Here is a 72,089-nt window from a genome sequence, read left to right as displayed (position 1 = left end):
CTAGACTGTTGTAGTCACATGACCTATATAGTTCTTCTTATGCACAGATTTTAAAATACATTTTTTAAAAGAAACCCTTTAGAGGAGGGTTTTCTCTGAATCTGCCTTGTTTTTGCAAATGTGAGTGTATTCTGCATCTTTTTTATTTTTCTTTCAGTATATTCTTTTGTTCTCTTCTCAGTGGAGATACAGAATAGTTGGTGGCTATCATTCAGAATTGATCGTAATGTTGCTGTTTTACCCTTCATGCATTAAATAGTTGTTTGTAGGAGTTTTCTCTGCTGTTACCAAGATTCCACAATATACATATTATTTTCATTTCAAATGATGATATGGGAGAATAAGGCCAGCATTTCTGAAAGAACATGCAGGGTGAGCCTTCATAAACAATAGAAGGAAAATTCACTATCATCCAGTTTAGGAAAAACAAAAGTGGTTGTAGGTGGTGACAGTATAATTTCTTAGACTATTGTGAATTAAAATAATTCAATTATGCCCGCAACAGACGAGCTTTGCTAATCTGAAGAAATCACCAAAAAGGATATGTTAATTCCCTGGCTAAAAAGCAAGAAAGACTGGGTCAGAAAAGTTATTGAATTCTTTAATAACGAAGAATGTGTTCACAAAAATCTCATGAGTAGAAGGAAGGAACAAGAATTTAGATTTTTCCCCCCAACAGTGTTCAAAAGATAGAGACATAAAAACCTGATATTCTGGAAGCCCGAGGGGCTTCAGTTTAGCCTTCTCCACCACCCTCTGCATGAATGATTCTGAGCATATTCACTGCATATTGCACGAAGTCTATGGTTTTTGTTTTTGTTTTCTTAGATTTTATTTATTTATTTGAGGGAGAGAGAGGGGGGAAAAGAGAGGGAGAGCACAGAAGGAGAGGGAGAGGGAGAAGCAGACTCCCCGCTGAGCAGAGAGCTCTATGGACATGGGGCTTAATCCCAGGACCTTGAGATCATGACCTGAGCTGAAGGCAGGCATTTCATGGACTGAGCCACCCAGTCGCCCCACACTAATTCTATATTAACTAAATAATCTTTTTCTTAAAATCTGAGGACCCAATGTAATAAGGAGTCTCACTCCATTATTTGATGTTTGACTACAGTTACTTTTCAAGCCTTACCCCCACCCTCTTCCCATTCTGCCTCAGATCTGGGCAGTTGATAAGAAAGCCCAGGTGCTTTGCCACCAGCTGTAAGCTCAAACCATGCACGAAAACCCTCACTCCAGTGCCAGCCCCTAACTACCATGAAAACTCAGAGCCAGCCTCCTTCCTTTCACAGTTCTTTCAAGCTATTTTCAGATCAGCTTGAGAGGTCTGTCCTGCTCTCCCCAGAAAGCTTCGTTATGGGAATAAAAACCTTTTCACAGTTAATAAAAACCTTTCAGTGTGTGTGTGTGTGTGTGTGTGTGTGTGTGTGTGTGTGTGATCCTCTGTTTGGAAATCCAAACCAAATTTTGGGTGGTGATCCATTCCAACTCTAGGGACTGGCCACAACACCCAGTCACCATGATACTGGAAAGAGGTCCCTTTCACCGAGGACATAATCATCTTAGTACCTAGGAAGAAATCTGCATCCAAGAAAAACCTAAAAACATCAATTCCTTGTGAGTTCATATACTGGGAATCCATGCCATCAAACCTAATCAATGCTAACATGACGCCAGACTAAATGTCAGAAACTGAGAAGTTGCAGACTAGTCTTGGGAATGGTAACACCTCCAATGGATCACTACAGCACATCTTCTTTTTCTTCTTTCATCTATCCTATGGAAACACAACTGTAAGAAATAACATGTGTAAGAAATAACACATACTCCATATGAAGGAACAGTTCTACTTTATGGGAAGGAGACTAGAATGCCTGCAGGGGGCAGTAGTTAACTTAAACGGAGCAGGCAAGAGAAAATAGATGTGCTGTTTTTGTCTTACAACCCAGGGTAGCCTGGCTCTATTACACTGTCTATTAAAAAATACTGTACTGTCTTTAAAAGGTAACACACAGCAAACTTCCGAGCTGCTGCTATAAATGCAAAGGTTCAAAAGCTGCGTAACTAGAAATCTCAGTATTTTTACTCCCGTTGCTATCATAGTAAAAAAAAATTCTTGATCTCTGCAATGGAGACACTAATTTACAGGTATAGACATAAATGAGCAAAGAGTGCCACTGAAGGAACCAAGGCCTTTCTTTCAACCCTCTCTTGCTTTATGTCCCATTTTCATTTTTATTTCATGTTCACAGACTCTTACGCTGTATTAATTGTTATAAAAGCCTACGCTCAATAAATGGACCTCGCTCTTTAAACTTAGATATATTAGTTGACTTTGGTATTTCATGTGCAAGTGCAATATTATATGGAACCTTTGAACTATCTGAAAAACACATAACAAATATTCTTTGCTGAACTAGAAATTTGCAAAAACATGGATGGTTTTTAAAGAACTCTAGGATGTGGGACTTATCCAGAACTAAGTTCAAGCGCTGGCTCCACCACTGTGTGATGTGGAAAGTTCGTTCACCTCAGCTGTCCATGAAGAATGTTGGAAGGGTGAAATGAGATTAGAAAGATAACTATCCATCACAGTACCAGGCACACAGGAAGTGCTTAATAAATGCTAACCGATTTTATTTCTGAGTTAGTCTCCTCTGGTCCTTCGGGTTTTGGTACTCTGAAATGTTCTAGGGCTTCAGGAGCCCGGTAGTTCGTAGTTACTCAGAACATTCAAATTTGCATAGCCAGAAAGGACAGCTTCTTCGGTTTAATTTGTGGATGTACAATAACAAAACAACTGGTAGGAATTACTACCTGGTAGTTGGTGTGTAGACTCACCCATTTCTGAATTTGATGGAAAGGAAAAGGTGAAAGAATTAATGATTGCTATATATCTCTCACTCACGAATCCTCCCGGGGCCACTGCTTTTCTTCTCTTGCTTTCTGACAAGCCACAGGAAATCTACACGCTTAGAGGCCATATGCAATGTTCCTTTTTTTTTTTTAAAGATTTTATTTATTTATTCGACAGAGATAGAGACAGCCAGCGAGAGAGGGAACACAAGCAGGGGGAGTGGGAGAGGAAGAAGCAGGCTCCCAGCAGAGGAGCCCGATGTGGGGCTCGATCCCATAACACCGGGATCACGCCCTGAGCCGAAGGCAGACGCTTAACCCCTGTGCCACCCAGGCGCCCCGCCATATGCAATGTTCTAAACAACCAACACAAAAGACCAGGCAACTGCTTTTCTGAGAAATAGAGTCCACTATTTACTTTGAAGGAGTAGTCTTTATGAGGGAATTCATTACCTATCCTCAGAAAGCAACCCTGCAAACTGATTCTACACAAGGAAGCTCTGATGCTAGCAGTGGACAAGATTCTGGAAAAAAAAAAATCAAGCTTTCTGCTTTCTTCCTCCCAATTTTTTTTTCTAGTTAATTTCCGGGGCAGCCTAAAACAACAAAGCCACTTACAAACACAAGGAAATGCAAAAGCCTGTTGATACAATGTTATGGTTGAACATGTAAATGTATCAAAGGTCGAGTTTCAGTTACAGTGCCTACAGCAATTGTAACTTGGCCACTCACCACTTCAACAGTAACAACCAGAGTATCCACAACCAGAGAAAGCATTTCTGCAGCAGCTCTAGGAATTTCTGTCATTGAAAAGTTTGGGCTATTATGTTGCATTTGTTTTTGCTGTGTTTACTCATGTCAGTATTTCTAAACATCACATTTAGGTTCTATGAAAGCTCTTTAATTTGGCCCGCTGTTTAAGTGGTAATGGGTTCAGTCACATGTATCTTGCAATTGTCACTTTTAGCCAGTGGCATTTAAATGTGCCCTTAACTTTAATGGAGAAACACTTAATGATAAATCCTCTTTGGTAAACTGGAAGGCTTTTGTACACTTTGGCGTCAGTCAGAAAATTTAGGAGTATTCACCATACGGCAAATGAACTCAAAGTGGGAAATATATAAAAACTAAGGGCCAAAAGACGGGAAGTGATGGACCCAAAGCTGAGGGTGTGGTTTTATGGGAACTATGAAACTATAACAACATTGTAAACATTGGATAGGTTTCGCTTTAAAAGCAGAGGTATACATGATTTTTAAATACACATAGCAGAAAAACTAGAAAGATGATAAATATATTTTCATATTCAGATAAGAATTAGTAATCTCTGAGCTTTGTATTCAAAGCTCAGTAAAACAACTCAGCCTGATGCCAGAATCATAATAGGGGATCAAATGGCCAGTCTATACAGTCAAAGTGAAGTGAAGGATTCTAGAGTATCTAGAACAAGGGCCTACAAACCATAGCCCATGGGCCAAATATAGTCTGAAGTCTGTTTTCATAAATAAATAAAACCCCAATACCTTTAAATATTGCCTAGGGTTGCTTTCATGCTAGAGTGGCAGACGATAGAATAGTTATGACAGAAACCACTGGGTTGGCAAAGCCTAAAATATTTACTATCTGAACCTTTACAGAAAATTCAGCCAAAAAGCTTAAATAAAATCAGACATAGATCCATTGCCTGGACTATAAACTCTCTATGTTTGTTGAGAAGGGGACAATTAAACAAGCAAGCAAACAAACCAAGAAACTTAGACTAGAAATGATCACTTATTTTATTCTGCTTTTAGGCCCTAGAGTTACCAAATTCCAACTATAATGTGGATAAATTATTCCCTTAAAAAATTTCAGAAAAGTTGATATGATTTCCTCTATCTCATAATCTAAGCCACAAATGTATAGGTTCGATACATTTTAAAATCCATGTGTTACTGGATTTAACGTTCAAATGTCCTCTACTTGAAATCCAAATATTAAAAAGCATATTTGTGTTTTTTCTTTAGGGATATTCTTACTGAAAGTTGATCATTTGTGAAAAATAATTATATGATACCCCAAGCAAAATGTTTATCACTTAATAACCAAGCTCTAGAGAAATGAGGAAGAAGGGACAAAATGGCTATATTCAATATAGCATGAAAGAATGCCAGAAGGAACTTAGTGACACGTAAAATTCATTTTGTTAAAAAAATGAGTAAGAAATAGTTGATTAGCTGAAGGAAATGTGAGAATATTTTTGGAAGTTTCAGCAAGGGAAATTCATGCAAAATACTATAAAAAACAAAGCCATAAGGACAACTAAACTGTGTAAAATTATGACAAGAAGTCTGGAAACTTGTGTTCAGGTAATATCCTGAATAATGAAAGCAATTATGGCAAATGGCAAAAAGATTGCATATTTTTCAGAAAAAAAAAGTCAAGCCTGGAATTATAAAATGGTCAATTTAGCTTCATATCTAAAAAAAATTACCCAAGTGACTCATCAAGAAATCAATTTTCAACTGCTCAGAAGATTCAGAAGATACAAAAGAATAACCAACATGCTTTTGGTTTTCTGAAAAACACATTTAGACCAATCTCATTTCTTTCTATGTTGCAGTGACAGGGATAGTTGATGGGAGTCAACTAAGGTCTTTCGCTCAGCTGATTATGACATGCATCTTGTAAGAAAGACAAAGATGGCGTAAAAAAATACACAGACTCTCCTAGAACAGCAAGATGGGAGCCACCAGATACAGGCTAGTTCAAATTGAGATGTGCTATTTTTTTTAAGATTAAGTAAAAAATTATTTATACACACACATACATACAGTTATTAATGATTTTACAGTGTGATTTTATACAACTCATTTTTTTGGTCTTGGTTTTATAAAAATTACTTTTTATTAATATATTAATCTAGTGTCGAATGACAGGGCTGAAGTATAAAACCGTTCTTAGTGTTTATTCTGTATAATTTTCTAAGTTCATATAAAGTTTATCCCTCTAACATTCTAGCACTTAGCACTTGGTGTGTTTTATTTCATTCATTTGTATACACGTCTAGGGCTCCAAGCAGGATCATAAGCTCTGAGAGCAGGAACAGTTTCTTATACAAACTTTCTCTCCCATAACATACGAATAATAGATACCAGTGAAGGAAAGGGATCCAGCGGTCAGGATAGCTTCCTGGATTAAGTTAGAATCTGGTGTTAATATTTTCAGCAGTGACAGTGGTGGTGGAATATATCATTCATTTGAAACTTAACCATATGTTAATTTATGCAGTATAAAAATTTCATAGATTTAAAGTTGATGATCCAATGTAAGTGGAATTATTTGGGGGCAGAGAATTTTGTCTTACTGTGGTAATAATGATATTTAAAAATAGCATTTAAAAATAGCTTTTGATATCACATACACCTTCTAATTTAAGAACTGAAAGGATCCTGCAAAGCAGATATTGTTATCATCTGAGATTTAAGGAGATTGACAACATGATGACAGATACGTCAGAATTTGAATCTGGAACTTAAATTTAGGTCATCTGAAGATAGACTGATAGTTTCTATGTCCCTTTTCAGCACTGTAACGTCTCTTTCTTTATATCTGTGCCAGTTTGGGTTCCCACAGAAGTTGACCCCAAGGAAAGGCTTTGGGTGGAAATTTGGAGAGAACATCTGAAGGGGAGCAGAGGTGTGACATAGGGAAGGGAAAGCATCCAGTAAGGGAAGATATTAAGCTAGCTACCACTACATGCACATAGGCCTTAATTCCTCAAGGAAACACTGGAAATGGTGTAAAACCAAGCTGACATGTGTCTTCTCAAAATTCCGATGTCGAAACTCTAACCCCCAGTACCTCAGAAAATTATTGTATTTGGAGATAGGACCTTGAAAGAGGTGATTAAGCTAAAATGAGGGTGTTAGGGTGGGCTCTAACCCAATGTGACTCATGTCTTTACGAGAAGAGAAAATCTGGACAAAGAGACACCAGAGTTCTGCACACACAGAGGAAAGACCACATGAGTAACCATGAGAGGACGTCCATCTGCAAGCCAAGGAGGGAGGCCTCAAAGAAATCAGACCTGCCAATACCTTGATCTTCAACTTTTAGCCTCCAGAAATGTGAGAAAATAAATGTCTGGGCTACCGAATCTGTGGTGTTCTGTTATGGCAGCAATGGCAAACTAACGTACCATGCCTCAGAATTTTCCCTCTGAAGCAGTGAAGGAGTTGGTGTAGTTGCAGTTGAGTTTTGCCCTCTGTACTTGTGGCTCTTCTGGACATGGGCTCTCCTTGTCAAGCTTAAGCTTCTGGTGGAGACCTTGTCCTGGATCATCCTCACCTGCTTCTCTTTTCCCCGCACCCTTGTTCTGCTCTCTTCCAGGATTGCTCCCAGCCATGCACAGTCAGCAGCACATCCCCTTCCATCTGAGTAAGACATTTAAGGATAGCCCTTCCCAGCAAGGACTCAGGTGGACGGATGTTTTGGAAATAGCATCAGAATTCAAAAGCGGCGGCAGAGCTGGAACGAAGGGAATAGAATGGATTTTAATAGCAAGCACACAGAGAATTAAAACCATTTCAGCGAGATAAGAGCCATCAGTTACAGCCAAAGATTTAGAATTCAAATTGAATCCTAGAGCAGAGTATAACATAATAACACAACGTTATGTCATTATTGCAAGTAAAGAGCACAGGGCTGACATAGAACAAATGAGGGATGGGTGTGAATACACATTTTAATTCATTGCACCAATAGTGCTTGATGATATGATGTTATTATCCATCCAGAGAACAAGAGCACAGCGTGCTGGAAGAAGAAATTAATTTTTCCATGACACATCTGGGTAACAATTATATCTAGTTTGGAATCCTATGAAATGATGTATGAAATGGAAATACTGAAAAGAGGCAAGAAATGAATTATAAAGATGGTTTAAAAAAAACTGAGGAAAAGCTTATGAAAGTTGGGGAACGAAGAGCAGCAGCAATACTGGGAGTTTTGGAAGTGGTATCGGCTGGATTCAGATCAGCTGTTTTCTATTCCTACTGAGAATTTAAAGGAGAAGAAATGAATTTAAGAAGCCGGAGGAGAGATTTAGCTAAGCCTCACAAACTTGGAGGGTCAGAGTGAAATTCTAGAAAATGCCACGAAGGTTAAAAAAAACTAGGAGACTTTAAGAACAAAGATGATAGATCACCCTTTACCATGGATCCCGGGAACCAGCCCATATACTTTATCACAGTGAGAACAAATAATTCCAAAGAAGTACAGTTCTTGGACTCTGAGTAGTATTTAAGAATTCAGTGACAATTTAACTTGCCTACAACTTCTTTATTTAAAGCCTGACCTAATCTTTCCCAGAACTGCAGATTCAAGTTTATTTCTGTGGCCTGGATAGACAATTATCCTGATAGAGTTATATAAGGTCCTTCTACGGAGGAGGGAGATAAACCTCTCAGAGATTTTCTACCTTTGTGTCAAAAAAAAATTTTTTTTTATTAAGGTAAGATTCACATAACATAAAATAAACCATTTCAATGTGTACAATGCAGTAGCATTTAACACGTCACAATGGAACAATATCATCACCTTTACCGAGTTCCAAATTTGTGTTGCTATTTGCAATTAGGACAATCTTGGGTACACTTTCCTGTGAGGTTTCCTGATAAAATAATGATGTGGTACAGAATCTGGAAATCTGAAGGGTTCCATTAAACTTTCAACTGGCATTAAAACAGCCGCTTAGTACATGAATGATACACATTTATGATTGTTAAATGAATGATAATAAAATAAGTTAGGGTGCTATTCACCACCAAGGTAAAATTCTAATTAGAAAGTGTCCTAGAGGACAAATCTTCTCTCTTCAATTTAGCTTCTGGAGAAACATAAACATACTATATTCCAAAAGGTACCTTTCAAATAAAATTTGATTACCGTTAATTATAGAAATTCAATCTTTAATGGGTAATTTAGTGCATAAGCTTCAGAAAACTAATCTAAAAGTCTATGCTTCAATGTTTGCCAGTTATTATATGATATATTTGAAAAATGGTAAGCATAATGACAAGATAAACATTAGTCATTAAGTCAAGTTAAAAACCATGCAATTACATGTTTTAGAGAGAAGTACATAAGAATTAACGAACATTTAAAGGTAATGAAACTAAATATAATGGGCCTTGACTATGCAAAAATATATATGCTTGGAAAAGATAGCAACAGGTGCTGTCTTCTGACCCCCCATGAAAAATGTGGGGAGAGGCTATCTCACAAGCTGCTGTTTATTCTGCACAAATAAGGATTAATGAATGAGAAAACCAAATGCTCTCTCAGTAAATCCAAGATTTTCTAGTCCTTTGTACTTTGTGTGATTTTTTACAGGCAGATGATAGCTAACTAGCTAGCTGATAATAAACTCATTGAATAATACATACGACCTTAGGAAAATAGACGTGATTTAAAGAGAGGAAATACTCCCCAAACCAAGTATCTCTCCCCTGGAAGTCGTCTGTGGGGTCTGAAAATACTATTGGAAGATACTGAAGTCTCTGGTTAAATTGTATATGTGCATTCTGGTTACAACATTTCTGCAATTAGTTTAATAAGAGACCAATTTAGTTGGGCCATGAGTGAATGGATAAATTTAGATGGAGGAAATCCCTGAAGGTCAAGGACGTGGAGTGAAGGACTTCAGGGGGAGAGGATAGTTTGGGAGGCTGGGTCCTGTGCAGCATGAGGGCACTGGAGAGCCATCTTGAAAAAAGCAAAGAAGAGCTCAGAGTGCCTCTAGGAGCTAGGGTACAATTGGTGGTACTGGGCTCTCACAGAGAAGCCTTCTTAACCTTTATTTAGTCATTTTTACTCGATAAAACATTTAGGATGCTATGAATAACATTTCCTGTATTCCTTTCTTGGATCAAGAAAAATGATAACTATAGCTTCACATAAGGATTCTCTTATTAGTTCACCAACTTCAGTTGAATTTGCCTTCAGTTTGGCTACACCCATCACACCTGCTGCTAACACTCACCTGTGAAGGAAGTTTGCTTGTTTGGTTCTTCTGAAGCTGGAGGATTTCAGTGTCTCTTGACTGATCTCATAAACTACTTGACTATCTCAAAGTACCTCTTAAGGAGAATTTTCCATTGCAAATATGAGATACTCTCTTTCATATTTAATATTATTACTAAATAATATTAATAATATTTCCTATTATTACTCTTCAGGGGGCACCTTGTTGGCTCAGTCTGTTAAGCGCCCGGCTCTTGATTTTGGCTCAGGTCATGATCTCAGGGTCCTGGGATCGAGCCCTGCATAGGACTCTGCACTCAGTGGGGAGTCTGCTTCAGGATTCTCTCCCTCTGCCCCACCCCACCTCAAATAAATAAATAAACCTTAAAAAAATATTATTACTCTTCAGCCCAACTACGTTGAAAAGCGTGATTTTTTCCATCAGCCATTTTTCTCTTGGCAGTAGTCCTAGCAGAGTTTTAAATTTTGTATGGAAAATGGCCCATTTCATTCCCATCAACAATGCTCCCTGCTGCAAACCTTCATAACTGACTGATAGGACTATCGTTTATAACTGATTAATTGACTCAGATGACAGTCACCCAAATAGAGGAGACAGAAGGGGCCAGGCTGGGTTCGATTCTCTCTGAGTCTCAGTTTTCCACTCATAACAGGCAAATATTATGGGCTGAGCCGTAGCCTCGCCCCAAAATCAAATGTTGAGTCCCTAATCCCCAGTACCTCAGAATGTGGCCACATTTGGAAACAGGGTCTTTACAAGGGTAATTAAGTTAAAAATAAGGTCATTAGGGTGGACTCTAATCTAATATGACTGGTGTCCTTAAAAAAAGAGGGAGTTTGGATGCAAACACATACAGAGGCAAGATGATGTGAAGACATGGAGAGAAGGCGGAGAAAGTCCTGCTGTAGATCTTTCCCTTGTAGCCCTTGGAAAGAAGCAATTCTGCCAGCACCTTGATCCTAGACATCTAGCCTATGGAACTGTGAGAAAATACACTTCTGCTGTTTAAGTCTGTGGTACCTTTTATGACAAGCCTAGCAAATTCATACAGTTGAAGTGATGTCTGCAAATTCAATAAGCATGTAAAGCAAGGAACACGTTGCCTGCAAGGAAAGATAATCTTTCAGGAGTCCCATGCGCAATCCATCGCGCAACAGAGCCAAGATAATCTTTCAATAAGTTGTCTAGCATAGGGTTTCTTTAGTTTTTCTGTTTTATATTCCAAGAAGCAATATCAAAGAACCTGGGCCTCACCAAGCTGGGAAAACAAAGCTGTCTTCCCTTTTTAGTCTAAGAGAAATATTTATTTTTACTTTACGTAAGTTTTAAGAACCTGAGAGAATGGCAGTAGTGGGAATTCATTTTATTGGGAATTCTTTTCTATAGTTGTTTGTATTGTTGTCATTGTTATACTAGACCTGCATCCATTTAGACCGCTATTTCTGAGGGCCGTTAATTTTACACTGACCACCAGATGACAATGATTGGTTTAGTCTCCATGCAGCAGACTGTGAGCAATTGTCTTATTGGAGATGCCACTGAATACATTGGAAACTTCGAAAGCAAGGTGTAGATCAGCCACTGTTTTTGTATCACCATATAGCTGCTTCGTAGCAGCATAGATAAATTCAATTTTCCTTACTTCTTCTTGCATGCTTCTTGTTCATAAAGGCAATCCATCTTCTGGACAGAAACCTAACTGCTGAATATTTCAGGCTTACATTACAACTGTTATTTAGTTGTAAGTTTGGTGATTACATGTCACCTTAGGGAAATCTTGGGAAGTGTCGGTAAAATGAAGATAGTGATACCTTCTAGAGCCCAGAGCCAATGCCCACTTGAGGTTCTGTCTAGCTGTGAGATCTATGAATGTGTGAAGCAGATGACAGTTCAGCTACTGTGTCATAGTAATTCCATTTCACTATTTCTTTTTTAAACCCAGTCCCCATTTTAATCATTTACAAATACCTTCTTACTCATCCAACTGTAGGAGAAAACCCAAGAAAGAGCATAGCCCTTTCTATGCTGGCCACAGAAAATTTGCTCATATCCCAATTCTTGCCTGGAGAAATGCCCCCGTGATGGTGAACAGAGTCTCTGGCATCGTTCTCAATGGCATCATTATTCTATCCATATTTTTCCACAGAAACATTTGTATAATGATATGTCCTAGTAAGAGCATAATTAGAAGAAAAAAGAGCCTCCCTTAAAAATCTCTAATCAAGACAGGGGCCACAGCCAGCTCTGTTGTCTGCTCTGTTGATGAGGGGGATTTATGCCGGAGGTCTCCACCCGAACTGCCACCCTGGCTCCAGTGGAACAGAAAAGACTGGAATAAGACTGAGGGGGTTTGCTCAAATGTCTGAATGTCTGGATGCCCCGTGAGGGCCTGCAACGTCCTCTCTAAGTGATTTGGCTCTGTTCGTTGTTGCATCCTCCGTAAACCTCTGCAGGGCTTACCCAGGATTATTTAAAATTAACTGCACTTCAGAAAGGTCTTGGATCTGGGTTAAGGTTGGCCATTGCTTCATGTTATGATGTAAGTGTTGTGCGCAGGTCTGTTTTGCTTAACCGTGATGATGAAGGGCAGGAAGTAAACATGGCTACCTGAAATTCACTGGTAGTTGGTTAAAGCGTAATTTCATCTAGACTCTCTGCCTTCCCTACCACCAAACCTACTACTTTTTCTCTGAAAAAGTATTTAGGTGATTAATGTACAACTCCCTTTTTCTCATTTTCTGTGACACGATCATGGGAAAAAGTCCAAGTGAACACAGCCTGGCTATGGCAGAATCAAAACAGCCTAGATGATTCCACACTGGATTAGAGATCTGGGACAAAGGTAACACGCCCACATTTTGTGCATATCATATTTGGAGTATTGTTTCTTCAGTCTTTGTCATAAATAACTATATAGTACCGAGTGTTTGTTGTTATCATAATTGCTACTATAAGGGTGACTGCAGTCCAAGTGGCAGACATGCCTTGAGTTCCAGCAGCAGCTCAGGGAGGCCCCGAGTGATGCCAGTCCCTCCGTTCCGGGAGCCCCCAACCAGCCCCCACCCGGCCTCCCTGGGCTAGGCTATGGCCTGGGCACTCACCACCTGGCTTAGATACCTTCTCAAGGGCTGGCCTACAGGTCCCCTGGTGGGTCTGTCTGCCTTGGTCACCCTTCTGGGACTCCCCTTGGCGTGCCTGGGCCAGCCCCCACCACCTGACATCCTCCCCTGGGGTCAGGTGTGGGCCCCGCAACCCACCCACCTTGCCTGCCTGCCCAATTCTGAGGCACTCCCCACTCTGCCCAGGCCTTGAGTGTCCACGTTAAATGGTCTCCAACACCCCCCCCCAAAAAAAGTTTGAGCTATAGTTATTATTTGGTTTTTCTCTAGGTTTTCAACTGCTTCATCTAAGCTTCATTGCCTTTAAATAGAAATGAGGGTTTTTTTCTCCTTAAGAGCTCTGTTTTTTCTAGGTTGGAGAAAATAATGCAAACCAAATAAAAATGTTCAAAATATTGTCTCTGCCACTGGCAAATTACCTGTCTGCTTTTGCTGTTTTCATCCAAACTCAGCTGGAGTTGTGATGACTGTATGTCCCAGAGCTTAGTGGCCAGTCAGTGGCCGAAAGACATGATGCAAAGCCCAGTGGTAAGAGGAGAAAAACGAACATACACCTTGCTTTAGTAGCAATGATTACCTTTGGCAATTACTGAAGAACAAAGAGCTTTTATCTATTAGGAATTAAATGTTCTCTTTAAACAAAGTTGCTAAACATTTCCCCAAAACTTTCATGAGAGGCAAGAGCAATTTAGGGAGCTTGAAATTAAAATTTGATAATGAAGATCATAAAAAGTGATCTTCTATGTGTAGTGCTATTGAAAACTTAATAGGCACATAGTTTTATAAAAGTAAAGGCGGACAATATTTAAACTTTTGATTCTTTAAAGGTTCATAAACTGAGGTCACCTAGTTTTTACACTCGATATTAAATTTTAGTATTTTACTTTTCAATTTTTACTCTAGCATTTTTATAAGATGAATTCTAAATTATTATTATTTATGGTTTGCATTATTTTCTATTCATTTCTTTCTGAGCCTATTCTTTAGAAATGAGCTCCCACAGCATCTGGACATATACTAAATCAATGTGCCCCAGGGGGCCTAGTCCATAAGTAAATATACTGCCCTCTACCCCCAGAAATGAGGTGACTAGCAATACTTTCAGGGTAACCTGACACTTGCTAATAGTAAAAGATCCCCTATATCCCCTCCTAGTATCCTAAATCTCACTAATTTCTGTCAATAGAGGTGAGGGTTCATCCTACTGCACGCTCTCCTTTTATGGAGTAAGAACCAAAGTTCAACAACTCCCAATTGGTTTCTGTATTCCAGCCAGGATAAACTGTAAAGAAAGACTTCCTCTGACATCTGTGTTTAATCTTCACTGATACATTATCGAGAACTCACCTTCTGGTACTTTCTGGTATCCTGAGCGTAGAAACTATTTGTGTTTCATCTATGAGGATATGCACATTTATTTTGACTATACTTTTTATTTTGATGCACCATTTCTCCAAGAATTTCGTATCAGCCACCGATAATCAGAATTTTTTTTTCACGGTCCTTAACGTTCTCTTTTTCAACATCATGTGTCACAGTTACTGCTGTGATACCATCTCTAGTCATTAGTCATGTTCATATCCTCATCCAAAGCAAGCATTCTTCTTAAGTAAGGTCAACTATCAACATAGAAGAAGAAAGTGATGAAAGAAAGCACCAAACTGTCAGAATAATTCACGAACTCTTTTTTGATCCCCAGGTTTATATGATGACTACGGGCAGATTATTTGATTAGAACAACTAGTGTAAATTACCTCCGGGAAAAGTTCAACCATAGAAGGAAAAGTGATACAGGGTGACAGCGTAGCAACAGAAGAACAGAAGGACAAAAAAGAAAGGTATGTGTGGGAAGTCCATTTGTTGGTGAAATAGGACGTTTGAGCATCAGCTGAGTCTCAGAGGAATTAGGCAGAAAAGAAGGAGAGAATGGGAATAAGTGGAAGTGAGGCTCTGGAGAAACTCAGAGGGAACACAACTGTTAAAAAAAAAAGAGAGAGAGAGATGGAGTGGTCAGCCCTGAACACAGGAAGGTTAGTTCATCCTCTAAAAAGAAGGAGGGGACCCTGGCTGGTTCAGTCAGAGAAACATGCAACTCTTGATCTTCTGGTTGTGAGTTCGAGCCCCATGCTGGGTATAGAGATGGCTTAAAAAATTTGTGTATAAATAAATAAATAAGTAAGTAAGTAAGTAAAATAGGAGGTAAAGAGGCAAGAGTGGGTTGGGAGGTACAGAAATTTGGAGGTTGGAGCAGAACCTGAGTTAGATCTTTGGTTACTTCTCTTTTCTCAAAGAAGTATGAGCCAAGGTCACTTTTGTCCCTTAAAGAGCTGCGAGTAAAGGAAGGTACTCCTGGGAAGGCATAAATGTTTGTAACCACTGCTTCAGATGGGAAGGAAAGTAGACATGAAACCAGGAAAGAAACTGAAAGCAGCAGTTAAGTTCAGCTAAGGTTAAAGAGGAATTTGCCCTATCGCTATTTCACACAAATAGTTACCTGCCTTTCTCTAGCAACAGCTGACTGCCTGGGGTGGGAGCAGGGAAAATGGATTGTTGGCAAGGTGCAAATTTGGGGGCGTGAACAATGGACTGAGGGGGAAACAAATGGAAAAAGTAAGCAGTAGAGGAAGCTGACGAAGGAGTACAGTAATGGACCTAGGCTGCACATGGAAGAAAGGAAGCCAAGAGGAAACTAATATACTATGAGAGAGAGAGAGAGAGAGAGAGAGAGCGTGTGTGTGTGTGTGTGGGTGGGTGGGTGGGTGGGTGGGTGTGGTGAGCAAAGAGGAGGCAAAAAATGACCGGAAGTCTTGCTGTTTTGGAATTGGAGCTTTGGTAGAAGAAAGAAAAAAGAGAGCTGGAAGGAAAGACTGTTGCTCTCCATATGTGCCCATGTGTGGACTGTTAGATTGAGATGTAGCAGTCTGGAACAATACTGAAGTCCCAACGATGGGTCTTGGAAGTAGATTTCTAAAAATATGATTTTTAGGGGAGCCTGGGTGGCTTACCCATTAAGCGTCTGCCTTCAGCTCAGGTCATGATCCCAGGGTCCTGGGATCGAGTCCTGCATCGGGCTCCCTGCTTAGCGGGAAGCCTGCTTCTCCCTCTCACACTCCCCTTGCTTGTGTTCCCTCTCTTGCTGCCTCACTCTGTCAAATAAATAAATAAAATCTTTAAAAAAAATAAAAATATGGGTTTCAGTGCTTGAAAGAAAGCTGATGGAGATGGGAGGTCAAGGCAGGAGAGTGCTGTGTGTCCTTCACATGGGTGTTGGACTTGAGGAGACTCAGAAGTTGGAAAGGAATGGACGTATGTGATTACAGAGTTGACAGTATCAGATAGGGATCTGGAGGTGAAAGGTACTAGTAAGAGGGACTGACAGAAGGTGCAGAAGTTGCAGAAGAGGAGAGGCTTTCTTTTGGTGAGAATGGAGAGTTCCACATGAGCAACACGGAAGTGTGGCCACCTCACGGGGCGGTTCTGAGGCTCACATGAAGTAATGGCTGTAGAAGTCTTCCAAGGAGTGTAAAATAGAATTTAAATGGAAAGAGCCACTATTGTTATTATTATTTGTATACAAAATTATATAGAGAGACATCAGAGCCTATGCACGCACACACAATGATCAGTCTTACATGCTCTCAATACTACTTTACTGTTAACCGTAGCAGCTCTTGTCATATCTTACACTTTAGCTTAACAGTTTTTAAAGCATTTCACGTGCACATTTTAGTATTTTTTCACATCCATCTGGGAGGTAAATAGTGTAGATGTTTTTTATCCAGAGAGGTGGGAGCTGAGGAACAGAGATACAGAGTGATTTGGCTAAGGCCAATTCCAGGGTCAGAGCCAAGACTTAAATTTTGATAAAATAAACTGTAGTCCCCTAACTCCCATAGATGAGGGGGGAAAAAAAACAACTTTTCACCAGGTGTTCATTTGCTTCCTGCTTTTCCTATATAACAACACCTAGAACACAAGGATACCTGATAACCCTCTGTTCTGTTATTTTTTTTCAACCACTGTATATTAGAATATTAGAACTCTAGGAGTTCAAAGATACTGAACTTGCAAGGAAACTACCATCAACAGTTTCCTCTCCAAGACTTCAAGTATTTGTCTACTGGCACAATTATTTTATAAACTGTCTCTTGGGAATAAAGACAAATCCATGATTCTGTTCCTGAGAAATTGCTCATCAAAAATGAATATAGAATCATTTTTTGTTGATTTTCAGGAAAATCTGATGATAATGCAAACATGTCTACTATATCCAAACAATGAGAGTGTTTCAATACCAAAGGCATTCTTTATTTTATTCTATTTTATTTTTATTATTTTTAAAATATTTTATTTATTTATTTGACAGAGAGATACAGCAACAAAGGGAACACAAGCAGGGGGAGTGTGAGAGGGAGAAGCAGGCTTCCCGCTAAGCAGGGAGCCTGATGCAGGGCTCGATTCCAGGACCCTGGGATCATGATCTGACCTGAAGGCAGACACTTAATGGCTGAGCCACCCAGGTGCCCCTCAACACCAAAGGCGTTCCTTAGACTCGCTCTCAAAATAGATTTTTTCTTAAATAAGCTCTATGCCCAATGTAGGACCTGAACATGTGACCCTGAACACGTGACCCTGAACACATGACCCTGAACTCATGACCCTTAGATGAAGAGTTGCATGTTCTAACAACTGAGCCAGGCAGGCACCCCTCAAAATAGATTTTTGAGTTGGAAGTGTCTCTCTTGACTAAAGTTATGCTCAGGAAAGACTCTATTTTCACGTTAATGCTTGCCCGATGACTATATTTTAAATAGCACGGGCCTTATTTTCTTCATCTGTGAACTGCAGTCCCCAGGATTGATGTGAAATAGTGTTTGTAAAGTGCCTACCTCGCACAGTACCTTGACTTGTCAAAGATTCGGTAAACAGCACAGGTGATTATAATCAGCCATTCTGTCTTATTCTGCATTTCATCATTCAAGTATTTCCGTCCTTTGTGTGAACAGTGTCACTGCACTGACACCAATAAGAGAGTAGCTCATTACAACCTTGAATCTGAGACCACAGTGTAATTGAGGAGATGTTCACGAGTTAATTACTTCATAAATGAAGCGGGTAGGGAAGGATCTGTTTAGAGACACAAAAATCTCAGCACAAAGAGAAAACATTTGGTAAATTCCCCAACATTAATAGTAAGAACATCTGTTCTTCAAAAAAACACCAAAAAGAATATAAAAATACAAATCATAAACCAGGACATATATCAACCCAACAATGTGAATCCTGGGTAATATACAGGTGACCCTGGGCAACAGCCAGAAAACGATTTTGTGAGGAACTGTACTGGTACTGCTGGTCCTTAGAAGGGCCTGCTTCTAGTTTTCTTTCTGCTACTTCTCTACATCTCTCTGCATCTCGGTTCACGTACTGTTGGATCCTCTTCACACGGACACACGAACACTCGCCAAAAGTCATGCAGTCAGAGCGTGGCTCCCCAACGGGCTCTGCCTCATTCCCACTCCCCAGTTCATGGCTTAGGGCTGGCTGGGGCTCCTTTTACCCTCCTCTCAGCTCTCCCCTCTTCTGGGTCTCCCCCCAGACCGCTCTTAGGCGTCCCCCCTCCTGTTGCCCTCCCTGCAGGGCCAGCGTGGTGTCTGGAATGCAGAGGGCTCTCAGATGGTGGAGGGAGACAGACCCTAGGCCCATGGATGCCAAGGACTGGGCTGGAGAGGGATGGTGCGGGTTTGAGGAGAAAAGAAAGAGGGAGAGGAAGCTAGCTTCAACCCGGGAACTTTGATGTTAAATTTCCCTTTTGAGGAGAAACCAAGGAAAGCACTGGAAACAAGCAAAATGGCAGTGGGTTCCAGCATGGAAAGTGAACCAATCGTACCTTACGGACGAATGGCCTAACCAAGGCCTCATGACTACCTAAACATACAGATGGGAAAGAGACGTACACAGACATACTATGCAATGCCTAACTGTCCTGGCCAAATGAAATCTGGTGTGGCAAGTGTCTTGGAAAGTGTCTATTACTAGGCTGAACCATGTGGAACTGCCAGAACTCAACCGTTTTGACCTACAAATGGCAACTGTGCAGCCTGCATTTTGTCTGCATGTTATAGATGAAGGAACCTAGACGCAGAGCGCTTCAGTAACTTGCAAGAAAGTGTCAGACCTTTTGGGCGAGGCAACCAGGCTCCTGTTTCTGTGGTTGTTATTAACTACCGAAGCACGCTGCCTCTCCACCACACTGAATCAAAACGACAGAAATCGTTTCTCCCAACCTAAAAATTCTATCCATGAATAGGTGCCATATCATCCCCAGTCTCCACACACCAATCTCCACACACATGCCTGCTTCTGAAATGCTATCGCTGCTCACCCAGTCACTCAGCTGGAATCTCAGAACCAAATTCTGTTTCTTTTTTTCATGTCTCTACCACAAGAATAAAAAAGTATGTATTGAGTCTCTGTCAGCAGGAGCTGTAAAATCATAGGCCACAAGAGCTGGAAGGGACTGTGGAGATAATCTAGTCGTGTTCTAAGGCAGACATAGTCACTGAGTGGGCAGATAACAGGATCAGGAAGAGAGGCTGTATTCCCAAGTTCTGGTCTTTTCTTTCTCTGCCTCAGCTATCACTTTGGATTCATGCTATAGATAATACCTCTTTGTTTCTCCAGAGCTCCAGGACCAATTTTAACTTCTTAACCATTGCATATGACAATAACTGGGCTCACCAAACACTCCCTCTGTACCAACACGCTCTTCCAGATGGTTTACATGTATTAATTCAGGAATCGGTGCAAGAACTCTATTTTATTTTCTATTATAAACCTCGTTTTACAAATGGGACACTGAAGCACAGATAAAGCCATTGGCCTCAGATCACTAAGCCTGCAGACTAGCTCCAGAGGCCATGCCATATACATTTGTAGACGAGACCTCACCGCCATATACCCTTCATCCTGCCCTACCCTTCACTGGGCAAGGCTTAGTCTTAACTCCTTTGGGAAGCGGTTCCCAATTCTCCCCCCGACTCTGGGCTGAGTTGAAAGTCTGATGTGCCAAAACCTCAGAGACCCCGTTCAATATCACATTGTATGTAATTGATGACTTATTTGTCTTTCTCCACTGATTGCAAACATCCTGAGGGCAGTGACTGTGTTTTACTATTCGTAGTATTCACAGGATTTGACATAATACCTAATAGTAATCACCAAATAAATATTTGTTGAATGAATGCATGGAAGAATGGATGGCCACCCAATTAATCTTCTTGCCTTCAATTTCTCATTATTCAAGCTATCTTGTAACTTGAGTTGGGGTAACTTGTAAGACATTTAGTGTGTGAGTTCAATGAAGACAGGTAAGCCCTTTGTTATCTGCCTTAGTAACTGAATGTAAGCCTTTTGATTTTTTTGTTCCTTAACTTTTGGTTATAAACTTATCATTCTGTTAACGTAGTAATTTTTTTCATCCGTATCTCAGACATAAATTCATTTTAAATCTTATACTTTGACTTTTGAGTGTGAAATAAACATATTTATGTTATTTTACTTAACCCATTACGCCAGAAACTAGGTCCAAATAAGTACTTTGACCTTAACCCTGAGGGTTCTTGAATATTCACAGTCACACGGGCTTCAGATGTCATTACAGTGAGATGTGTTTTAAATGATTTAATGCTTAAATGTGTTAATTCTAACCGAGGTGTCTGAACTGCTACCATGTCTTTTGACTTGCAATCATATTCAGAATTCTAATAAGTAGGGGCACCTGGGTGGCACAGCGGTTAAGCGTCTGCCTTCGGCTCAGGGCGTGATCCCGGCGTTATGGGATCGAGCCCCACATCAGGCTCCTCCACTGGGAGCCTGCTTCTTCCTCTCCCACTCCCCCTGCTTGTGTTCCCTCTCTCGCTGGCTGTCTCTATCCTGTCGAATAAATAAATAAAATCTTTAAAAAAAAAAGAATTCGAATAAATAGTACCGAGTCAATTGGATATCCAGATGGAAAATGTATTATTGCTCATATCATATAAAAAAGTAATTCCATATGGATAGCAGATCTTAGTACAAAAGGCAAAACAATAAAACCTTTAGAAGAGAGCATCTTTTTGATCTGTGAACAGGCAAAAAGCACTAACTATAAAAGAATAACACTAATATATTGGACTTTATTAAAATTAAGAATTTGTGTTCATCAAAAGAAAAAAACGAAAAGAGTGAGAAAGGAAGCCCCAGTTGGAAGAAGACATTCACAATACATGTATCCAACAAAGGAATTATATCTAAAATAGATAAAGTATGTGCACACGTAATTAAGAAAGAGACAGACAGATGGGTGGGCAAAGACTTGGGTACTTCTAAAGAGAAGAAATCCAAATGGCCAATAAATATACAAAAAAGATTCTCAGTCTTGTCAGTCACCAAAGAAATACAAACAAATCCACGAGGTCAGACAACTACTCTCCCACCAAAATGGCTAAAACGAAAAGGACAGAAAACAAGAAGTGTTGGGGGCGCCTGGGTGGTGCTGTCAGTGAAGGGTCCGACTCTTGTTTTCAGCTCAGATCATGATCTCAGGGTTGCGAGATGAAGCCCTGCATCGGGCACCACACTCAGTGGGGACTCTGCTCTCCCTCCCCCTCTGACACTCCTGTTCATGCTCGCTCTCTCTCTCTCAAATAAATAAATAAATCTTAAAAAAAAAAACCCACAAGAAATGTCGATAAGGATATGGAACAACAGGGTCTCTTGACTACTGCCTCCGGGAGTATAAAGTGTACTTTGGAGAATTCTTTGGCAGGCTTCATCGAAGTGCTCTATGTAACGCAGTTCCATGCCTAGGTATACCCAACGGAAATGTATACACATATTCAGCAAAAGCCATTCATAAAAGTGTTCTTGGCAGCACTATTGCTAAGAACCCCACCGTGAATGGAAACTACACATGTGTTCATCACAGTGGAACAAAAAAATTAAATGTGGTATATTCACAGTATGGTGTACTACGTAGCAATGAGAAGGAAAAATCTTTCAAATTCACACAATTTGGATGAATCTCAGAGGCACAGTGTTGAGTGACAAAGGCAGACACAAAAGAATGCATACTATAGGACTTCCTTTACATAACTTCAAAACCTGGTGAAGCTAATCTAGGACTTAGAAGTCAGGATAGTGGTTAGTTTGGGAGGCAGAAGGACTGGATGGGAGCATGAAGAGAGTATATGGAATGCCCATGATATTTTGTTTTTTTTTTTTTATCTGGAAGCTGGAATCTGAGTGATGTTTGAGCATGTTCAACTTATTGTATTTATGACATATTTGCTTTCCATATGTAACTTATGAAAAATAATAAAAATTACATGGAGAAGAAACTCTTGGTGAAGGCAATAGCCATTACTTATGTTATTACTTCATACATAAAAATGCATATCGGTTTTTGGTGGTTTTTTTTTTAACATAGAAAGTATTTGTAAATAGCTTTATCACCATATTCCATTGTGTCAGTACAAGGCAGGTGTCAGTTTCCTGGGTATTAGGGGTTGAATTGTGTCCTCACCAGACTCATAAATTGAAGTCCTAAACCACTACTATCTCAGAATGTGATCTTATTTGGAAATAGGGTTTTTGTAGATGTAACTAATTAGTCAAAGTGAGGTAGGACCCACCCTACTCCAGGAGGACTGATGTTTTTGTAAGAGAGGAAATTTGAACACAGATATGCATGGATAGAGGGAAGACGAAGTAAGGACCCAGGGAGAAGAGGGCTATATACAAACCAACGGGAGAGGCCGGGAATAGCTCCTTCCCTCTCAGCCTTCAGAAGGATCCACCCCTGCTGACATTTTGATCTTGGATTTCTAGTTTCCAGATTTGTGAGACAATACATTTCTGTTATTTAAACCACTCAGTTTGTGGTCGTTAGTTACAGCAACCCAAACAAACTAATATGCTGGGAAAACCAAAGGGTGAGGTAACCTGCCTCTGGATGCCCAGCCAGACAGCAGGAAGGGACGGTGGTGTTACAGGCTCTTCTGCCCGAGGAACACTGCTGCCCACTCCACAACGACTTCCACTAGCACCTCACACACTTGGTAAGGCGGCTTTGGGGAGTGAATGAAGAATAATGGAAGACGTTAAGCAAGGGAATGATCCTTTTCCTATATTGAAGCAATGTAATGCTCTGAGTCATGTGACACACTGAAGACGGAACGTGAGAACCTAAGCACCCCAAACAGTTCTAGAAACCCTGGGAGGAACCCTCAGGAGGGATTTTCCTGACCTGGCAGTGTCTGGGTCTGGAGTACTTCAAAGACGTAAAATGGTCTCTTGGATTATTCCTAAAGCAGTGCTTCCAACCATGCTTTGGTCAGGACCTCTTTGAGAATCCATTGAAAGCCAAAAGTCTTTTCATCAGACAATATTCATCCCCAGACTCAACCAGATTTAAGAGTATAGGTAAGGGTTTTTAAGGTAGAGGATTGGTTTTTGATCTTTCTTCTAGAAATAAAGATGGATGGCTAAAGATGATGGGGTTTTTCCCTTGTCATCTCAGAGGGAGTCAGCCACTTCTGGTCCTCTGCCAAGACTCAAAGGTACCATTCTGGAAACTTTGTAACTTCCCCATAGGTTGGTTTTTCTCTTCCCCTATCTTTTCTTCTGCAATGACTAACAGTTAATTACTTAAACACAAAGAGAATGTGTATCTTCAGGGGCAGAAAGGAAAGGGGAAGCCTGAGGATGGAACTCGCTCCACAGCCAGGTTTGGGGAAAGAGTAACTGAACGAAGAGCACAGGCTAATCAATCCTCAGGAGCCGTGGTGAATAATGAAGAACATCATTTCCTTGGGAAGAATTTTCATTCTCTTCCCTGTGGAATTTCTAATATTTCATTTTAGCTCCATTTGCCAGCATACTCCTGCTGACGTTAACTGCAGGACTACGGGAAGCTAAATCACTGACTAGGCTGATTTGATGGATGAAGAGGGGGAAATAAAAACGTGCGTATTCTATGTTTTACACTGAAGATCTTTACTGAGATTTCACAAACTCCACAGTGAGAGCTGGTTAAACGTTGCTCAAAGGGTAGGGGCACTGAAGTTCAAAGGCAGGTACTATAACTTAGTTCATCATCATATTTGCAGAGCTGAACACGCTGTCTAGCACATGGCAGACACTCCAAAAATCGTGTGGCTGTATGAATGAATGAAGGCATAAACGAATGAAATGGTCATGGGATTTGCAGTCATAAGATTTGGATACTAGTGTACATTCATTCATCCACTAAACAGATGTGTGACAAGTCACTCTGTCTTTGGGATTAGCTTTTCTTTTCTACAAAATGGGGGACCTGGACTACATATTGAGAAAGTACTCGAACACTCTACCACTTACAATAGGAGTATACTTAGTCAAGGCAAAGCTATTTGCAGAGCTCACTCTGTAGATAAGACGGTGTGGTACGTGCTGACATAGAGTATGTCTAGGAGGTCACGGAAATCTAATTTGAGAAAGCTTCACTCTGCCCTTCAGAAACTGAGACCTACATTTACCCAACGTGCAGTCCTGTGATCTGTAATGCGCTCAGTGGCTTGCGTAACTATGGCTTCGGTCAGGACGGTACCAAAATAGTAGGAGGCAAAGAAGGGAGAGGCAATGTCAGAATTCTACTAGGGAGAGAGTTTTGACAAGTCCAACTGCTTATTTGGATGACAGAAATGAACTCTTTCAGAGCATCAGACATTCCCACCATGTTGAGAACAGTTTCGCGAGTGGATCTTAAGGTTCTCCACGTCTTTTGGTAAGAGAACAAGTACCCGTTTAGATCATCTGCTCATCTTCAGAGCAGACATGTCCTGAAGGTCTTGCATAAACAAAACACAACTGAAATAAATACAGTTCAATTCAGAATGAGACCACAGTGACAGTGTGAAAGAAATAAAGATACACAGACTGACAGGAAATTGATTTCATTAATACTTATCTCACATTTACATTTTGTGTGAAACGAAGGGGACAATTTCTCTTAAGTTTTCGGTAAGTGGCTCTAGTTTTATTAAATGAATACCGTCCATCTTTAAGATGATTTTATTCCTGGGGGGGGGGGGATACTGTGATGTTACTATCCATGCATCTTTTAATGTTAAATGTCTTTTCTTGAAAATAATTAGCAAAACCTCCAATACGTGCACACACTGAATTGTTACACACAGTTTCATTTGTTCAGTCTATCAGATTCTCCTGGGCAGATGCCTCCAGGTTCTGGACCGTGTTGTGCATTGGCAAACCTAACTTCACTAGAAGGACTTAAATGGTTTCAAAGACGTTGGGGCCAGACACATCATTTAATGGTCTTCCTAATTTCCAACTATCCTGCTTTCAAGGATACCAGGGTTTGTGTGATGTTTGTGGGATATGTCCTCTCCCTGACCTGTGATAAATAAAGCATCATTTTTTTTAAATGATCTAAAATGTGTAGTGTTTTCACAATGACTTTTTCTCATTTCTTGGCTCAGGAAATATGATGCTTGCCTCCTGCAGTCATCCTGTTATTCACCCGCAAATATTACTGACCCAACGACTCCTCGGCTGAGATAGAAGAACAGAGAGGGGGTGGGAGCGGCCACGGTCTTGTTTTGTCCACACAGATTCACAGGGAAGTCTTTGCTCTCCCTTCCTCACCTCAAATGTGTGCCTCAGTGGTTTGAGGCCATCTCTGAAGGAGGCTGGGATGTTAAAATACCTTAAAAACAACAAAAAAATAGTATGTCCAAAAGCCACAGGGACCACATGCTGTCAACGACAGCTTGGAAATACTTTTGCTGGATTGCAGAGGCTACAGATACAAACTTATCTAGGACTTTTAAAATAAACCATGATGAAAACAATACACATGTGCTATTCTTAGCGTTTGATAATTGAGTGAGAACAATTTTTTCACTGCCTATTTAATCACATTGTTGACTACATAAAGAAATATATAATATTCCTTACATTGGTATAGGTGTTAAATAAGTAAAAAAAGGGGCGCCTGGGTGGCACAGCGGTTAAGCGTTCTGCCTTCAGCTCAGGGCGTGATCCCGGCGGTCTGGGATCGAGTCCCACATCAGGCTCCTCCGTTATGAGCCTGCTTCTTCCTCTCCCACTCCCCCTGCTTGTGTTCCCTCTCTCACTGGCTATCTCTATCTCTGTCAAATAAATAAATAAAATCTTTAAAAAAAAAAAAAATAAGTAAAAAAAAAAAAAAAAGTCTACTGAATCAAGATGTTACCAGAAATCAATTTTTTTTTCCCTTAAAGGTAGGCCTCTGAGTTAGTCATAAAAAAATCTAATGCTCAATGTACCTGGCAAGGAGCCCCGTATTTCATACTCTTCCATTCCCACTGAATACGCTGACCCGGAAGGATTTCATGATAGCAGTCATAAACCTAAGCACCAAGCTTCAAGTATCCTATCCTCTGGTTCTAAGTCCCATGGAAGTGCTCGGATCAGTTGTTCCCACATTGTGCCTGAATTGTGCTGGTTATGTATGAAGCACCGGGGCATTCTCATGCCAAAAATCCTGATTCAATAAGTGTAGGGTGGGGACAATGAAATGTGTATTTCTCCTACCCCTAAATTAAGACTATCACCCTGAAACCATCAATATTTACAAAAAGAGTATACAAATAAAAAATAGATTTGCCTCATCATTGAAATAAAAATTGAAGGTAGCCCTTTACAGTAAATTTGTGCTCAGTGGTAGCAGATTTCAACAACTAAGTAATATTAGAGTTAATTGCCCTTTCTACCTTGGGGCTCTAGCTATGTCTATCTGAGTGCCCACCCTTTACATAGGAGTTCAAATGTTTGAGTAACTCTCAAAAGTGATTACCTTCAACACTACCTTCTGCTCCTCATCCTGGCATGTAACATTAGCTGCACTAGTCAGACCATAAATCGCATTGTCGTGACTCCAATGGCAACAAGGATGGAGGAGCGTCTAGGAAGTCAATTTACAACTTACAGACTGAATGTATGAGTCTCCCCAAAATTCATACATTGAAATCTACTCCCCAGTGTGATGGTTTGGAGATGGGACCTCTAGGAGGTGATTAGATTGTGAGGGTGGAACCCTTATGAATGGGATTAGTATACATATATAAGAGACTCCAGAGAACTCTCTTGTTTGGAGTATGGAGGTTTCTAAAAGAGAGAAAAAAAAAAAGAAAGAAAAAGAAAAAAGAAAAAGAAATACCATACGATCCAGTAACTCCACTACTGAGTACTTACCCAAAGAAAAGGAAAAATATACATACAACCCCGATGTTTATTGCAGCATTATTTACAGTAACCAAGATACAGAAGCAGCCCTAGCGTCCATTGACAGATGAATGGCTAAAGAAGGTGTAAAAATTATATATCTCCACAATGGAATATTACTCAACCACAAAAAAGAAAGAGATCTTGCTATTTGCAACAACACGGATAGACCTAGAGGACATCGTGCCAACTGAAATAAGTCAGACAAAGAAAAATACCATATGATTTCACTCATATGTGGGATCTAAAAAACAAAATAAAAAACCAAAAAACAGAAACAGACTCACAAATACAGAAAACAAACTGGTGGTTGCCAAAGGGGAGGAAGGTGTGGGATGGGTGAAATAGAGGAAAGGGAGTAAGAGGTACAAGCTTCCAGTTATAAAATAAATAAGTTGCAGCATGAAAAGTACAGCACAGGGAACATAGTTAATATTATTGTAATAATGTTGTATGGTGACAGATGGTAACTACATTTATTATGGTGAACACTGCGTAACGTATAATGGTGGAATCACTATGTTGTACACCTGAAACTAATACAACATTGTATAACAACTATACTTCAACAATAACTTTTTTTTTTTTTTTTTAAAGAGAGAGACTCCAGAGAACTCCCTTGCCCTTTCCACCATGGGAGGTTACAATGAAAAGATGGACACCTATAAACAATGGAACAGGATAGGGAGCCCAGAAATAAACCCATGTTTGTATGGTCAATTAATCTATGACAAAAGAGGCAAGAACATACAAAGGGGAAAAGATTTGATAAATGATATTGAGAAAACTAACCAGCTACATGCAAAAAAAAAAAAAAAATGAAACTGCGTCACTTTCTTACACCATACACAAAAATAATCTCAAAATGGATTAAACATCTCATATGAGACCCGAAACCATAAAACTCCTAGAAGAAAACTAGGCAGTAAACTCTGGGACATCAGCCTCATCAAAATCTATGAGCCCAGGAGGTGGGCTCTCCCAGACACCAAAACTGTTAGAAATAAATTTCTGTCTTTATGAAGCACCCAGTCTATGGTACTTCATTATAGCAGTGGGAATGAACTACCCCCTAATAAGACTACTCCCTAATATGGAAAACAAATCTATTAAAATTATGGCCAGTGAATTTAATAGTCTAGAGCAGGGGTCAGCACTTTCTGTAAAGGGCCAGATGCGTTAGGCTTTGCTAGTTTCAACTACTCACTGGATAGAACACTGAAGTTCATAGATAATATGATGAATAGATACAGGATACTGGCTGTTTTCCAATAAAACTTTATTTATGGACACTGAAATTTGCTTTTCATGTAATTTGCTTGTCCTAAAGAACATTATTCTTCTTTTGATTTTTTTTCAACCATTTAAAAACATAAAAACCATTCTTAGTTCAAGGGATATAAAAAAACAGGCAGGGGCCAGATTTGGCCTTCGGGCCATAGTTTGCCCACCTGTGAGCTAGAGACCCGAGTGGACGTAGCCATGGTCAGAGTCCATAGCTGTGTGAACTTTTTTCTTCCGTACTGTTCTCTTGGTTGCATTGTTCTTTGGTCATAGATTGCGTTCCTGCCTCCAACCCACCCCCATGCAAATGCACTGGGGTCCCAGAGAGAAGATACAGGAAACTCATTGCAAAATCATGGCTCCTACAGACACCCTGTGCGTTCACATCGTGTTGCCCCGTAAGAGCTGTATTACGAACATCAAATAAGGCCCAGACCTACCATGGAACAGCATAGGCTCTGTGAAGTCTTCTCCACTGCCTATGCTTAAGGTTCCTCATGTGTAAATCTAGACTTGCCAGAAGGGACCTCAGGGAGGTCCTGCGTAGCCTTGCCATGAAAGTAGAAATTAAAAAAAAAAACAAAAAAACCCACAAATAAAAACTTATTTTTCATCAGACTGTGCGTCTTGCTTATGAATATCTCTTTATCTCTTATCCACATAGCAGAGTGGTTTCATCATGAACTTAAAGCCTATTAACAGAGGCAGTTGTGATCTCCTGCTTCCTTCCAGCTAAGCAGCATGAAAGGGATGAGAGAAGCTGATGGTTAATAGAGACTGTGAATGTTAAAAGGTTTACTCTATTAATTTAGGGCAGCATTTCCCAAAGCGTGGTATGCTGAATGCTGACTCTGTTAGATGCTCTGCCAGAAAAGCATTTCAAGGTCAAATAAGTTTAGGAAATGTGGCATAAAATATCCCTTCTTTCTTGATTCTTAGCGTGCATTAGTAAGTTAAAGGCTCTGAGGATTCCTGCAATAAAAATGCTCACCTGGGTTAAAACAAGTGTTTCTCAAACTTAAATGATCAGGAAAGTTTGTCTTTTTTCTTCTTCACTTAACTATTCTTAGTATGCCAAAACACTAATGATCCAGACTACACCTTGGAAAACACTGATATAAACAAGGGGAAAGAATGGAAAGGTTTTAAGCAGGAAAGTGAATTATGTTTTAGAACCAATCTCTTTTCTAATTCTCTAATTTTTGTCATTTTAGGAAATGACCCCATATTCTATTCATGTGCTCAAGCCAGCAAAACAGGAGCGGTATTTGTTGCTGTGGCAACTTTTTAAGAAGTGATAAAATACACGATGGTTTAAAAATAATCCTAACAGTACAAAGGATTGTATGAAAAGCAAAAGTATCTCCCTCCTCTCTCTCATCTCTACCCCAACAGCCTGGTGTACTCTCCAGAGGAACTAAGCAGGGTTACCAGCTTCCATTTCATTTTTCAGTTGTAGCAACTCTAAATCACAGCCATGAGTCTATTGCTCTGGATTATAAACCTGCAGCACTATCTACTGAAAGAATTCATTCTCACACTTCTTTTTGCCTCCTACACAGCTTGTATTGACTCTATCAACAAGTCCTATCAATTCTACCTTCAAAATACATCTCAAGTCTGTCCACTTCCCTCCACCCTCCCTGTTGGTACTGTCACTGGCAGGCTGCCCTCACTGGTCTTCCTTCTTCCACTCCTTTATCCTTCTTGTCCTTTGTCCTTAGTGCACCCCTAAAGATCTCCTCAAAACATAAATCAATGTTCCCTGGCTTCAAAGTCTTCAATGGCTTCCCACCAAAATAAAATGCAGAATCTTTTTCAAGATCTGTGAGGTTTTGCTGATCAGGGTCCTGCCTACCGTCCCACACTTGTGTCCAGCCTCTCGGCAATCTCCTCACCAACCTCCAGCCACACGTGTTTCCTTTCTATCCCCTGAACACTTCCAGCCTTTTCCTCTCCGTACGGCCTTCCCATTAGCTACTTCCTCTGCCCGGATTGCTTTTCCTTCTTTTTCTTTTTTCCCAAGGTAACCCCAATGCTTCTTTCAAATATCAACTTAAATCTTACATTGCCCAAGAGACCTTCCCAAAGCACCAAATCTGAATCAGTTCCTATTGAAGATTTATTAGAGAGAGAGTGTGCACAGGAGCAGGGAGGAGGAGCAGAGGGAGAGAGCCTCCCAAGCAGACTCCCCGCTGAGCTGGGAGCCCCATGAGGGACTTGCTCCCACGACCCTGAGATCACGACCTGAGCAGAAATCAAGAGTTGGATGCTTCACCAAGAGAGCCACCCAGGCGCCCCTCCTGTTTTGCTTTTTTTTTTTTTTTAAATAGCACCCTGTTCTTCATTCTACTTCCAATAATTTGTTATTACATGTTTATTTTTTAAATGTCTGTAAGTTCCACAAGATGGGGAACACATCTGCTTTATTCAACACTAAATGTGGAAAAATTGGCACTGTGTCTGGTCACAGAAGGGGCTTAATAATTATTTATTACACAGATGAAGCTAGCCACTGGAAAGTTCTCTGATAGTTTTATCTGCTGCCCTTTCCTTACATGAAACCTTAGCTCCAGCCAGGTTTTCATTTTTTGCACACTAATCACGCAGAAGACTCATTCATTCATCTGTGCCTGGAGCAGAGCTTTAAGGGATGTCTCCTGTAGCTCTCCTTTTAAGCTTCACGAGCCATTTCAGTTTATTCTCTTCCTGGGAACTCGTTGTACTTATATTCTGTACCATTCATTTGGTGTGTACTCTTATATTGCCTTGTAACAACTCATCTGCTATTGTTAATTAACGCCTTATCTTTATAGTTTGTCTTGCCAAAGATGTCATAATCCTATCGGGTACAGGACCTGGTACTTCATAACCTAAAGCACATGGCATGCCTCTGCAGAGTCGTTGTAGGAAAGCAGTTTCTACCCACCACCTTCAGTGCCCCCACTTTAAGACTTTGATCTGGAGATCTGACTCATTTCCTTTCACTGGTTTCTTCCTCAACATTTTGGAGTGTGTTGCCAACATAGTTGGGAATGACAGCTGGGATAAAGATAAGTAGTTAAGGGAGGAGAGTGGGGACACAGAGCTTGCCCAAAGTGTCTCAGCTCCTCCCCTAGTGTTAAAGGAGGTGAAGACAACTTGGTAAAGGGCTGGGTGTACTTTATACTGCTAGGTGTCTCCTAGAATATTTAAAAGAATGACTTGCCCAAGATTTGGAAAATATGGATTCTTAGAACTTAAGTGAAAGCAAAAAAAGTTCGATCATTGAGTCAGTTTCTCATTGCTCGATTTTTGGATGAGTTAGACCCAAACATCCATTTAATTCAGGAAGCAGCTTTGGGATCCAGGAAGTTAATCTGCACTTTTACTTGCCAATTCCAATCTTGTCCAAGTAATGGTTTTTAAGGGGTATTTAAAATACTGAATACCTTAGCTACTTTTTGTTTTATTTTCTTCCCCACCAAAATACAAGGGCTATTATAAAAGTTCTGCCACCGACCTTCCTCAAGCTACTTCCGAAATATGGAATTGGAAAGTTAAGCCTGTAACAATACTATCTTTGTTAGCAAAGAACAGTTCAAGGGAAGTAGACGTTTTTACAATTATTATCTCTTTACCTAGTGTATCTTCACAACAACCTCTTAAGGTGAATAGAGTAGTGGATATTGTCTGTTATCTTTAATTGGTCAGTAAGGAAACTGAGCATGAGGAAGAGGGGCTTAATGATATGGGTATGGAACAGCTAACTTCTAGGTTCGTGTCGGAAATTCACCTAAAATGTAGGATTACTATTATCACAACACTGTTTATTCAGTAAGTTCTAGAACAGGATTGTTAACGTGGGGTCAGGGCTGGCCACAGAATTTGCAGGATCTAGTATAAAATGAACATTTGGAGCTCCTTGTTTGGAAAATTATTAAGAGAGCTGACAGTGACAGCAGAACCTTAAATCAAGCGCGGGGCCCTTCCAAGTTCAGAGCCCTGTGTGACTGCACAACTTGCGTTTCCTTGAAGCTGGCCCTGCCCCAGGGCCTCTGCGTGTCTAACATTTGGTCCAGTATCAAGGAGGCTGTGAACTCTGAAAATGTAGGCAGAATTCTTTCTTAATGTGCATATGTTTGTTTTTCATAGTCCATAGCTTTTTATCAGATTCTTAGAGTGGTCTGTTAACAAAATTAAGCATTAAGAATGCCTCTTCAAGAGTAAAAAATGTTCTCACAGAGCCCACAATGTCAGGGACAAACATGCTGGTGGTCACTGTGCATGATCCTTCTGGAGACTGTGCTTGTGAATGAGTGAGTTTTCATGACTGTACGGGAGTTAATACAAAAAGCAAAATTCTTAAGGCTGCCCAGATATTGCCCGAAATACACTCAAAATGCATCTTCAGATGAAAGGAAAGCAGATGGTGAGATGTTCAAGATGACCGTATTCTTTGTAAACCCCGACGTGATACCCAAATGTGAGCTCTTTTATTGATTTTTACCCCCTTAAAGAAAGCTTCTCCCTCTTCTGTAATTAGATGTCACATTCCTTCCTTCAAATAAAGGAGAAATGCCTCACTGCAAGATTTATCAACTCGTGGTGTAGGAGTCAGGTAGGAATTTGTTAAAACAATAACAACAACAACAAACCCCCAAAAACCCCAAAACAAGACAAAAACAAAGACAGGTGCAGAAAATGCCCTCTGAAATAGAAAAGGAGTCCCCTGAAGTCCTGCAGCCCGAGAAACACTATAGGGGAAATACTTCCACACCGGAGTCTGCGTGGCAAAACCCCACAGCCATCTCCTGAAGTCTCACACACAAATACCCCTAAAGGTTCCTTGTGCTGAGAAAGGGATAAAGAAAGGGGGGTAATCAGAAGGGGGAATGAAACATGAGAGACTATGGACTATGAGAAACAAACTGAGGGCCTCAGAGGGCAGGGGGGTGGGGGAATGGGATAGACCGCTGATGGGTAGTAAGGAGGGCACGTACTGCATGGTGCACTGGGTGTTATACACAACTAATGAATCATCGAGCCTTACATCGGAAACCGGGGATGTACTGTATGGTGACTAACATAATATAATAAGAAATCATTAAAAAAAAAAAGAAGAAAGAAAAGCCTGCTCTTGCATTTCGAGTGGCTGCCTTCAAATTTTATTTAGACCCTTTGCCCTTTCAGACTCAATATACTTGCTTCTCAGCCAAATCTCCAACTCATATAAATGGGGGTAGAGAGATGAGTAATTGAAACCACAGCATAATTCTCAAATTTCCTTTCTCTCAGGGTCCAACTTCTCTTGACGCACCTCGAACAAGTAGAAAAGTATGATTAAGCTGTCTCTTGGTCACTCCGCTGTCCCTACTCTGTCCTTGCTCATGGTACAACGGGGCACTCCACATGATCCAACCAGCCACCAAAGCTCTCGCAGATCCATGGAGGACCTGGCTGTTCACACTAGGTAACTCATCCACGGAAGAGTAAGTGTGCATTGACTCTACCCATCCCGCAAGGTGAAAAGTAGGCTGGCAGGTGCGCGTCAGGTGAGAGCAGCTTTCCTATGGCTTCTAGGATTAAGTTGGTTATTAATCCATTTAATTGCATGGAATTGCCCCGCGGTAATCGTCCTCCCCCGCGGTGTGAGCAGCCTTCCCCGCAAGCCATCTACTCCAATTGGAGTCTTCTGGTACCCGCTCCCCAGCTCTTTCCACCACGCCCAGGCCACCGGGAGAGGTGGCAAACTTCCGACAGCCGCAGACCCCACCCTGGCCCCCCCTGCGCTCTTCAGCCTGGGGATGGGGCCTCCGCGAGGCCGGCGTGGGAGTGGGAGTGGGAGGGTCCCGACGCGCGGTCGGGCGCGGGGCTCGGGGCGGGCGAGCACGCGCCGCGGGGCCGGGGAGCGCGCCGGCTCCCCCCCGCGCAGGGAGGGCCGCGGACCCGGCGCCGCTCCACACGTGGCCCGGAATCGCCGAGCTCTCTTCAGGAATAGCCCCGGGGCAAAGGAGGCCGCCGCCAGACCCGGTCAGGCTCCCATCTCCCTCCATCCTGGCTGCCAGGCGCGGCTCCCACGTTAACCCTCTCGGGCCCGGCCGGGCTCGCCGCCGCTGCCACCCCCTGCGCGCTCCACCTCGGCGGGCAGTTAGGGCGCCCCAAGCGCCGGCGGACGGCCGGGGGCGGCCGCAGGGGGCAGAGCCTCCCAAACCGCTTCCCCCGCGCCTCCTGGCCGCACGCCCACCCTCCCTCGGGGCCCGCAGGGACCCGCCCCTCCCGCGCACCGCCCGAGCCTGCCTCCCGGGCCGCCCCCAGCCCCGCGTGGCCTCCGAGGCGTGGGCTCGGTGAGCGCCGGGCTCAGGCCCCTAGAATACCTGCTCCTCCGGCGCGGCTGGGGTTCAACTAGTGGTGCTGTAAATCCCGGTCCTTCCCCGAGGCTCCGGCAAGTACTCCAGCCGCAGGCAAAGCGCTCTCGTCTTTCGGCTCCCAAACGTGACACTCTATATATCCGGCTCCGAGACTGGGTGTGGGGCGGGAGGAAACCACCCTCCCTCCGACCTTCCCCGTTGCCGCCGCGGCCTCGGCGCAGTGGCGGCTGCAGCCTCAGCCCGCGGCGGGAGGAGGGCGCGGGGCTGCGAGGGCCCTTAACAGGCCGCGGGGCGACGGCACCGTGCGCGCAGGCCCGCCCCGCGGCTTCCATTCATTCAGCACCCAGCACAGGCGCTCGCTGTTACTCCCGGGCTTTTTTTTTTTTTTTTTTTTTCCCATTTTTTTAAATCGGTGGGTGAAGGGAAAGGGAGCTAGAAAGGCGCCCCTCTCTGGTCTGGAAAAGAAGAGCTCCCACACCTTGAGAGAGAAAGAGAGGAGGAGGGAAGTAAGGGGGGAGAGAGAGAAAAAGTCTAAGGTTCTGGTCTGAATGCTTGGAGGACACACCTTTTCCCCACCCACCCTAATAGAAATAAAGCCTCAAAATCCGAGTTCACTGAGCTTGTGGGTACCACACACTCCGTGGGAGGGATGCTCTTGTATCTGCTTCACTCTGCGGGGGCGCCCTGCAATGACCCACCAGCGCAGCGTCCTTGTACAGACCCAGGGCGGGGGGCGCGCTCTACTCATACCCAGGGTTTGGAGGGCAGACTTGAGGGTCTGTCTGCGTCGGGTGCGGGTGGGAGTGGGCAGGTGGATAGAAGACTAGAAAGGACCAGAGATGCACGCTGCAGAAACAGCAGAGCGCCAGCTTTGCTCAGCAGCGCTTGGACAGATTAAAAAGAAAGAAAGAAAGAAAGAAAAGACGTTTTGCTTCTTAGCCTCGTAGCTTTTTTGCAGATTTGGTTTGGTCATTGTTAATATTTAAACGGAACAACTGGATCCGTCGTCAGGGAAGACTTGTAGAGGGACGGACAGGCAGGGGAGTGGAGACGTCCTAGTCCTCAGCACGGAAGTGCTGAATGCGGGCCAACGCCCAACCTAATTGCTAGAACAAGGTGGAAGATAAATTCCCAAATAAATATGATGTGTTAAGACAGAACAAAATGAATATTGCCCTAGAAGCTATCTTCACTGTCCTCATTACAACAATCGACATACAAATAAAGAAATAAAATTTAATTCCTGAAGGATGGAATTAATGAAATGAGCGGTTTTTTGTTTTTTTTTGTGTGTGTTTTTTTTGCATTAAAAAAAACTCATACTCACCTTGAATTCTCTTCTACGGGGCTCTCTTTGAGTAAATGTGGCTAGCAAAGTGTAGCCCAAAGACACTGTTGCTAATTTCCTCTGGTGACTGCCTGAAAGCAAGAGAAAGAGAGAAAAAGTTAGGACCAAGTAAATATACTTTTTGTTACCCCTTCCCCCACTGGACAATACATCGGAATGTATTCTCAAAACGTGTATGACAGTACTTGAAATGATACTGTCAAATGTTGGTGAGAATATGTTGAAATCCCTCATCACACAGCAGATAGAAGGTAAATTGTTACAACTCTTTGGGAAGCAACTTAACAACATGTCTCCAAGGCATAAAATGTTCAGTCACTCAACATTTTTTTATTGTTCTGAACCTTTTGATAAAGGATTCCCATTTCTTAGAATATATCCAAAGGCAATAATCCACAAAAAGGGAAATGCCTTATGGACAAAGTTACAGGTTTATTATAGCATTGTTTATAAGGGGGAAAATAAACATACTTTCAGTGGTATGTTGGCAACTAAAATGCAACATTATTGTAGATTACAGAATTATAATTTGATTGTCACCATTTAAAATGATATTTATGTATAGATAATGGATTGGTCTGCTAGTGCTGCGATATTGAAGTACCCAGATTGAATGGCTTACACAACAGAAATTTATTGTCTCACGGTTCTGGAGGCTAGAAGTCCAAGAACAAGTGTCTGCAGGGTTCTTCCTTCTGCAGGCTGTGAGAAGAATGTTTCAGGCCTCCCACCTAGCTTCTGGTGGTATGCTGGTAATTTTTGGCTTTTCTTAGCTTGTAGAAATACAATCTTTGCCTTCATGTTCACACGGTGTTCTCCCTAATGTTCAAATTTCCCCTTTTTATAAGGACACCAGTTACATTGGATTAGGGCTCATCCTAATGACCTCATCTGAACTTAATTTATTACATCTGCAACAACCTATCCCCAGATAAGGGCAAATTCTGAAGTACCAAGGGTCAGGTCTTCAATATATAATGGGGGAGGTGGGTGGAGAAGGGCATGCTTCAACCCTAAACAGCTAAAACCGAAAAGAGGCAGTGTTTAAATGGTGACTCCTAAAAGATATGTCCCTGGAGCCTATGAATGTCACCTTATTTAGATGAAAGTGTCTCTGCATCCGTAATAAAGTTAAAGACTTTGAGAGGAATTCATCCTGGATTATCCAGGTGGGCCCTACACCCAACTGCAAGTGCCTTTATAAGAGCAAGGCAAAGGAGGATTTGAGATACCTACATGTTGGAAAAAGTGACGTGGAGACAAGGCAGAGAGTGACGAGGCAAACAAACAGCAATAAAAACAAAAATAACAAAAAACGAGACAAGGAAACCAAGGAACGTTGACAGCCACCAGAGGCCCAAAGACAGAAGGAAGGATTCCTCCCTAGGGTCTCCTCAGGGAGCGCGGCCTGCACCTTGATTTCAGATTTCTAGCTCCAGAACTGTGAGAGAATTAATTCTGGTGGTTTAAGCCACCCAGTAATCTGTTACAGCAGCCTGAGGAGACGAGTATGAGCAATGTGTTTGTGGAGGAATCCCACACCTTTACTTTTTTGTTTTTTCTCAAAAGAGACATAATACAGATCAAGGCCTTTTCAAGTGGGCATTTTTTTTTAAAGATTTTATTTATTTATTTGACAGAGATAGAGACAGCCAGCGAGAGAGGGAACACAAGCAGGGGGAGCGGGAGAGGAAGAAGCAGGCTCATAGTGGAAGAGCCTGATGTGGGGCTCGATCCCAGAACGCCGGGATGTGGGGCTCGATCCCAGAACGCCGGGATCACGCCCTGAGCCGAAGGCAAATGCTGTGCCACCCAGGCGCCCCTCAAGTGGGCATTTTAATAGAGTTACCTTAAAATTCTCATTCCCTTTTGAGGGGATAGGCAGGGGACATGCTAAAGATGTCATCGTCTTGCAGAATAAACTCTCCAATAGACTCAAGTGCAGCTAAAACGACAAAGTGTTCTGATTTTGTGAAACGTGTCTTATTCTGGATCCTCACGGTACACATACAAGTCCTGCTAATGCAAATTCAGCTCGCCACTGGTCTGATGAGAGGGCAGTCTTCAGGGTTTTATCTCAAAACCATCATTGCTCACGGTCGATGTTGAGAAATAGGCTATTACAACTGACCTCTACTTTCGAAATCTTTTCTCCCTCCCAATTGCTCAGTGACTTACCATTTTATTCAACCCCGTAAAATAAATGTTTCTTTGTAAATCTGCCTGGAATTTTTTATTTAATATGCAAAATACTTACAAAATGTGCCAGACCCAAAGTAATACGTCAGATTGTTCTAATGACACCGTCAAGTGGGAGGTTGTGAATAAAGCCAGTCTTCCAAAAGAATGCTATCTCTTTAAACACAAACTGTTTCTGTAGACTGATAGCATCAAGGGAACAGAGGTTTGGTTTTCTACAGTGGTATCATAAAAATATAGTGTTCTGGAACTAGAAAGCTAGCCCTTGAGCCCACTCTCTTCATTTAGCATGGTAAAGCCTGGATTTCATGTCTTGTCTATGGTCACTGTATCAGTTTTCTGTTGCTGCGTAGCCAATTACCATCAACTTAGTGCTTTAAAACAATACCCGTTTCTGTGTTGAAGTTTTGTAGGTCAGTCATCCAGACATGAAGTAACTGGGTTCTTTGCTGGCGGCTTCACAATGCTGAGAGCCCCATGTCAGCCTGGGCTCTGATCTCTTGTCTGTGGCTTGGGGTCTTCTTCCAAGCTCCTCATTGTTTGTTGGCAGGATTTAGTTCTTTGGAGCTATAGGTGTGAGGGTCCCATGTTTTTACTGGCTGTTGGCCAGGGTTGGCTTCCAGCTCTTAAAGGCCATTTTCTAGTCCTAACCATGTACACTCTCATAGCACTTTTGTTTGCTTCTTTAAAGCCGGAAGAAAAAATTATTTCTCTCTTCAAGTCTCTGATCCCTTTAAAAGCTGCAGTTATGTAAGGCCCACCTAGGATAGCCTCCCTTTGGATTGACTCAGAATCAGCTGACTTGGGGCCTTCACTTTCATCAGATAATGTAGTCCCAGGAGTGATACCCATCACAGACACAGTCCCACCTGTTTAAGGGGGCAGGGCTATACAGAGAATATACACTAGAGTGTGTGATTTTGGAGGCCATCTCCGAATCCTGCCAATCTCCCTCACTCACTCAGATGGTAGGTGGCAGCCACAGCACTAGCAGAGTATTGTTTCCTACTCTACTGAGGAGGTTCTCTGCCATAAGGAAAACTGTTTTCCATTATCTGGCCCTTTTATGAAGCGGGAAGATATGGATCTTACCAATTTTTTTTCTTATTTTCTTTTCCCTATGTAGATACATAGGTCTTTAAAAATTACAAAAACGTTTAAAATAAATTACATAACACATTTATTGACAATTGTAAAAGTTCAGGTGAGGACTAGTATTTCCTGATTCCAAGTATAGTGTACTCTGAGCTGATGGTTTCTTAAACCTTGGGTCATAAACATCAAGAGTCTTTCAAGAATGCTCTTGAGAATCCTATTATGAGAATGCAAAAGGGTTACAGCTGAATAATTAAAGCCATATTCTCTCTATTGACTATTACACAGATATTAAAAGGAATAAATTAAAGCTATGCCAGTTGAATTGTTCTAATTTCCAAGACGTTGGTTTTGTGAAGAAAGTAACATGCTGAAAAACATGTATGAAATGATCACGTTCCTATTAAACCAATATCAAATAACTTCAAATATGTACTTGTGTACATAGATATATAGGTCTATGAAAGCATAGAGAAAAACATGGAAGGATACATATGAGGTTATTAACATGTTACCATGGTTTTTAAAAGAGAGGCACTAATGCTTGTGGAGGAAGTTAGAGGGAGGAGGACAAGGAAAAGATGGACAAAGAAAAAGAAAGACTAAAATGTAAATTAAGGTATCATACAATCACACTCATGCATTTATTTAAATATATTTTTCAAATTTTTTAATCAAAAAAGCATGCTATGAGTTGCCATTCCATCCTAACAAGTCAAAAGCTGAACAAACTGAAAAGTAAACAACCCTTCTTAGATTTGTCAGAGAAGTGAAATCACAGGGCAGATTGCTACCACTGAAATTGGAGAAGCAGACAAGAGGATATAAAAAGTAATAACTGACAGAAGTAGAAACCAATGAGATTTGCAGCAACATGGACGGGACTGGAGGAGATAATAAGTCAAGATAAGTGAAATAAGTCAAGCAGAGAAGGACAATTATCATATGGTTTCACTCATTTATGGAACATAAGAAGTAGGAAGATCGGTAGAAGAAGAAAGGGAAGAAGGAAGGGGGGTAAAAAAGGGGAATGGACCATGAGAGACTATGGACTCTGGGAAACAAACTGAGGGCTTTAGAGGTGAGGGGGGTGGGGGAATGGGATAGACCAGTGATGGGTATTAAGGAGGGCACGTATTGCATGGAGCACTGGGTGTTATATGCAACTAATGAATCATCGAACTTTACACCAAAAACTTGGGATGTACTGTATGGTGACTAACATAACATAATAAAAAAATATTATAAAAAAAAAAGAAACCAATGAGAAGAAATCTCCAAGTTACCAGTGCCAAGTAAGAAAACCTGAACTATAAATGATGAATTGCAGGAGACTCAGTGTGGACAACTCTGAGTTAAAAACTCCAGGGGACCCACTAATGGGGTGGGAGGGTGGCACACTTTTTTTGTGTTTTACTTCCTCTACCAGATCCTCACAGTGAATATTGGACAAAAATTTCCTGGGTGCTTCCAGCAGGAGGAGGGGGGAAAGGAACTACCTGACATAAGCCAGAATGTTCTGTTCTTAATGAGGCTTACCCTCACCAGAAACTATATACCACAGCCTTACCTGTTGGGATTTTATCAAGCCTAACTTAACGGTGGTAAGGGAATGACCCACCTCCAGGCCCTCCAGCTTTCCTATCCCACTGAAGGAGGGAGGGGGCGGGACCGAGAAGCACTTGTGACAGCCTAGGGATACAGGTTCACCAGAAGACTGAGATTTAGTCACGGGAATGTAGAAGGCTTCCCTTCTCCACACACTTTATCACTGCATTACTAAATGTCTATTCACTGCAGTTCCTTTTACCCAGTACTCGCGTCCAGCTTTCAGCAAAAAGTTACAAGGCATACTAAAGGCAAAAAACACAGTTTGGAGACACTGAAAAAGCATCAGAACCAGAGTCAAATATGGCAAGAATGTTTGGGATTATCAGACCAGGAATTTAAAACAAAAACAAAACTTACAATTAAAATGCTAAGGGCTTTATTTTTTCTTAGTTTTTATTTTATTTAAAGTAATCTCTACACCCAACAGGGGGCTTGAACTCATGACCCTGAGATCAAGAGTTGCATGCTCTTCCAACTGAGCCAGCCATGTGCCCCAAAATGTTAAAGGCCTTAATGGGAAAAGCAAACAACTTGCAAGAACAGATGGGTAATATAAACAAAGAGGTAGAAATGTTAAGAAAGAATAAAAAATAAATGCTAGCGAGCAAAAACATCCTAACAGAAATGAAGAATGCCTTCAATGGGCTCATCAACAGATGGGACATGGCTGAAGAAAGAATCTTTGAGACTGAGGATTTGACAATAGAAACTTCCAAAGCTGAACAGCAAGAGGAAAAAAAAAAAAAAAGACAGGAAAAAAGAACAGAATATCAAAGGACTGTGGGACAACTACTTAAAGGTGTACCATATGTATAATGGGAATACCAGAAGGAGAAGAGAGAAAGGAACAAAGCAATATTTGAAGCATTCATAATTGAGAATTGCCCCCAAATTGGTGTTAGTACCCAAACCACAGATCCAGAAGGCTCAGAAAACATTAAGTAGGATAAAACCAACCAAACAACAACAACACCACCACACACATACAACTGCACTTGGGCATTTCACATTTAAATTTCAGAAAATCACAGATAAAGAAAACATCTTGAAAGAAGTCAGAGGAAAGAAATGCCTTAGCTGTAGAGGAAAAACAGCAAGAATTACATCCAACTGCTAAGAAAACATGCAAAAAAGACGAAAGTATATTTAAAGTGTTGAGGGAAAAAAAACCCCCAAATCCCCCAAAAACCCCACCAATCTAGAATTCTCTACAGTGTGAAACTATCCTTCAAAAGTAAAAGAGAAATAAAGACTTCCTCAGACAAATAAAAATCGAGGGAACTTGCCACCAGTAGAATTGCCTTGAAAGGAATGTTAAAAGAAGTTCTTTAGGGAGAAAGAAAATAATATAGTTCAGAAATTCAGATCTCTATAGAGAAAGGAAGAGTGCTGGTAAATGAAAAAGTGAAAATAAAAAAAAAAGAAAAAAAGAAAAAGTGAACATAAAATAAAATCTTTTATTTTTCTTATTCATCATTGATCCGACAGCTAATGGTTTGTTCAAAATAATAATAGCAACACTGTATTTGACTTTAGATGTTTATTCATGTGTGTGTATATATATATGTTTATGGATATGTCAAATGAATGACAGCAATGATAGATAAAAGGAGCAAGGAGATAGGAAGGAGAAATTGGGAATAATATGTTATTATAGGGTCCTACCCATGAAGCTATAGAGTGTTATTTGAAAGTGGACATGATTAGTTGTAAATGTTTATTGCAAACCCTAGGGCAATCACTTAAAAAAAGTAAGAAAGGAAGTATAATTACTATGCTAAGAAATGAGAGAAAATGGAATCATATAAAATACTCAATTAAAACCACAAAAGGCGAAACAAATGCATGAGATAGAAATAGGAACAGAGAACAAGAACGACAGATAGAAAACAGGCACGAATATGGGAGATATTAGTTCAATTATATTAACAATCACCTTAAATATCAATGTTCTCAATACCCAGTTAAAATCAGAATGGATCAAAAAACAAGGCCCAAGTACACGTTAGTGTGAAAGAAGTCCACTTTACATGTAAAGACACATAAAGACTAAAAGCAAAGGGATGAAGAAAGATATTCTATGCTAACTCTAAATAAAAGAAAGCAGGAGTGGCTATATTTACTTCAAAACAGCAGACTTCAGAGCAAGGAAAGTTTTTAGAGATAAAGAAGGGTATTAGTTAATGATAATGTGGTGAATCCTCCAAGAAGACGTCATAATCTAACAATACAGTGTCAAAATACATGAGCTTAAACCTGATAGTACTGCAAGGAGAAATAGATCAATGCTCTGTTACAGCCAGAGACCTTCACACTCCTTTATCACAAAGGGACAGAATCAGCAGGCAGAAAATCAGTAAAGACACAGTTTAACTCAATAACACTATCAATCAACTCGATATAGTTGATACCTATAGGCTACTTTATCCAATAACTGAAGAATTTACATTCTTCTCAAGCTCATATGGAACATTCACCAAGAGAGGCCCCATTCTGAGCCACAAAACACACTTTAACAAATTTAAAAGAATAGAAACCATACAATGTCTGCTCTCATACCACATTACAGTTAAACTGGAAATCAATAACAAAAGATAGCAGGGAAATTCTAAAATACTTGGAAATTGAAAAACACATTTCTAAATAACACATAGGTCAAAGAAGAAATCTCAAGACATATTAAAACTCATTCTGAACTAAATGAAAATGGAAATGCAGCTTATCAAAGTTTGTGGGATGCAGTGAAAGCAGTGCTTAGAGGGAAATTTATAGCACTGAATGCATAGTTTTAGAATATATGAAAGATCTAACATCAACAATATAAGCCTCCACCTTAGGAAAATCAAAAAAGAAAAATAAATTAAATCTAGATTAAACAGAAGAAAAGAAACAAGAAAAATTAGGGCATAAATCAATAAAATTGCAAACAGGAAATCAATACAGAACATCCACAAATTCTTTTTCTATTAAGAAAATTTTTCTACTAAGTGAGAAAAGAAGAGAGAAGACACAAATTGCTAACATCAGAAATGAAAGAAAGTAGATCACTGTAGATCCCACAGATATAAAAAGGATAAGAAAGGAGTATTATGAACAACTCTATGCCCACAAATTTGATAACCTAGATGAAATGGACTAATTTCTTGAAAGACACAATCAGTCAAAGTTCACATAAGAATAAATAGACAACTGAAAAGGCCTGTCCCTATTAAAGGAACTGAATCAATAATTGATGACCTTCCAAAACAGAAATCACCAGGTTCAGATGGGTTCATGGGTGAATTCTACCCAATATTTAAGGAAGAAATATATCAATTCTCTAGAATCTCTTCCAGGAGTGGAGGGAATACATCATTAGTCATTCTCTGAAACCAGCATTACCCTGATACCGAAATCAGATAAAGACATTACAAAAACAAAACAAAATAACCCCCCAAACTACTGACTGATATTTCTCTTGAAACCTAAGTGCAAAAATCCTCAACAAAATCTTAACAAATTGAATCCACAATGTATAAAAAGAATTACATACCACAACCATGTGAGATTTGGTCCAGGTATGAAAGGCTGGTTCAACATATGAAAATCAATTATTATGGTTCATCTTACCAACAAGCTAAAGAAGAAAAATCACATGATCATAGATGCAGAAAAAAATCATTTGACAAAATTTAACACCCATTCATGACAAAAAAAAAAATCTCAGCAAACTATGAATTTAGGGGAACTTCCTCAACTTGATAAAAGAACATCTTCAATCAATAATTGCCATCGGGGCGCCTGGGTGGCACAGCGGTTAAGCGTCTGCCTTCGGCTCAGGGCGTGATCCCGGCGTTACGGGATCGAGCCCCACGTCAGGCTCCTCCACTGGGAGCCTGCTTCTTCCTCTCCCACTCCCCCTGCTTATGTTCCCTCTCTCGCTGGCTGTCTCTATCTCTGTCAAATAAATACATAAAAAATCTTTAAAAAAAAATAATTGCCATCATACTTGGTGGTGAGAAACTTGAAGCTTTTTAAGATCAGGAACAAGGCAAGGATGTTCCCTCTTACCATTGCTTTTTAACATAGTACTGGAAGTCCTAGCTAATTCAGTAAGACAAGGAAAAAAAGGTACACAGATTGGGAAGGAAGGGATAAAACTGTCTTTGTAGATGAACTTTAGGTGAAAGCTCTGTGTCAATGTAAATTCATCCATTATAAAAATTTATCCCTCTGGTGTGTGATGTTGAAAATGTGGGGAGTTGTGAATGTGGGGAGGGCAGAGGGTATATGAGAACTCTCTATTCTTCCCACTCAATTTTTCTGTCAACCTGAAACTGCTCTAAAAAAAAGTTATTAATTAAACTGTGTTAATTAATTAAAGAAGATGAGTGTGTTTATTTGTCAAGTATGAAATGAACTAGAAGACAGTGGTATAGTCACAGGCTCTTAGGATGAACAAAGAGGATAACTGCAGAATCCTGAAGCAAGAAGATCTGTGGTTTTTCTCTTATTTTATCCTCCCCCAAATAAAGGAATTACTTTAGATTCTAAAAGAAAGACTTTGTAATAGTAGCTAGAATCAAATGGTTATGGGTCACAGAAGGAATCTCCCTTATGTGTCACAGGACAGAAGAGTTCTAGACTTACTGCACTCCAGAGAACAAGTAATTGTGGGTTATGATGCTTTGTATCTCTGTGTAAGCTTAACTAACACTGCTTTTGTGGGGCCACGCTGTTCACAAATATAGCCCGTACCAGAAGGGCAAGTCTCTCCACACACTGCATCATGATTCTGTGCATTTTTGCTTTGCTCTCATGGTTTGTCTGGATTTGCTATTAAGGCTTATGGCCAGTGCTGCAATCAAAAGTCAGAGAGTAGCACTGGAAAAAAAGTAATAAGAAGAGAGGGGCTGTTGGGGCACCTGGGTGGCTCAGTCAATGGAGTGTCTGATTCTTGATTTTGGCTCAGGTCATGACCTCAGGGTCTTGAGATGGAGCCCCAGGTTGGAGAGTCTGCCTGAGATTCTTTCCCTCTGCAGCCCCCCCCCCCCCGCAAATAAATAAATCTTGAGAGAGAGAGAGAGAGAGAGAGAAGAGAAGGGCTCTTAAAAGGAAACTGTAAGTCCACATCTACCTCTAATATTAAGATGTCTGTTGCAAGAGTCAAATGGAGTTTAAACAAATATTGACTAACTTCAATAACCCAGATATTTAAAGCACAACTCAAGCTAACAAACTGTTATATAAGGTAAGTTGTATTCTCCCACCTTGACAAATACACTTCCAAATGACAACACAATAACATATGTGTAAAGCTAGGACTTTGTATGACTGAAAGTTGCCAAAGTATCAAGATAACTGAATGTAATTATTGTGCATATCTAAATGTTCATTTGATGGGTTGACAGAGTTAGGGTGAGTAATAAAATAAAGGTGTACATAATTCACAAATCGTTTCTTATTTATTTCCACAAATGATTTTTCTTGCCTGCATTTAAAGAAATTACTAATTCTATTACTAAGACCAAGATAATAGCATAATCTGTATACTAATTTAGGTGAGGATTGAAAGGATTAAAAAATAAAGTGAAATTATATTTAAAAGAAATGAAATTTGCATTTTTCAAAATGTGGATTAAATTAAGTGCAAAATTTGAAAAGATTAAAGCATTTTTAATGTTTTTTACCAAAAGATTTAAATTATGTTAAAATCAAACTGTAGGACACCTGGGCAGCTCAGTATGTTAAGTGTCTGACTACGGCTCAGGTCATGATATCAGGGTCCTGGAATGGAGCCTTGCTTCAAGCTCAGCACTCAGCAGGGGGTCTGCTTCTCCCTCTCCCTCTGCCCCTACCCCCCACTCATACACTCTCTCTCTCTCCCTCTCTCTCTGAAATAAATAAAATGTTTAAACAACAGATTAAACTATTAAATATCAAAATTTTAAATGAAAATTATTTAGATAAGGTAATATTTATTTTACTGTTTTGAAAAAGTTAATGTATATTATTAAGAATTTTTATACCAGTGGAATTATTATCAATTCTAGCATTCAGTGTTTCTGCAGTTGTCAATGTAAGAAAGAAAAGATCAAGCCATTAACATGCTTCATGGTATTACATTCAGATCTCCATATATACAATTTGTTTTTTCAACTTTATGTTTATTTCATTGCAATAAAAGAGACTTTTCCTCTGACTGAAACCACCCTTTTGGGGGGGAAGAGGAGGTTGCCAACATTTTCCTGGACTCCGCCCAGTGAGTTCAGTCTTTCAAAGCTCCTGCTGCACGGGGGTGGACCCCTGGGATGATATATAGGGACCTCAAAACCTCACTCAGGTGGGACTGTGGACCCTGCCAAGCTGGCCCCCTCAAGCCCCAGGAGACCATGCACTCCACTGAGCCCCTGCATATATACACACTTAAGAGCAATATGAGTTGTTTACTATGGCAAAATGTTCCCCAGCCGTGAAAAGCAACTGTTGCCAATATTGCACTAATTTGGAATCAGAAATTGGAACACAAAGAGAAACAGGGCATCTCACTTTCCACACTACTAGGAAAAGACAGTTATGCAGGAGTTTATTGCATTCATGGTATCTGAGAAGCAGGATTTGGTGTTAATTCTTTTGTCTTTTCTGTTATCTAAGTGCTTCTGCCACTCAAATCTTCCCCCACATTCCAAAGCAATATTCCTCACTGATACCAGCAAGGGCACAACCCCAGACCTTCATGGCATTCAGCTGCAGTCACGTGTTTTGAGGATAAATGGCAGGGGAGATGGCATTCTCAGAGACCTGCATGACATTAATCATGAGAGTTGATGTTTGGGATTGTGCCCATCTTGTGCCACTCATGACTACTGGGTCCCCAACAACAGAAACACTCACGCATTTAATACATTGGGGTGTGTGTGTGTGTGTGTGTGTGTGTGTGTGTACATGTGATATGTGAAACCCTCTGGAGGGCAGATTGTAGGCAAGGAGACCCTCTTGCTTGGCCGCAAGACCACTCTTAGGTTGCGTAAGTAAAAAAGCAATGGGAAGGGGAGGCCCTAAGCATTGAGGCATAAAATTTTAAGTCATTATGCTGGGAACCTGAAAAGTGGTAGATGGGACAGAGAAAAGGTAAGGACACGGGGTGTTTGACTCCAGCTCAATGAGGAGCGTTAGTCGGATAAAATCTAGACATAAATTTGGGTCCAGATATTGTACAGTAGCTGATAATATCAAGAGAGTAAGTACAATTAATACAAGTTTTGCTTTTCTTGTCGCTGTGGTCACAGGCGGTGTAGTTTTCTTCCATGACAGCTTAACGTAGGTTTCGGTGGAAGAAGACCACTGGGCTCATTCTTGTAGATGTTTGATGGTTTGGGTGACTGTGGTTCATTCCAAAGCACCAACTCTGCTTCAGTGACCCCCTAAGCACTCGTATTCCTCGGGGATGTGGTACAGCTGTGCTTCAGGAAGCCCACTCCTAATAACCTCCTACAATATGTTAGAGTTTGAAAATAGGCATGAGGAGGAAGGATGAACAGGCTGGTCCCCCACCAATGTGTGCTGTTAAAGTTGTGACAAGTTACAGTGAATTTATTCTGATCTGGGCCCGAATTTCCCAGGCCTAGAATTCCAGTTGCTAAGTGGACACCGATATAAATCATCGCCTTTCGTCGTCCTTAATTTAGGAGCAGACAAGCTATTAAATGCGTATCCACACAATTCTCTACAGTCTTCCCTTTACGAAGCAGGAATACTGAAGCTAAGTTTTCAGTTGTTTCCTTAATAATTACTGTTTCATGCTGTTATGAATTTCAAGTACTCAAAGATACATTATATTTTGAGAATTTACTTCACTTCCATACTTGTTTCGCATTATCCTGGTCACCTACCTGTAGTGTTTGGCACATCTAAGCCGAAAGGAACCCTGTCTCTATCTACATCCCCCCAAATAGTATTGCCAAGTTTTGCTTTTCTTTAAAAGAAAAAAAATGGCTATACAAAGTAAAAAAATTACTTGGATTTCATGAAATATTAAATATGAATCATTTTTGGGTAAGCATTTTGCCCATTTTACCTTCAAAGTTTCAATTAATCAGTCAGTTGTCTTCATGTTCAGGTGCTAGATACTGTGCAAGGTGATGCCCAGTTTCTTTCTTTGAAAACTGTCCCTGAAACATAAAGGTGATCCTCCATCAATATTCATTCATTCATTCATTCATTCATTCATTCATTCATTCATTCACAAATACTCATGGATCATTTGCTAGGTATCAGATACTGTCTCAGTTTTGAAACTGGGACAAAGGAATTAAAATCTCTGCCCTCTTAGAGTTAGAGATGGTAGAAGACAGAGATTAAACGATCTCCAAAATAAATATCCATTTACAAATTTTGGTAAGTACTATGAAAGACTAGAGGAGAACTCTATGAGAGAGAGTAACAGGGAGACCTGGTTTAGATGTGGAGGTTCAAACAACTCGGTCAAATGACATGTAAGTTGATACTTAAGGAAGGAGAAAGGGTAATGGGGAAAGTTCTAGGCAAGAGAACATATAAAGATTTCAGAGGGGAAGTGTATTGAGCACGTGGGTCTGCGGTTTGGGATAAATCTGGAGAATGGGTAGGCATCAGATGATAGAAAGCACTGGAGGTCCTAGTATGATATTTGGACTTAATGGGAAGTACAACAGTGCCATGCAAGGGTTTTAAACAGGATTTTAAGACCCTGCCTTTGTGGTTGGAACTGACTCATCCAAGGGTGATGCCCTGACCTTAGCTAGAACAATCAGATTCCTCTTTCCAGCAATTGAGAATCTTTGATCCAAAAGACACAGGTTCTGAAAGTTTCTGCAAGATTACTAATTCCAGACAGCATTCTAGAGTTTCCATGAATTTCTGCTATTGGGTCCCAGAGTTTCCTGAGTTCCTGTCCTTTTCAAGGCCTACTTATTCTTTCCTGGATTGCAGTAAATGTCACACTATTCCCATAAAGTTATTTATTATTATTATTTTGCTCAAGTTAGGGAAATTTCATTTACTTTTATTTCACACAAAAAAACCCTTAACTAATATAATTCATCAGTTGATAACTTTCTGCAGTAGATATTATGATATTTTGTTAGTGCTTTTAGATGGCTTAACCAAAAAACAAGTATCAAAGAAAGATGAGTTGAGAGGATCATAATTTTGATGATATTTCCAGTTACCATTTTTACTTTGCTGCACAATGAAGTTTGAAGCTTTTTTACTGAGTATACTAGGTAAAGGAGAAGTTTGTCTCAATAGATCCTTAAAAAGCGAGGATACCACTCAACTAAATCTGGAAAGTAAAAGAAAGAGGTTAAAAATTAGATAACTCTTCCTTTCCCCCTTTTTGTTGCTTCAGTAAAGTATCTGGTTGTAATGTAATGAGTGGCATTAATAAAAGCCTTGAGTGTTTTGAAACAAGAAGGCACATGTCCCACATGACTCTCTGTTAAGCCTTAAATCAACAGGCTCCAAATTGGTTAGAATTGAATCATGTGCAAATGCAGTATTAAATCCTTGCTCTTGAGCAATTCTGTGCTCTCATTCTTGGAAGACTCTAAGAGTCCAGCAGGAAGAAAAAATGTCACAAATCAAGCAATGGTTAAGCAGAGCAAATACTCCCTGGAAGTTTCTTAGAAGACAAAGGCCTGAAATCAGAAGATAAATGTGAAATTCAAAACAAAACATTGCATTATTTCAATTATTTCATTGTTAATGTAGAATTCACCACTTACAAAAATGTGGACAAAAACAGTTTTAAAAATGTAATACAATCTTCTGGATGCAATATTTCAAGAGCAGTCAACAGTTCTAACTTGTCTCTTTCTCTTTCCCCCTTGCTTGCTTGCTTTTATTTTTACCCTTGCTCTCATGCTCTTTTCTCACCTGTAAAAATGGGGATGATAATGCTAACTCACTAAGCTTGCCATGAAAATTAAATAAGAAAAATGTATATAACAATGAACAGCATAGTACATAAACTCTAGTAGCTTCTCAATGGAAATTGTCCTTTTTTCTCTGGCCAAGTAAAAATTGTATCAAATGAGGGGTGCCCGCGTGGCGCGATCAGTTAAGTGTGCGACTCTTGGTTTCAGCTCAGGTCATGATCTCAGGGTCATAAGATCGAGCCCTGCGCCAGGCTCCACACTGAGCACAGAGTCTGCTGAAGATTCCCTCTTCCTCTCCTTTTGCCCTTCCTCCATCCCACGCACTCACTCTCTTTCCCTAAAATAAATAAAGAAATCTTTAAAACAATTGGATCAGATAAATTGCATATATATTAATTCGAAGAATTAATTTAGAACCAGAAATTACATAGCTTATAGAAAAAAATCAAAGCAGATGCTTATTATCAAATATAAAATTAAACTAGGGAAATAAAAGACATGAAAATACATAGCCATTGATGTTATTAACAGTGGTTTCTTGGATTATATTCTTTTACTGTTGATTGGTGCCTTTTTTAGGGACAATACCAGACCAGAGTTTCCTCCCCGTGTGTAACCTTCAGAACGGAAGATACGGTGTCGGCACAACTTGTTATTTCTCAGGTTCACCAAACCAAGAGTGTGTGTTAAGAGTCCTGAGTACAGTTGTTAAATAAACCAAACAGAGAAAGCTTAACCACAAGTTCAACAGAGAAGTTTCCCAGTCTTGGTGTACATTTGCCAGTTGGTTTACTTTGCCATGGTGTGTCAGAAGCGACACAGTGTCTAAGACCCCTCTGCAGGGAGAAGTGGGCTGATACAAATCATTTTATTTTAAGCAAACAGTTTATTTTCTTTTTTAACGGCCAGTTACATAATGTTTACTGTGTTCCTGGCTCTAAAGACATCACATATTTAACACATTGAGTGCTCATTACAACCTATGCAGAAGGTTAGAAAAATGAGGCACAGAGAAGCAACTTGTCCAAGTCACTGTTGAATGAATTTTGTTGGTGCTTCTCCTTATATTCCCCATTGTCAGTCTTCATGGTCTGATTCCTGTTGTGACTCATGACTCAGTTTGGTTCCTGTAACTTGACTGTGTGCTGACATACGTGGCTATGGGCTTCTGGTTTCTGACACGAGCTTTCCCTCAGACTTTGGTCCTCTGGCTTCCACAGGGCATGGGTCCTTGTGTAAGGTTGCATGGAAGGGAACTGCCTATGTTCTATAAAATGGCGGGGGCTCCTGCGGATCACCAAAAAGTGAGAAAGCATCAAAACCCACCTTAGCTGCTATGGATTTTGGCAGAGTCCCAGGGCTTCTGAGGAGAGACGATGCATATAGCACGTAGCAGGGAGAGTGGAAGCAACAGCTCGTTGCTGAACAAGATACAACAGCTCTCCGGCTGCTCGTCCTTTTATTGTTCCCTCAGAACAGGCATCTTTTAACCTTGCTGTTTTTTCTGAATACAGTTTACTTCCCGTAGATTGGACTGAGGACATTTTGTCACCTTCTTATGTAAAAGGACCCCAAGAGTGGAATTTGGTGCCAAAACACCTCTCTGGTAGTTGACCCCCTGCACCAGTGTCCACGGCTGCTTTTGGCTGGGGCACCAACTCCTGATGACCCTGACTATGGTTATGACTAGGGTGGCAGTGTCACGTTAGCTAAGGCTTTGAGACTTCACAACTGAAAGATCCACTTACTGCAACTTTTCTCCCAAGGGAGCTCTGGGCATGGAGGCCAGTCAGAGGGGTGCAGCCTCCTGTACAATGCAGATTTCCAGAGCTTCATGGTGATCTCATTGCCAGCCCGATGCCTCCAAGACAAAGGTGTAAGTTTGATGTTGGCCAAACGGTCTCTGCTGTTCCAATGGATTTTTGGATTCTCTCCACATGATTGTACAATCCTCTGATGATACTCCTATTCATACCTCTTGCCTGAGGTATTGAAGTATTTCCATTTCCCACCAAACTCACCACAGTCTTCCCCCAGACCTGCTCTTCCTTCTGTATAACTTATCTTGGTGAAAAGCGTCACCATCCTTCTAATAGAGAAGGGAGAGACATTTTTACATGAATTGTTTTCAAGACTCATTCAGCTTTCTCCCCATCTTAGAAATGATCATCAGTTCAGCCCCATTTCTCTATTTCCACTATATTCCCCTTACTTCTGTCCTGGGCACACTGCTGGGCTCTGTTTCTGCCAGCTTCCATTAAATAAGACCCAACAATTGTTCTGATGCACAATTACATTTTACTCTTATGTGTGAACATTGTGGTACAAAATAGGTAATAGTAAGAGAATCGAACATGTTCAAGTTTCAGACAGTTGAGGCAATTTCACGGTGTTGAGAAGAGCTCGTGATTCCGTTGTGGGGGCCATGATTACTCAGATATTGTGGCTTAAGCAACCCCTCCTGCTCTCCCCTTTCATTGGCTTCCAAGATAGGACCCGCTGTCCTATTCTTAGCCTGTTCTTAGCCTGTGCGAGTTCAGATCCCCATTCCCGCTTTCCATGTCTTCATTCCACCTGCTGTCCACACGTTCTGCCCTCTCTCCTACCCTCAGTTTTCTGTTTCCTACCTCTTTTTCTCCGATGTGGTAATTTGCTCTTCCTCTCTCACGGCACCATCTCCATCCATCTCTGCCCAGCTAGCTAGTTCCAGTTCCTTTCTCTTTCTCTCCTTTTTTTTTTTTTTTTTTTTTAAATTCTGTACTTCATCTATTCTTTGTCTATTCCCCAACCTCCAATTTCTTTGCAGGCCTCCAACTGGCCTAATTGAATCGAAGTCACTTAGGGCTTTAGAATACCTTCTCCATAGTATACATCTTCATTTTCGGAGCAACACAAATGGGTTTTTGTCACTGCCAAAAATAATGAAGACTGTCCCTCATGCTCATTTAAAATTCAACCTAGACATCCCTAGCCTCCTTGTATAATCATCTTTTTATGAGGATGAGCTCTTTAGTAGCATGTGAACTCCTATTTGTCATTGGCAGGGTTGGTTTGGTTTCCTACAGCCCATGCTTTCATGCCATTTGAGTTGTGGATGTAAATTAGAGGAAATGTCTACGTTTGAAAAATATCAAAGCTCTTGGTTGAGCTAACCCTGAAATAACACCTAGTGTGTGCTGCTTTATTATAAGTGTTTTTCATGTATTTGTTCATTTAATGCATGCAGCAACCCTAGGAAGGAAGCACTAGCATTAGTCCCCACTTCACAGCTGAAACAACTGAAAAAATTAATTGGAGTGAATTACAGTTAGGAAAGAAAACCCAAAATTGATGGCAGTGGAGAATGGTAGTAGTATCTTCAATAGCCTGAAATACTTCATTGTGTGTATGTGTGTGTGTGTGTGTGTGTGTGTGTGTTAGTTTGTGTAAATGTGAGAAAAGCTGCATTTCTGCATCCACGGTTTTGTCATCGTTACCATCTTTGAACAACTTTTCTTATTTCACAAATAGGAGAAGAGAGAGATGGGTAATCTAACAGAGGTATTAATTAAGAAAACCTATTGAAAAGTCGGGCTCTTAAATACCTTTTTCCACGGGTGTTTGAATATGACATTTCTCATTTGAGACCTTCTTGTGACAAAATAACCCAAATGCTTACTCAGCAGCCTGGCCTTCTGTTGCTATGGGGTCTTCACCGGGAGGTCAGGGGATACCTGTGTTCCGGGCTGTATCCTGAGGACAGCTGAGTTACTGTGGTCTTTATTTCTCCTTCTAGCTCTATTATTTCCTGTTCTGTGGTTTATTTTCCCCTCTCTAGACTGTCGATTTTTTTCCCCCGCTGACTGATAAAAAGGAAGATGAGTAAACACTCCAGTTCTACAAATTCTCTTTATTCAGTACAAATCAGGAGCTATTCATGTCTACAAGCTTAAGAGATTATTTTGCAAGTTCCTTGACAACAAGTCTTTCAATCTCTTTTAGAGTGATATTATAAATGTAGGACTCAATACTTCTTGTTGAATGAACGAATTGAAATTAAAGTCATCTGGGTTAATGTCAATAGCATGATTTGACACGAACACCTCCAAAGAACTTAAAGTAGCAGGATTTTGCCTTTAAAAATTGTTTTCTTGGCCTTTATTTTTAAGTTATCAAGACAGTTCTATTATGGGCTCCTCTTCTCTTTGGGAAATCTGACACACTGAAGCAAGTGACTTATTAAGACCAAGAAGTAAATGAGCAGTGTTAGGTTTGCAAAAAAGGAGAAAGTGTCATTAGATCACACTTCATTCTAAAAAGAACTGGAGAGAAAAGTAGCTCCGTATCTTACAAAATGTAGCTGTTTTGTTTTTTACTGGACCACTTTGGACTGAAACGGAAAGCCTGTTGTGCATTAAGATTTATGACTTGGCAGTTATGCGCAAGCCCATGATGTGAAATAAAACATGCGTATTTTTACTTAAACTTTTTCTGAAGAAGCCATGGTGCAATTGAGGAGTTTCATTAATGCTGACTCCGTGCCAGGATCTGTGTGTCTCCTAACCCTGGTTCTATTTTGAGACCAGAAGGCTCAGCTTTAATACACATCACACCCCTCTTTTTTAGGATCTGCCCCACCTCCAGCAAACTGCTCAGAAGCTGAAGCCACAGATGAGGCTTGGTGAGCTCCTAGGAGTTGCAGCCCGCAGACTGGGCTCCGGGGAATTGTGGTGCCACCAAGCTTCCCTCTTAGAGCAATGACTCAGGTGGAAAGCCCCAGAATCTGGTTCAAGCACGAGACGGATCACTGGGTCGCTTTTCCACCTGCCAGCATCAGTCTCATTCCTTCACTCGCCGATGTTTCGATGGGATTCAAAGTGAAGGAGGCCTACCCTGCCCGCAAAGACCTGTAGGCTAGCAGGAGAGGCTTCGACCCCTGGATGAAGGCTATACCACAGTGACATCAACACAATTCTAGGGGACAGTCTGCTAGTGCAGAAGAGGGCACATCGCCCAGTGCAGTGTGGGGTACAGAGGAGCGTGTGGTAGGGAAAGGGGTCTCGGTGATGATGAAATGTGGAAGGTTTGGGGTTCGTGAGCGAATAGCTAAGAGAGAACTCTGGAGACATTTTGGCACAGAAAGCTGATTTTATTATAGCACGAGGACAGGGCCGTGGGCAGAAAGAGCTGCACTGGGGTTGTGAGGAGTGGCTGATCATACACTTTTTCATTTGTGGGGGTTGGGGATAGCGTAAGGCTCTAAGGCATTTGGAAGCAAGGCTTTCAGGACCTTGAGGGTCTAGTTGCTGTTAAGATAAGGTTACTTTTAGTCTTTAATAAAACCTAAAGTCACTAAGGCGGCCATGGGTTCCTTGAGGAAGGTCACGCTCTGCATGTCTCAGGCATCTATCACTGGCTGCCAGCTGTAAGGAGATTTAATTTAAGCTACATTTCTCTTGCCTTGGTTTCTCCTCAGTGAGAATCAGGGGGTGTTTCTCTGACGGAAGGAGGCCTCGCATGGGAGAACTCCCCAGGCAGAAAAAATCGCTTGTGGGCTTCAGAAACGGTACAGGAGACCATGTATGGAATGTGTGTGAGTAACAAAGCACTTGGAGGGGCAGCCTGTCACTGTGGGGAGGGAGTGCTGAGGGATAGGGAGCAGTGATCTGCTCACAGAGAGGCTCTCGGCTGCTGAGACACTACATCTTACTCTTCGGGGCATGCCGAAGCTTCGAAGGTGTATGGGTAAATCTGAGAGGAGCAAGCCTGAAAGCAAGAGACCAGCTGGAGCTCTGGAGTAATCTGGAGATACTGGAAACAGTCCCTCAGTGTCCGGTCTGTGCCACTCACGAGAAGATGTTGCCCGCAGGCAGTAGAGAGCGCCGGCTCTGGAGCGGAGGGCCTGGGAGCGAATTCTGGCCCACCCCTCTGGACCCCGGGCAAGGTATTAATCCCTTCATTTTCTTCATGGGTCAAATGGGCATGAAAATGATCGCTTAGCAGTTCCTATGAACATTAAACAAGAAAATCAATCTAAATGGCACAGCACCGTGCCTGGTATAATCTAGCGGTCTATCAACGTTAGCCAGTATCATCACATAATAAGGAGAAAGATGAAAAACAGGTGACATAGTGAGGAATAGTAATGACATTTCTAGATAATCGAACCACTCTTCCAACTAAAACTGTAAACGTTGTTTTTATTCCAGCAAGGATACAGAAACCAAACCAAACCAAACCAAACCCCTCCATCAGAAGGAAAAAATGAAGGGCAAGTTAGGTGTTTTCTGCAAAGGACACAATTCTGGCCTTATTGCCACACACCCTAGTTTTCAAGAGACAAAGTTGTAGAGTTGGCATAACTTGTGTTAAGTTAGATATAGACAAATTCAAAGAACGGTGTCAGTATTTTTGCCGTGTGTTCCTTGATGATGGGAAACATTTGATATCAGATTCTATCAACATTTGAAAGGCTTCACTGCCCAGAGATGTCCGTTATTTCTGGCTGGCTTCATCACATCCCACATATCCTTCCTCGTCCGTCTGAGGACAATGAAGAGAAATACAGATGCGAGTAGTTCATTTTATCCCATCTATTTTTTTACATTTGTGATATTTCTGTTTTTCAATCTTTTCATGTATTTATATTTCGTAATTTTATTGACTTTTTTCCTGCATTTAAAAATGGAATTATTTCCAAATATTTCAAAATATAAAAAGTATTACTGGGAGTTTAAAATAGCATCAAAAGAAAATAATGACACATATTTCCACAAAGCCTAACTTCACACTCTTTTATGTCTGTCCTGGGCACGGGCTTATCAAACTATCCTGCCCTCAGAAACCTCCTCTTGGTGGGTCCACCTCCACCTTCTCTGCTCTCGCATGCTTTTGCCCCAATCTGGGCTTGCCTAGCCTTGAAAATAGGATCTGGACAAATATAGACTCCTTGGTAGAGTCAACCCTTCAGTTGTGCTGAAGATGACTAGAGTACAGGTGAAGTTTTGCCAGAAAACATATCATCATTATTATAAAGATAATAGTTCTCTCTAATTCTGCAGCTCCTGTGCACTCTATTTTTAACTCACACAATTAGCAGAGGGGAAATAGAAAACTGTTGCGAGGAAAAATACTCACTTTCACAGATTATAGACTGAGACAATCTAAATCCATAAAAGAAAGTAAAAAGTAATTAGCTGGAAAAGCCAAGCCAGAACACATTTTTTTTTTTTTTCTGGGAGGTTTCAGATGTTAGGACAAATAGAGTAGGAAATAGTACTTTAAAGACTGAAGTGTTAAACACAATACTATAAAACTCCTAGAAGGTGACATAGAAGAAAGTCTAGGTGACTTTGGTTTGACCATGACTTTCTAGATTCAACGCTTAAAGCACAATCTATAAAGGAAAAAAGTTGATAAACTGGACTTCATTAAAATGAAGAGATTCTGCTCTGCAAAAGGCACTGGTAAAAGAATGAAAAGATATACCATGGGCTGGGAAAGCACTTCTGCAAAAGACCTATCTGCTAATGGACTATTATTATGCAACATATATAAGGAACTTTTAAAACTCAACAATTAGGAAATAAACAACCCAATTAAAAAATAAGCCAAAGACCGGAACCCCAACCAAAGAAGAAATACAGATGTCAAATAGCACATGGAAAGATGTTCAACACCCTGAGTCATCAGGGAATCGCAGAGTAAAACAATGAGACACCAGCACGCACGGCTTGGACTGGCCAAAATCCAAAACACTGACAACACCAAATGCTGGTGAGGATGTTCCTGAGTTGATGATGGTGAGTCAGAAGCACCAGGTCTTTCTCTTCCATCACTTCTGTCTCTCGCTAAAAGATAGATTGTGAGTATACATATACTCTACTTCCCCACCAGGAAAGGTAAGTTAGGGAGAGGAAAGCAGGATAGAAGAGAACTTTAGGCATCGGATTGAACTAATGCTGGGCAAGCAAAGGGACAGAAAAAGCTGAGGACTGAAGGAAACCACACATTGTTCACTTGTTCATTACCATGTCTTTTAACTGTAAAACAAAAATATATGTAGAAGAGGTTATACCATGTTGCAACATGGACCACAGTGGATATATTTGCAAATCTTGTAATGATTCAGAGTATGAGCTTTGAAGTAAGATCCTGGTTCAATTCTTCACTCTGCTATTTACTACCTCCTAATCCCAGGCAAATTGCTTAACATCCTTTAAGCTCCAATTTCTTTGCCTGGAGAAAGTCCACAGTGATATTTACCTAAGAGGATTATTGTAAGGAGCAAATGTGCTATTTCTCCCTCCCCCCCAGCTTTATCTAGATTTAATCCACAAATAAAATTGTTACATATTTAAAGCATAAAAAGTGGTGATTTAATACACGTATGCACTGTGAAAGGATTTCCATTGAGTTAACACAGGCATCACCTCACCTATTTACCCCTTTTTTGAGAATATTTAAGTTCTAGTCTTTCGGCAAATTTCAATTATACAATACAGTATTTTCAACTATAGTCACCATGTTATACATTAGATCCTCAGACCATTTTCACCTGTAACTGGAAATCTGTACCCTTTATCAGCCTCTCCCCCCCAAGTCCCTGGCCAACATCATTATTTTCTGTTTCTATAGTCTGACTATTTTTTAGATTCCACATAAATGAGATATCATACAATACTTGTGTTTCTGTGTGACTTATTTCACTTAGCAAAATGCCCTCCAGGTTTATCCATGTTGTTCCCCAAAGCAGGATTTCCTTCTGTTTTAAGACTAAGTAATAGCTCATTACATACCTACACCACATTTTCTTTATCCTCTCCTCTGTCAACTGACACAGATTGTTTCCAGATTCAGCTACTGTAAATAATGCTGCAATGAACACGGGAGTGCAAATATGTCTTTGGGATAATGACTTTACATCTTTCAGATAGATAGCCTTAAATGAAATTGTCACATGGCAGTTCTATTTTTAACTTCTTTGCATGTGGATTTCACTTTTCCCAGCACTATTGAAGAGATTATTATTTTCCCATTATATATTCTTGGTTTTTATGCAGAAAATTTGGTGTCCACATATGCATGGGTTTATTTCTGGGCTCTCAATTTTATTCCATTGATCTTTATGTCTGGTTTTATGCTAATACCATACCGTTTTGATTACTATAGCTTTATGATATAGTTTGAAATCAGGGAGTGTGATACCTTCATTCCTCTTAAGATTGTTTTGGCTATTCAGTGTCTTTGTGGCTTCATATAAGTTTTTTATTTCCCTTTTCAGTTTTTCTGTGACGCAATGGTTGTTCAGGAGCATTTCGTGTAATCTCCACATATTTGTGACTTTTTTGGTTTTCTTCTTGTATCTTATGCCCAGTTTCATACCACTGTGCACAGAAAACAATGCTAGGTATAATGTCAATCTTCTTCAATTTATTAAGAATTGTTTTGTGTCTTGGGGCACCTGGGTGGCTCAGTCGTTAAGTGTCTGCCTTCAGCTCAGGGCGTGATCCCGGCGTTCTGGGATCGAGCCCCACATCCGGCTCCTCTGCTATGAGCCTGCTTCTTCCTCTCCCACTCCCCCTGCTTGTGTTCCCTCTCTCGCTGGCTGTCTCTCTCTCTGTCAAATAAATAAATAAAATCTTTAAAAAAAAATAAAAATTATTAAAAAAAAAGAATTGTTTTGTGTCTTAACATGTGATCTATTGTGGTAAATGTTCCATGCGCACTTGAGGATACACATACTGCTTCTGTTGGATGGAAGCATGTTTGTTTGTTTGTTTTTCTGAATCCAAAGACAAAGCAAAGTTTCTATACCATTTTACTGACTGGTGATTTAACACCTTAGAACCTCAAGATAATGGAGGCCAGCTAATACATTTGAATATTCTAATTAGTTGTACTGTTTGAGGATGTATGAGCATTTTTTTCATGTGTCAGAACAAAGGAAAAGTTTTAGTTTGAACAAAAATGGATCACAAGATATTGTCTATAAATTTACTATAATTATACTATAATTTTTCCCCACTCTTATTATTTATTACTGTGGAATCAATTCTCCCAAGACCAACTTGTATTCTGTCATACAGTCTGATCCCTTTTGAATTTTCCAGTTATAATGTGAAGCTATCAGGAGAGTTATGGGCTGCCCAGGGATGGAAGGCATTTCACATAGAATTTTAGGCCTTTGAACAAAGAGACTGCGAAAAAGAGAAAGTCCAATTATTTGTCAAATCTTAAGCCAGATACAACCACAGTTCTTGTGCACAAGGATTATTCATATAATTGTTCAACTTGGTCATATTTAACTTCACTGGAAACACATAAATCTAAAAAATACAAAAGCGGAGATTTTCCTCTCTTTGCTTTTCTTATTGTGATAAAACGCACATTTCATAAACTTTACCATTTTACCAGTTTTTAGGTGACTAACTCAGTGGTATTAAGTGCTTTCACGCTGTTGTGCAATTATCCCCACTATCCATTTCCAGAACTTTTACCTCCTCTCAATTTGACACTCTGTCCGCATTAAATACCCATCTCCTGTGACCCCCCCAGCCCCACTTTTGGTAACCATTATATTTTCTGTCTCTGTGGATTTGTTTATTTTAGGTACTTCATAGAAGTAAAATTGTATATTATTTGCCCTTTTTTGTCTGGCTTTTTTCACTGAGCATGTTTTCAAGTTTCATCTATATTATAGTATGCATCCAATTTTTCTTTTTTTTATTTTATTAGACTTTACTTTTTAGGGCAGTTTTAGGTTACATAAAAATTGGATGGAAGGTACTGAGTCCTTATGTTTCCCCTCTCTGGATTCTCCCTAGAGGTTCCCCCACTATCAATATTTGTTGTACATTTGTTACAATCAATGAGCCTACACGTCATCACCCATTACCATTATTGTCACTACGTTAGGGCTCACTCTTGGTGGTGTGCATTCTGAGGGTTTTGTCAAGTTCATAAAGGCATGCATCCATCAGGGTAATATCATACAGAATAGTTGCACTGCCTCTGTGCCCTCTGTGCTGTTCTTATTCATTCCTCCCTTCCCCCAACCTCTGACAACCACTGAATTTTTTGCTGTCTTCATAGTTTTTTGCCTTTTCCAGAGTGTCATATAATTGGAACCATGCAGTATATAACCTTTTCATATTGATTTCTTTTAGTTAGTAATATGCTTTTTAGCTTCCTCAATGTCTTTGTGGCTTAAGCTAATTTCTTTCGGGTGCTGAAGAATATTCCATTGTCTGGATGTGCCAGTTTATCCATTCACCTAATAAAATATACCCTGATTGCTTCCAAGTTTTGGCTGTTACGAATGGAACTTCTATAAACACTTATGTGCAGGTTTTTATGTGGGTGTAGGTTTTCAACTCGTTTGAGTAAATATTAAGGAGCGTGCTTGCTGAATTGCCTGGAAAGAGTGTGTTTAGTTTTGTAAGAGACTGTCAAACTGTGTTCCAAAGTGGCTGCACCATTTTGTGTTCCCACCAGCAATGAATGAGAGTTCTTACCAGTATTTGGGGTTATCAGTGTTTGGGATTTGGGCCATTTTAATAGGTTTGTAGAAGTATCTTGTTTTAACTTGCAATTCCCTAATGACATATGACGTTGAACATCTTTTCATATATTTATTTGACATCTATCTTTTTCTTGGGTGACTTGACTGTTCAGATATTTTACCTATTTTTTTAATTGGATTGTTTGTTTTCTTATGGTTGCATTTTAAGAGTCCTTTGTATATTTTGGATAATAGTCCTTTATCAGATTTTTTTTTTTTTTTTTTGCTGAAGTTTTCCCCTAGTCTGTGGCTTGCCTTCTCATTCTCTTGTATCAGAACTTCATTTCTTTTTGTGGCTGAAGAACGTTCCAGAGCACGTATACACCATTCTGTTTGCCATTCGTCTGTTGGCGGACATTTGGATTATTTTCACCTTTTGATGATTGTGAATAATGCTACTAACGAACATTGGTGAACAAATATTTGTTCAAGCTCCTGCTTTCAATTTATTGGGGGTATATACCCACAAGTGGAATTGTTGGCTATCTCTTTGCTTTTAAAAATCCTCCAATAGTGCAGCTCAACAATTATTCTCAATTATTACTTCTGTCAACGAAGTAGGCATGTAACATTCACAGGTAAGGTACTATTTTTTTTTTTTAATTTTATTTATTTATTTGAGGGAGATGGAAAGAAAGAGATTGGGGGAGGCAGAATCTCAAGCAGACTCCCCCCTGAGCGCAAAGCCCCAACATGGGGCTGAATCCCACAACCCTGAGATCATGACCTGAGCCGAAATCAAGAGTTGGGCACTCAACCGACTGAGCCACCCAGGCGCCCCTACAGGGAAAGTATCATTAAAACAATCTTTGATCTTTGTATAGCTTTACATTTCTCATTACTAAGTGGAGAATGGATTAGCAGTCTGCCAGCTTCGGGAAAGTAGCTATGAACCTTGACCGCGAATGGCTTTGCCCAAAGGGAAGGTGAAGTGAATAGAAAAATGGAAATTTGCAAAATACTGTTAAAAATAAGAGATGCCTCGTAGCTCTCAATGGAAAGGATGCATCCTGATTTCAAATAGAAGCCTGAGAAGACAGATTAAAATGAAAAGACCTGAAAAAGGGCTGCAGAGAATTCAAATAAAATCTCACCCCTTGTTCCTCACATTCCACGCCTGGGCGACGCAGCGGGAGTGCACGCTACCGGTATTTTCTATGCAACAAATCACCCAGCTTTCTGTTTTATATTCAGAGTGTCAAGAAATAGAGAGAGGCATCTTATGGAGATTTATAGTCTTAACCCATGAAAAGAGAAAATTCTTTTTGATATCTCTCTAGCCTTTGACTAGGATAACCTGTCATCAGGCAGGCATGGAGATGGGATGAAGAGCATTTGAGATCTGATTATGAAGCATGTGTTTTGTATCTAGGAAAAAACGAATGAATGAATGAATGAATAAATAAATAAATACAATTTACTTTCAGGAAGCAAGCTACACAGCAGGGACGGTGCCTGGTTAGAAGAGGTCAATGGTTCATACCTCCAGTGGTGTGCACGTTGTCAGGTCACCGGCTCAAGATGCAAACGTTCCGGCGAGGGTCACTTGGCTCAACTGTAAATCCAGGGTTTCTCCCACCAACCTGCGATACTTCACATAATGGGAGTGTTCTCCAAATACAAGTGGGGCGCTAATAGGAAGAGGAGACTGGAATGTTGGACATCCATGAATGATGCATGTTTACTCCTTTCCTAGTCTCGCTATTATTTATTATTATTGTTTGAAGATCAAATTATTTTAGTCCTAGAACATCCATGGGAATCAGTTGGAGCTAACAGCAAAAGATCAGAGCTTCGTGAGGAATTTGGATTTAAAAATATTCACAAAACTATAATTTCCCCATATAATATCAATGACCAGTAGAATACAAGGAAAGGAAATATTACTTTTGTAGTAGTAAAACTATGAAATTTCCAGAAATTATCATAGAATCATAATTATTGTAAAATACTGCACACCATCTCAGATTTATGGATGTTTCAAAACTTTCCAGTGGATACTCTAGGGGAGCCTTTCTTAATATTTTTACCCTTGAAGAATCTTTGCAATAAAGTTTGGGTCTCAGGAACTCCTGCATCAAAATTATATCTACAGTTCATGGTATCTTAATGTGGCCAGTAAGTTATAGGTATAATATAGAGCCAATTTTTATTGATGCTCCGTCAAATGAAAAATGATATTTTTCTCATCATCTGTTTTTTTTGGGCCAACTTATTAGCTTTCTCTTTTTGTGTGATATCCCCCTCCTCACAAATGATGTCAGCTTTAATGCAAGTCAGTAGCAAAGATGGTGGAGAACTTCAGGTGTTTTTCTTACCAGATCATTTTACCTTTTCAAATAGGTTTGAAAGTCTCACAACAAATTTTTTTCTATGCAAGACACCAATAAGTATAATATGTGGTATATGCCATAGAGGGTATATGTAAAAGTATTTTTTTGGTATTTAAAGTTAAAAATTACATTTCAGGCAACATTCTTGAGAAAGAACTAGCCAACTAAGCTTTGTTCACTTTTCTCACAATTAATCTTCCTTTATTTTTATAAGTCTTAAAAAATCATAAGGCAAACAATGAATTTCTGTTAAAGTACTACTTTAAGCCAAAATGCAATTTTAATTCTGTAAAGATGGCTTTGGTAGATTTCATTTAAATAATGTGTTTTCTTAAGATTTTATTTATTTATTTGAGGTGGGGAGAGACACACTGGGAGGGAGAGGCAGAAAGAATCTGAAGCAGACTCCACACTGGACATGGAGCCCCACTTGGGGATTGATCTCATCACCCTGAGATCATGACCTGAGTCGAAACCATGAGTTGGACACTTAACCAACAACCCCCATTTAATTAATGTTTTAAATTGATTTTAGCTAATACAATTTACAACATGAAAATTTCTTGACAGTGTTGAACAGTAAAATGACCGAAGCCATAAACCAAAGCTATATGAATGAAAATATAACCCAAGACACAATTTTACACTGTATTTTTTTTTTTAAAGATTTTATTTATTTGACAGAGATAGAGACAGCCAGCGAGAGAGGGAACACAAGCGGGGGGGGGGGGGTGGTGGGAGAGGAAGAAGCAGGCTCCCAGCGGAGGAGCCTGATGTGGGGTTCGATCCCAGATCGCCGGGATCACGCCCTGGGCCGAAGGCAGACGCTCAACCGCTGTGCCACCCAGGCGCCCCTACACTGTATTTTGAAAAACAGTTTCTTTTTTAAATTTTTTATTATTTTGATATGTTAGTCACCATACAGTAGTACATCATTAGCTTTTGATGTAGTGTTCCATGATTCCTTGTTTGCATATAACACCCAGTGCGACTATCACTGTGGTTTAGATTTGTTTCCCTGGAGATTCGTGGTGTTGAATTCCTACTTATATACCTCTTGGCCATTTGTATGATTTTTCTTTAACAAAATATTTTTTTGTTTGTTTGTTTGGAGATTTTAACAGCCATTTAAAATATTCACCATGTTTACATATCTGATGGGTATGATATGTAGATAAGAGCCTTTTCAATTTTTAAAATGAACCTTATTAAGATCACTTTACATAAATAAAATCCTGTGGTTTTTAATGTAAAATTCTGTGAGTTTTAACAAAAATATAGAGCTATGTATTGACAACTGCAACTAATCCTGACATAGAGAACATTTCTATTACCCCCGAAAGTTTTCTCATGCTTTGTAGTAAATCCTCATTCCTCATTCTAGAACCTGGCAACCAGTGGTCTGTTTTCTGTCACTCTAGGTTTGCCTTGACAATATTTCACGTAAATGAAACTACACAGTATACAGTCTTCTATGTCTGGCTTCTTTGACTTAGCGTAATGCTTTTGAGATTCGTCCATGTTGTTGTTTATATAGTTGTATATTCTTTTTTTTTAAAGATTTTATTTATTTATTATTTATTTATTTATTTATTTATTTATTTATTTATTTATGGCACACAAGCGGGGGGGTGGGGAGGGGCTGAGGGAGAGGGAGAGAGAGAATCTTAAGCAGGCTTCCTGCTGAGTGGGGAGCTGACTTGGGGCTCAATCTCACGACCCTGAGATCATGACCTGAACCAAAATCAAGAGTCAGACACTTAACCTCCTGAGCACCCCCCCCCGGCGCCCCTGTATTTCTCTTTTATTGTGGAGTGCTGTTTCATTTTATGACTATACCACATGTTTTGTACCCATTTACTAGTTGGTTGACATTTGGGTTATTTCCAGTTTCTATGCTTCACATTTCCATATAAATTTTGTGGGCAGGTGCATTTTTTCCTTCCGGGGAAATACTCAGGTATGAATTTCTGTGCTTTATTGCTATTGTATGTATACAGTTTCAGGAGCTTTCGAACTATTTTCCGAAGTGTCTTTATCATTTTGCATTTCTATCGATGTTGTGGAAGCAGGTTCAGTTGCCCCTGCTGATGCTCGGTGTTGTCAGTCTGTTTAATTTTTGACATTTTAGTGACTATTCAGTAAAATCTCACCGTGGTTTTACTGTGAATTTCCCTGAAGATGAAGAAGATGACTTTTGTTGAAAATCAGTTCGTAACACATATGTGGTTATTTTCTCATGCTTATTTGCTATTCCTGTATGTCTTTGGTGAAGTGTCTGTTCAAATCTTTTACCTACTAAAAAAGTTAAATTGTTCGTCTTTTTATTGTTGAGTCATAAATTTTTTTTTTGGCTACTAGTCCATTTTCAGATAAATGTTTTACAATATTTTTTTTCCAATCCAGGCTGTCTCTTCATTTCTGTAACATTATTTTTTGAAGGACACAAGTTTTAATTTAAATGAAGTATAATTTATCAACTTTTTCTTTTATGGTTATTTTGTGTACGTGCACGTGGTTTACACATTTATACCTGGGGCGCCTGGGTGGCTCAGTTGGTCAAGTGACTGACTCTTGATTTCAGCTCAGGTCAAGGTCTCCCCTCTCAGGGGGGAGATCGATCCCCATATCAGGCTCCACACTGGGCATGGAGCCTGCTTAAGTTTCTCTCTCTCTCTCCCTTTCCCTTTGCCCCTCCCCCTCTGCTCATGTGCTCTCTCTCAAAAAAAAAAAAAAGAGAACAGGGGCGCCTGGGTGGCTCAGTTGTTAAGCGTCTGCCTTCGGCTCAGGGCATGATCCCGGCGTTCTGGGATCGAGCCCCACGTCAGGCTCCTCCGCTGGGAGCCTTCTTCTTCTCCCACTCCCCCTGCCTGTGTTCCCTCTCTCACTGGCTGTCTCTCTCTATCAAATAAATAAATAAAATCTTTAAAAAAAAAGAGAGAGAAATTTATGCTAAGACTGGTGATCTTCACTACTCCAGGTTCACAAAGATTTTTTTTCCTGTGTTTTCTTTTAGAAGACTTACAGTCCCAGCTCTTACATATAGTTGGGCCATCTAATTAATATTCTTTTTTGTATGTGGTGCAAGGTTAGAGTTGAGATTCATTTGCTTGTATATGTATATTCTTAATGATTTGCTGTAGAGATTATCATTTTATTCATTGAATTTCTTGGTACTTTGGTGAAAATCAATTCATTATATATATGTGGTTTTATTTCTGGACTCTATATTTTGTTGCATGATTTATGGCTACATGTCAGGACCTCATTGTGTTATTTATTGTAGTGCTATAGTAAGTATTGAAGTTAGCTAATATTAGTTTCCCAGATTTGTTGGACAACTTCTGTACAAAGCCTTTGGGAATTTTTGTTGAAATTCTGTTAAATATACACACGCTAATTTAGGGAGAACTGATTTCTTTACACTATTGAATCTTCTAATCCATGAATATAGTATATCTCTATATTTATTTGGGACTTTAATTTCTCTCAGCAATGTTTATAGTCTTGCATGTACATGTCTTACACATATTTTGTTTAATTTATCTCTATTTTATATTGTTTGCTGCTGTTGAAAACAGTATTGCCTTTCAAATTTCCATCTCCAAATGCTGATTTTTAGTATATAGAAATACAATCGATATCAACCTTGTATCCATTGACTTTAGTAAACTTACTTATTAATTCTAGTAGCTTCCTTCCAGGTTTTATAGCATTTTGTGCATAGGTGATCACGTCATCTGTGAATAAAGATGAGATGAAAATCCAGAAAAAGAACATATAAACAGAAAACATTGCAGAACAGCCAACATGTCAACAAACCCAATAAACCACACCAAAATCCTTTGAAGAATCTTGAGGAGATCTCACAAAATTAATTGGAAAAGAACAAGGATATGAACATTTTTGTAGAAAAGATGACATGTTGGAAAATGATGAGGAGATCTAACTTCCATATAAGATGTATTCAAGAAGCAAACCAAAAACAGACGAAATAGAAAAAGACATATCGTTTACAATGTTCTACTTTAGTGTATCTACTTAATTTCTTAAGCTGTCCAAATGATCTTTTGCTGCTGTGTCAGTATAGCTTTGGGGTTAGATCCATTTGGTTCAAATTATCGCTCAATTTGTTACTAGCTCTGTGACTTTGGAAACGTTAACTCGTCCGGGTCACTCAGTTAGCTCATTTATGAAGTGGAGGTAATACGAGTCCCTCTTACAGGGGCTGGCCTTGATGCTTACATCAAGTGCTTAGTACTGGGCCTGGCACCAAGCGTTCAATAAATATTATCTATTACTACTAAATTTCTTTCTTGATTTCTGTGTTTCAATAAATTTAAGCCACTCAGATGGCTTAAATAATAAGAGAAAATTGAATGGATCTTGAAGAGAGCAGGGAATGAGTTTATCTAGCATTAAAACTACACGTTCACACTCAGTGCCTCTCTCTCTCTGCTCAAATTAGCTCCTCTCTTGGTGGCTCCATTCTTAGACAAGAGCTCCCCTTGTGGTAGTAAAATGTCTAGCAGCGGCTTCTAGAACTTCCTTTTTCATTCACATGGAAGTAAAAGAGTGAAAGGTTTTTCTAACCTAAATGTTGCACAGAAATAATGGCTTCATTATGAGTTGACCAATTTAAGTCACAGGTCATAGCAACCACAGGTCATAGCAACCACTTTGGCGGAAAAGCTACCCCTTGCTATGAGGGTGGGGTCGTTTCCTTTCAAAACGTTTTGGTTGCATGAGGGCAGGGTTGGTACTGTTACTAAGAGAAGGGGAAGTGGCTTCCAGGCAACAGACCAGCAAACATTTGTGACAAATCCTATCTCATTCATGTCTCTTCTAAATGGACATCACAACGTTTTACAGCATGCGGAGAGCTACTCTTTATCTGCTTTCTTGGGTAATTCCTCTATTTCCTTGGGTGAAATATACTCCTTCTCTGCCTTTTGCATATGTGTGTGTTCTCTCTCTCTCTGGCAAATCTTTTATGTATTGGCTCATGCTGGTATCTATTCAATTATTACTCGTTTTCCAGTGGAAAGCCAGCCACCAGCTAAACATAAACAAACAAACAAACAAACAAATAAATAAATAAATAAAATACTGTGGTTAGGAGTGGTTGAGGATAACAGCAAAGTCTTTTAAGTCACAAGCTCTGTTGCAGTCTGGCTGTAAGTGCTTTCCCTCTCTCTTTCACTTCACTTCACCTAAAGAGGTCATCCTTGGCTAGAATCTTTTCCCTTCCCTTCCCTTTCTTTCCCTTCCCTTCTTTTCCATGCCTTTTTCTTCTCTCTCTCTCTCTCAAACACACACACACACACACACACACACACACACACACACACACACGCATCTACCTTCCCCCCACCTTTCATAGCAGATACATACTGGGTCAGCGTTTGTCTTTCTACTGCACCTTCCCTGCCTCCTGAAATGTCATCCTGGTCTCTGTAAAGACATCTCTCCTTTCTTGTGGACTCCTTATACCCACAGAGCTCAGTACACTAATCAAAGGAATTTTTATGGTGATGACATGAACTTTGGGGATGTTAGTTATCTTGGTCTAGGTCCCAGGAGTCAAAGGTTGGTTCTCCGGGCTCTCTTCTCTCATCATAGTCTAGACTTCAGGTACTTGGCAAATATGTTTCCTAGTTTGTGGCCTGTGGTTGTGTCCTTTTCCATGTTCCACTGAAGATAGACTATTTTTGCTCTTTTTTGTTTGTTTGTTTTTGGCGGAGTTTAAGGGAGTGGAGAAGAGTAAAAATTTTGCTACACCCTTTTCTTTAACCAAAAATCTTTCTTGGAATGATTTCAGTCTATCTGATATTTTCGCTTGGATGTCCCCCAGACACATCAAAATCAACACATTAAAAAGTGAAAGCATATTCCTTCTTTCCTTGTACCACAGTTTTTTTTTCCTTCTTTAGTTTTTCCTACCTCAGGAAGTGGTACCATTATGTCCAGTTGTTTTGACTCTGGAACTCTGGAGATTTTCTAGACATCTCCTTCTCTTTCACCCCAAACACCTAATGCCTGCCAAATCTTGTGGATTTTTTCTCTTGTATACCTCTCAAATATACTTCCCTTTCTCAGTGCTCACTGCCACTGCCTGCATTCTAGATACCATTGGTTCTTATCTATTCTACCTCAATAGCCTTTGATCTCCTTCTCTTCATTCTTATTCTCTTCTTAAATAGGAATATTGAAGCTGGTGGGGAATGGGGTAGCTTAACCAATAGCGGTGTAAGATGATTTTCAACCAATTCCAATGCCTCCCTCCAAGCATATATATAAAGTCAAGAGGTATGACTTCAATGACTCATTTCCAAGATGCCCCCACTCTGTAATTACTTCTCTCTTTCAAGGCTAACCTTGTTGTTGGAGCCGTTTTGCGGCCGTGTTATGGTGCTAGGAAAAAAAAAAAGGTGAGGGATGAAGAAGGTGTACAGTATAAATTGTCTCTTCCAGATTTATTCTTCAGCAACTCTAAGATAAATCACCAACCGGTGTCTTGTACTGGCTTAATCTTTATAATGTGATAAAGGCTACATGGTTGTTCCTGAGAAGAATGCTCTATTTGACAATGTTTTTTCAAATAAAGAACACACAGTTCCTATTTTTCCAATGAATTTGTCCATGTTTTAGCAATAATGGCAGGAGGATGGAGTTCTGGTCCAACTTCTAACAAATTCAGCCAGCACAGCTAAAGGGATGCGTGAACAGGGAAAAAGAGTTTCAGTCTGTTCTTCAGCAGCTCGGTGAAAATCATTAGTAGGGGACACCTAGTGGTGCTTCCTAGAAATTCATTTATGCTAAGAAATAGTACACTTAATATTAATAGCACTCAATATGCCAGGATCTTATAGTCAAGTATAAGACTACAAGACGTTATAAGACCACAGAGTATAAACTGAACCTGGTACATTGGGTCTATCAGTACTGGTCAGCATAGGTTAACTGCTCTAACAAATAACCTCCGACTTTTTAATGGCTTAACATAATAGCAGGTCATTTTGCACTCTCGAAACAGACGCTCGGGGGCCATGTGAGGACACAAAAAGGTACTTGACATGTGCAAAAACATACTTTATGCTTGGATAGGAAGATTCGACAACA

This window comes from Ursus arctos, unplaced genomic scaffold (genome assembly GCF_023065955.2).
Source record: "Ursus arctos isolate Adak ecotype North America unplaced genomic scaffold, UrsArc2.0 scaffold_26, whole genome shotgun sequence".
Classification (NCBI taxonomy): Eukaryota; Metazoa; Chordata; class Mammalia; order Carnivora; family Ursidae; genus Ursus; species Ursus arctos.
This window is presented reverse-complemented; position numbering follows the sequence as displayed.